At 37.4% G+C, this 72,089-nt stretch overlaps 2 long non-coding RNA genes across 2 annotated transcripts; both read left to right on the top strand.

The window, feature by feature from the left end:
- Positions 1–15,226: 15,226 nt before the first annotated feature.
- LOC123585569 lies at positions 15,227–24,437 on the top strand. The gene is made up of 3 exons (XR_006706289.1): positions 15,227–15,354; positions 23,362–23,504; positions 24,218–24,437. It is a non-coding gene; the product is annotated as an uncharacterized LOC123585569 (long non-coding RNA).
- A 2,539-nt stretch (positions 24,438–26,976) lies between these two features.
- Positions 26,977–32,258, top strand: LOC123585771. Its single transcript, XR_006706416.1, has 2 exons — positions 26,977–27,667; positions 31,776–32,258. It is a non-coding gene; the product is annotated as an uncharacterized LOC123585771 (long non-coding RNA).
- Positions 32,259–72,089: the final 39,831 nt, after the last annotated feature.

Here is a 72,089-nt window from a genome sequence, read left to right as displayed (position 1 = left end):
ATATAAAATACTTCTTACTGAGTGGGGATTTCCTCGTGGATGTTTACAGCTCTGAGAACAATGAGAATCTTTTCTAAATGTTGCCTTGAAGCCCAGAGCTTAACCTACAGATAAAGGTGTTTCAATTATATAAATTATCTTACTCTGAATCCTACAGAAAGACTACTAAAGAAGAATTCTGAGATTTTTCAGCAAAATGGTATGTGTTAGTAAAATAATGTTTTAAACCATTAAACTCAACAGAACAAGCTGCACAATTAATATCTACCTCGATAGAAAGTCTTAACAGGATTCCAAAAAGTCCCTAATGTCTTTTGAAGATTCATTTATGACTGAGATAATAAGAAGTCATTAGTTTTGCATCAAGGTTGAAAGGTAGACATACATAAGAGTGAACTCTGACTGAAAGCCAAGTCCCAGGTGAAACATTAAATATGACAAGAATGTTAACAGCCAATAAAAAAAAAAGATCTTGTCATGCCTCAGTTCAATAAAATGTTTATGACACAGTTATTGTATCTGCTCAAATATTGCAAGGAAAGAAATAGAGTTATGGTTTCAAGTAGATATTGACATTGAATCCTCCTTATCAAAAATTGAGAATAAAATTTACAAAGAACGTCAAACTGACAACTTAAACTATGTAATTATATTAAAAGAGTAATTAGTCTTGCACAGAAAATTTCCCAATTGTAGTTAGGCAATATTAAGAGCAATTTTATATCAAAGCAGAAGATTTTCTAGTGTACTTCTGGGTGCAGATGAGCCTCTCAAAATTAATCATGGCATTCAAAACAAACCACCTAACAAGAAGTCACTATAATAGAAGATTGTGGTCTTTTTGATGTTCCTTATGATAAAATGTGATTATTTCTGGTAGGACTCCTAACATATTTCACTCCATTTCTTTTGTTTAAACTTTATTTTTTATTTTTTTTTTGTTGTAATTGATGTACAGGAAAAGACTTTCATCATAATTCAAGTAATTGAGACCTGAACAGCATTCCCATCTTCTTATCCTGTCAGTGTCACCCTTAACTCTGATGGAATTCAGTTTCCTGATATTTATGTATTTCAAGGTTACTTTATAACACAATAAGAACAGTTTCTAGGGGTATCCACTTATATTTCAGTGTTTTGCGTTGGCACTGTAAAATTTCCCAGTATGAGATTCCATGTTCTAGATTGTTCCAAAGGTAATTTCTTTAGTCTGCCTCTTGCCTAAACAAAAAAGCATTTGCTGGGACCTTCCTAATGAAATTGAGAAATAAAGAATTAACCATTACCTGGATAAGTCAAAGTATCCTAAACACAAACTCGTTCTTTTTTCTTGAATTCATAATTTACAGTCTCCCATTACTTATTGTGAATTCTATGCCTCACTAGCATAGAAAATAATCCAAGCCTTGCATGTTCAAAAGCAATATGTTATATGCTTAATGTTGATTGGGTCTGTAATAGCAAAGTGGAAATCGCAGCCCTTATCCTGAAAGATGGCTAATATGAACCAAAAAAATGTTTAAAATTCTTTCTTCTTTATTGAAAGGTTTTTGCCTGTTTTATAAAATTGAATGTTGGGATTACAACCACTGTTAATGACTTAAACCAGGAAGCAGTACTTTGTGGTGCTTGAACGTTGAGCCCTGGAGTCCAACTGGCTTCAATTCCCTTGTGCTTCAGTTTTATCCTTTGTAAAGTAATATCATTTGGATTCAATGAATTAAACCCTGTAAAGATCTTAAAACCACTCCGAGCAGATAGTAAACACTCAATAAATGTTAGTTGTCATTATTATTATCCCAACCTACCACCGCAACATACCATACACTTTATTATAATAAAATTTCATAGTATCCAAAAAGTTGTAACTTATAGCAATATATTATCTCTTATAATACTGTAAAAAATTTATTTCAAAAAAAGCATAAGATATTTCATATTCAAATTCATCATCATGATAATTCCCTAGACTTTCTATACAAAATGCAGATCGACTTGTAAGAGAACAGTTAAAAATTGGGGGCAACTGTTGTGTTTGCATGTACCATCTTTCAAAAACTGATGAGTTGATTACTTTTTGTCTTAATACGTAGTATCCAAATTACCAGGGGAAAAATGGTTGCAATAAACTAGAAAGAAAAAGTATTTGGGGCGCCTGGGTGGCGCAGTCGGTTAGGCGTCCGACTTCAGCCAGGTCACGATCTCGCGGTCCGTGAGTTCGAGCCCCGCATCGGGCTCTGGGCTGATGGCTCAGAGCCTGGAGCCTGTTTCCAATTCTGCATCTCCCTCTCTCTCTGCCCCTCCCCCGTTCATGCTCTGTCTCTCTCTGTCCCAAAAATGAATAAACGTTGAAAAAAAAAATTTAAAAAAAAGAAAAAGTATTCAATGGGAAACAACAAAGAAAGAATAGCCTTTCAAGCATTTACTAAAGTAAAACAGCAATAAATTCTAATCAATGGTGTGTCAGTTCTCATTAAGAAAAAACTATACTTGTCATCCTTTCTACATCCTGACATCAAGTTTTCACCTATAAGAAGTGAAATGTAAAACCTTAATATCTGAATTCAACAAGCAGATGGTAGCTGTCTGGAAATTAAAAAAAAATAAAGCAAAACGAAAATTTAAATCATTCTAAGAACAGTCTTGTGGTATTAACATAGGGACACATTTATCCAGAAGCTACACTCTTTGAGGAGTGAGACTTTTGTGACTCTGGAAGATTTTCTGTAGTACAAGGATTTGTTTCTGAATTGGTACTATTTTCTCAAACCTCACTACTACCCTGTTTTAACACATTACCTTGACTTAGGTTTGGTGAGGTCAGAAGCAGATCAAGAGAAAAAAGCAACGTTTCACAGTTTTGCTATATTCACAGTTCCCTGGGGAAAACACCGGAGCCACACGGGGTCACTCAAGAAAAGCACTAAAATTTAAAATGAGTCAGAAAGAGAAAACCCATGTGGATAAGCACCTTTATTGTTTCCAGGAGAAGCAATGGGGCAAGGCAGGATAAGCAGGTTTAGGATTGAATAGTTATGTTTGAAAGTGGTACTCCTGTGAAGTTCATGTTCACTGTGCCTGGTAAAACTATGGTCTGGAGCTACGTAAAGTCTCCAGATGTTTTTGGAGTGAGCCAGGATCTACCTGGGAACAGCTAGTGGCCATTCAGTAGATGTGAAAGCATCAGTTTACAAAAATTAAAAGTATAATTGGTACAACCCGGGAGGGATATTCGGTTACGTAAATGTTATTTGCTCTTGTTTTTCAGAGAAGTCCTGAATAACTAAGTCAGAAGAATATCTTTAAGAGGTACATTCAACTTACCCATACCTCCCTCTCAGCCATGTCTCCATTTCATACATATTTTAGCAATGCTACCTCAGGACTTGTAATTTAGTTTTTGATCCTTCCCCTCCCACATGCCAGAGTGATTAAGCCATTAGATTAAAATAAAGTAATTTAATTTGTTACCTGTCCTGCATAAGGAGCTCATTTTACAGGAGGGTGTAGGGCAGGGTTCTCAAACTTGGCTACACAGTAGAATTATCTGTGGAGAGCTGGAAAACTTCCTGCATGAGAGAATATCCCTTCCAGAAAGTCTAGTTTAATTGCTCAGAAGTATAAGCCTAAATGCAGACATTTTTTAGCACTTCCCAAATAATTTGTGCATTCAAAGTTATGAACCAAGGGCACCCAGCTGGTTCAGTTAGTTAAGCTTCTGGCTCTTGGTTTCAGGTCAGGTTATGATCTCATGGTTTGTGGGTTCGAGTCTTGCAATGGGCTCTCTGATGAAAGCACGGAGCCTGCTTGGGATTCTCTCCCTTCCTTTCTCTCTGCCCCTTCCCTGCTTGTATTTTCTCTTTCTCTCTCTCAAAATAAATAAAGAAACTTCAGGAAAAGGTTATGAACCACTAGGCTAGAGCAATGATTTCCATGTTTTTTTCTTGTATTGTTATTATGTCCCATTTTGATCAATATATGAATATCACCCCCCCTCAGGTTTTTGTGAAATACCTCTTTTTGAGGATCAAAGGACTAAGGAAAGGACAATATTTTGCAGAATCAATACATTACCCATGATGGAACTGTTGAGAGCATTTTTCTCTTCTAGTGTCCTTCAGATCAAGCCACAGAGGCCCCAGTTGAGATTGATTCCATTTATTTTTGTTTTGGTAAAAAGATCAATGGTGCACTCATCCCCCTTGCTACAGAGAGGTCTTCGTGAAACACAACCCCCATGCAGAATTCCTTTCTGCTACCTGGATGCTTCTGCTGTTCAGCCCTAGGAAGGAAGGTGCACTGAAAATCCCTCCTTTCTCCCTCAATGAGCTTCTACAAGTGGTTTCTTTACCCAATACTGTTATGCATCTTAGAAGACTAAAAACATAAATATAAAGATAGCTCTTTATCTTCAAAAATTTACAATGAACTAGGTAAAAATGATACATGTTAATAAAACTGTTAAATCAGAACAAGTAGATATAAATGAATGGGTCAAAATGAGTAATTCAGAAAATAAGTGTCTTAGAACAAAGTATTTAGACATTGGTTAAAAAAATGCAGAGGTGTTCAACTGAGGCAGAGGGAAATAGAATAGGCAAAAACCTGACTCTGTAACAGTTATCAGCCAACTGTAGCCAGTGGATCAAATTTTGGAAGGCTGCCTATTTTGGTATGGCCTGTGAAATAAGGATATTTACATGATTAAGAGACTGAAAAGAAAAAAAAAATAAGAGAAGACAATTTGCAGACACAAGAGAATTATCTAAAATTGTGTCCACAAATGAAATTCTATTGGAACCCTGCCTGACAAGCTCATCTGTTGGCGTCTATGGCTACTTACCCATTAGAGCTGGAGAACCAAGTGGTTGTGACAGAGGCCACGTGGCCTGGAAAGCCTAAAATACTTACTGTCCTTTCCAGAAAAATAGTCTTCCTACTTCAATTTTAAAAATTAAAAAAGGGGCGCCTGGGTGGCGCAGTCGGTTAAGCGTCCGACTTCAGCCAGGTCACGATCTCGCGGTCCATGAGTTCGAGCCCCGCGTCGGGCTCTGGGCTGATGGCTCAGAGCCTGGAGCCTGTTTCCGATTCTGTGTCTCCCTCTCTCTCTGCCCCTCCCCCGTTCATGCTCTCTCTCTCTGTCCCAAAAATAAATAAACGTTGAAAAAAAAATTTTAAAAAAAAAGGAGCGGGGAGGAAAAAGCAAAAGTTTGCATAGAATAGAAGGAGGAAATTTGTGATGTCAAGAGAACAAAACATGGAGGTCAGGACAGGAGGAACCATGTGGGAAACAAGCTGGTTTGTTTTAAGGAGCATGGGAGGTAAGGTGAGATACATTCATTTAACAAGTCTTTTTCAAGTGTTTACTCTGTTTTAAGTAAGATGCTAAGCTCAGAAAGAATAAAAGTCCTGATTTATGCTCTCCTGGAACTCACATAATCTCAAAGGCAAGATACATGTGCACACAAGCAATTAAATAGATAGTAATTGGATCCATCTACACTGAACACCCATTTATAAATTGGAGGCTGGCACTGACTGATATTTCACACCTGCACTGACATCCATTTTTTCCTGCCTTTACTTTTTAGCTTAGACACATTTACTCCAACAGTGTTCATTTCCTTTACGCTTACACAATCTGAACTTGCCTCTCTGGTTTGGTTTATATACCACTCCTTCTTAGATGTGTTAGAGCTATTCTCATTTCATGAGTCATGTCTATGAAAAGGATTACATGAAAGTATTCAGTAACCCTTTTAGTATTGAAATATTTTATGTCTTCCTTTTTTGATTAATGTAAAATACTAGAATTTGCATCCTTCATCATATCTCTGCTGTGTGAGATTTATGTAAATGCTAGACCCATGTCATTCAGATGCATTCTGGAAGATAATTTAAGTGGTATCCTTGATGTTAAAGTATCAAAAGTATCCAGATAAATCTGGGAAGCTTCTATAGAGCAAGTTGATGGATAGTGAAAAAGCAAAAGAGCTCACAAGACGGAGGTGAGAACACTGAAACAGAGCAAACGTTTTTTTCATTCTGTCTTTCTTGATAAAATTTCCCTTTGTTTATTATGGAAGTAGGAGGGCTGCACTAAGAGGAAACCAGAAACAATATTAGAATATGGAAGAGGGCCTAGGCTACATAGGCTTCTGGAAATCCTTCCATGGTTGAAGTGAGGTAGAGACATTTCACTTTTACTCTCCTGATAACAGTTGACATTTCTCAAAAAAGGAAACCTCCCTAGGAATCCACAAATTAAATTTGACTTTGTCTTCATCAAGTCAAACCCGAAAGTGGTCATATCTATGGAAACGTGAGAAAGGTAAGTGGTAATTGAAAATGATGAAGTCATAGATGTGGTTCAAAATAGAGAGTAATCATCTTTGTTTATCAGAGTATGTAGCAGAGTGGTTGAGAAATTTTTCACACAGGAAAAGAAATCTGATCACCTCTGCTTATTACAGTTTCTCCTTGAGAAAGTTCCTTAATTTATCTAACTCAGTTCTTTCACTATAAATCATGATAAAATTAATTCACAGATGTGTTATGGGAAAGATAGAAGGATAGGTACATAGAATGATAGGTAGATACATAGTAACATATAAGGGAAAAATCAATAAATGCAGTGCCTGGATATATATCCTGAGAGAGTGCAAGCAGGCAGAGATGACTGGCCAGTTGAGCCTAGGATGAAGACAGAACTGTGGCATAATTAACATGGTTCTCTGAGCCCTTTTATAGACATTAGCTCGACCCACCAAGGCCATCTATGGCACGGTCTGCGGCTATGGTTTCACAACATGCCTCATGACGTGAGGTTGTTTTCAGTGAATCAGAGTTTAAATCATTTTCTGCCCTTCCTGTATTAGATAACCCCACTTCATCTAATATACAACAGCTGCTTAGAAATCTGCTGTTATTTCGTTCAAGCTGAAATCACGACAGTCAACTTATGCTGTATGTCTCTTTGGTGACAGTAAACTGGCTGCGTTCTAGGACTCTGTTGATATGCTTTTCATCTCTGATCTCTTGATTCTTAGGAAGAGCTCAGAGGTGGCATTGATATCAGAACCTGAGACGATCTCCATAGCAGGTCCACTGCTATGGCAGAAGGAGCTTTGAGGCTTACAGGGCTTTTAATTTGTCTTAAAGCTACGTTTCACAGTGACACAATACTCTCTTAGTCCGCTAAAGGACATATCGGACACACTTTGATTTATTTCCTACTCCTTTTCTGACTATGGCTAATAAGGAACGACTCTAATTGAGCATAGCTCTTTGATCTCTTGTAGCATATTGCTTTGAAAGAGTTTATTATAGCTGTTAAAAAGAAGCCATAAAGATATAGATCCTAATAAAACATCTTATTTGGTTAAACATTAGGGCAGGGGTTTTTCAATAGCTGTTAATACTTGTTTTCCACATAAAGTTATTCTTGGATCTCAGATTTCACAGGACACAGCCAATTCCCTAAAAGAGAAATTATGAGTAGGGAGGCTATTTGACACTATCATTGTAATTGGGATAGGCAATGCCCAAGCTACAATTGTTGATAATGAATGTTTACACACAGGGCCCCAAAACATGGCCAATTTCAATTTTATTCAAACAAATAGTTTCAATAGGGTAGAATGAGGTAAAACGGAAAAGTGTTACAATGATTAAATGTGTTCAAGGTGTTCAAAATGGTTACAAGCAGGAGGTATGTGTGAGGTATATGTGTTAGTGGCCAGATGTCTATTACTGAATTGGATTTCTGTGAAAAGATTATAGCCCTCAGGAAAGGGATAGAAAAATTAATGTAGATGAGGAACTGTGGTACTAGATGGCTTGAATAGAAATTCAGGAAAATATATTTTTTTTAATCTGAAGCATATATGGATGAGCAACATGGTAAGAAAGTAATCAAGGTCAAGGATGTGGGATATGGACAGATGTGAAAGAAATAGGGCCCATGGAAACAGCTATATCATCTCCCTGGGAGATATTCTGCACTCTTATGACAGAGACAGAGGCTTTCAAGGATGGAAAACAAAAATGACATAAACTGCTGCCCATCTCACCTTCTCAACATGTTGGACATTCTTAATAGGTCATGTGTTCCTTAAAAGTAGCAGTTGAGGGGCGCCTGGGTGGCTCAGTCGGTTAAGCGTCCGACTTCAGCTCAGGTCACGATCTCGCGGTCCACGAGTTCGAGCCCCGCATCGGGCTCTGGGCTGATGGCTCAGAGCCTGGAACCTGCTTCCGATTCTGTGTCTCCCTCTCTCTCTCTGCCCCTCCCCCATTCATGCTCTGTCTCTCTCTGTCTCAAAAATAAATAAACGTTAAAAAATTTTTTTTAAAAAAGTAGCAGTTGAGGTTGTTTATAAATCAGATATGGATAGATCAAGTCATTTCTGAAATGATAATATACAACCAGTATTCACATGACAACTCAATCATTTCTAGACCTGATTGATGACTCTAGAACACATCAATCTAGAATTCTAGACTGTGAATACCTTCATCAGTGCTCACTGTTTTAATAACTATCTTAAAAATGAGCATATTTGTTTCCATGCTCTACCTGTTATCCAAAATCTTCCTGCGTGAATCAACCAAACTCAAACCCTGGTCATTTCTAAAGTTCCTTTTGGAAACTTTGTCAGTTTTATTCAATCGGATTATTTAAACTAAAATTAGTGTTTAGACTATTTATTTAGTCATTCTTTATTTTCTGGGTCCTGACTGAGGGCCAGATACTGCGATGGGTACTGAGGGTGGAATGTTGAGCACAACAGCAATGCCCTTGCAGTTATGAATCTTGCATTTTAGCAGGCTTGAGAGCCAGCGTGCCCTAGGGTCAAATGTTTACCTACTGTTTCCTAGTTCTGGGATGCTAGGGAGGCCACTTAATCTTTACCAGTTGCTTTTCTTAAAGCTTAATATATCCCCTCTTTGGATTCCAACAGCAGTTTCATTATCTTGAAACATATTATTTTCAGACAAATAAATATGAGATGTATTTCAACAAAGATACACTTTTCCCTTGAATCATACATAAATATTCCAAAGAGCAGAATAGAGAGCATGTAGTTCTTTATGCAAAACATACATATATGTACAATCAAAATTAAAATTAATATATATTTAATAAATTAACAAATATAATGCTAGAGCCTGACAGATTTTTCGAAACCTTTATGATACTGACTATAGTACTTTTATGTCAATCCAAGAACTATTTCGTATCTACACATCCCTGTATATACTTTGAAAAAATATATGAATGTAATACTCTTGCTCCTTATTTGCCAAGGTAACTACCATATTTGGAAGCATCCCCAATTATATCCAAGGAAGAGGAAGGTTGTCGTCATCAAAACTAAGATTTTAATTCTAGATCTTAATTCCTCCCTTTGGGGCCAAAGTGCAGATACAGTGTGTGAAGTTACCCACCACTTGATATACAGGCAGCTCATTAAGTTGTTCTTTAAAATTTGTATAACCATATACATTTATATATTACACTAAGTAACTAAAGAAAGGATCTATTCTTACTGGACCCACCTCACCATCCCTCCCTTCCTATTTCTGATGTCACTACAGCACTACTGTTTCACTTGAGAGACAGGTATTGTCTAATGACAGTTCCTTCTATATTTTTCCTTTCCTGGTGCCTTCCATTTACAATTGTTTTTGCAAATGTTATTGAGGTGACTATGTTTAATGTGCTCCACTCTCTCATGACCAAAGTATGTGGTAGAAGAAGGAACAATTTATGAAAACGAAGTTCGAAAATACCATATCATCCTAACGTCTTTTTAAAAATCTCGTCACTAGAAATATAATTCCACTGACCCCTTGGTCAACATCTCTCAATGGAATTTCATCTACCCAAGTGGACCTACAGTCCAGTGACTCTATCGCCATATGTCTAAGCACCTACTGTCTTAATAGACAATGCATCTCTGTAAAGTTTTTGTTACTATTTACACAGATAAGGTATTGCTATGTGACAGTTAAGGTGTTATGCCCTAGACAGATTTTCCCCAGATGTACTGCATGAAATTGACATTTTCAAGTTTCTTCAGCAGGATATAAAGATTTCATATAAATGGAAATTTTCCATTTCCTAAGTGACATTCTAAATGCTATAACTGGCTTATACAGGTACCAGACAAGAATTTTCACATTCTAACTTAAGAAATAGGCAAGGAATCAACTGTAATAAAATGTCTATTTTTACTGATTATTTTCTGTTCATTAAAATAATCCTCCCTTGCTCAAATATGAAAATACCTAAAGTTATAAATATCCTCCTATCTCCTTACTGTCCATCTTTCCTAACCATCAGAACAATATAACAAAGAAATTAAATCAATCAGATGAGGCCTCTTCACTTCTCTCTTATATTGTACATAAAATACAAGAAATACAGCAGAGAAAAAAGTTCTGGTAATGATTTGCTAGAAATCGATATGCTTTCATTTATAGTATTTAGCAGTCATTCCTAATTATCTTGCAAATCCTGCTGAAAGGAAATTTAACTCACAGAATTGGTAATATTAGCCTCCTTTCCATTTTATGGTACGGCTAACACACCAGTGAGTGTTTCACTTTCAATGATCCCCCTTCTTGGGGAAGCCCTCATACACAAGGACCCGGAGTCCTGTCCCTCCAGCCATAACTGACTGATACAAGAGCAGATGCCTGGCCCAAGGTAAGGCAATTATGTTCTTTTTCTCAGATATTAGAATTTTGAAAAAAAAAAAAAAAAACAAGGCAAAAACACTGAGGGTAATAACATCTCAGGCTTATTAAAGGCAGCATAATAGAGGTTGTGTCTCTACATCTCTGTTCCTGATATGGAATGGGCTTCCCGACCACCTGAACGACATAACAGCTTGACCATTCAGTTCTTCCCAGCATCTTATGCCATAACTCCTGCCAGACATCCAAATTATATTTCACTCTAGTTGTTTAGCATAGTAAGAGTAAATTCTCCTTGTTAGTTACCAAAAAAGGAAATTTAGTCACAGTTTTTCAAGGATCAAAATGTTCCTTTTTTAAATCACTATTTCTTTTTCTTTAGAGCGTTAATATTGCTCAAAGAGATCTGTAGAAAGAGATAAACCTCTAAGAATGCCAAAGTACTGTTTTATAAGATCCCTTAGCCTCATCTGAATGTTTGTTTTAATAATACTCTCATAGTATAAACATAAGTGGAATTTTTCAAGTGTTTATTTATTTATTTATTTTTAATTTTTTTTTCAACGTTAATTTATTTTTTGGGACAGAGAGAGACAGAGCATGAACGGGGGAGGGGCGGAGAGAGAGGGAGACACAGAATCGGAAACAGGCTCCAGGCTCTGAGCCATCAGCCCAGAGCCCGACGCGGGGCTCGAACTCACGGACCGCGAGATCGTGACCTGGCTGAAGTCGGACGCTTAACCGACTGTGCCACCCAGGCGCCCCTTCAAGTGTTTAAATCCAAAACATATTTTCCTGTAGATTCATTGAGTTTTGTTGTCATTAATTTAACAACACACTTTTTGGCAATTTCAAATCAAGGGCTTATGCCATTATTATGTTACACAATTTCCTGTTGTAATTATGTTCATAGGGCATGACTGAGCTGGAATCGCCCTCTCTTATCATGATTTCTGGAAATAATCAAAATATTTCTACTATAATAACAGTGATAACATGTAATAATATTATTTAAATTATTGATATGTGAAGCAAGAAAAACTCCTGTCTCCAGATCCCTAAGCTTAAACTTTTAATTTTTTATGTTGCTGATTCTTTCTCTTCCTCTTTTTCTCCTTCTCTCTCAGCCTGGCTCTTTAAAATCTGCACCATTTTTCAAGAGAAAGAAAGTAATTTCATCATTGGCCAACGAGATCTCTCTCTCTCTCTCTCTCTCTCTCTCTCTCTTCTCTGTGAGGGTGTCTCAGAGTCCTTTGGAGGCTTATCTCATGCACTAAATCTACAGACAACTTGTATTATAGCATCTCTTACAATGCCTCGTTGTGGGATTTCATTCACTGAATTTTTTAAATAATTGTGGATTATTCAAGTGCGGAATGATCATTGTAAAACATCTAAAAAGTAGAGAGCTAGGGGTGCCTGAGTGGCTCAGTCGGTTAAACGGTCGACTTTGGCTGAGGCCATGATCTCACTGTTCGGGAGTTCGAGCCCCACATCAGGGTCTATGCTGACAGCTCAGAGCCTGAGGCCTCCTTTGGATTCTGTGTCTCCCTCTCTCTCTACCCCTCCCACTTTGCTCCATCTCTTTCTCTTTCAAAATTAATAAATACATTAGAAATATTTACCGGGGCACCTGGGTGGCTCAGTTGGTTGAGCATCCAACTTTGGCTTAGGTCATGATCTCGAGGTCTGTGGGTTCAAGCCCTGCCTGGAGCCTGCTTTAAATTCTGTGTCTCCCTCTCTCTCTGCCCCTCCCCTGCTCATGCTCTGTCTCTCTCAAAAGTGAATAAATGTTAAAAAATTATTTAAAAAAATATTAAAAAAAATAAAAAGCAGAGAGCTAAAATAAATAAGTGGATAAAGTCTAAATAAATCATAGAGAATATAATGAAAATCATACATGATTCTCCCACCAGAGACAAAAACTAGTAATATTTTTGTGAATTTCTATTCATGGTAACTCAGGATTGTTCTTTATGAAGTCTGGCTGTGGTTCAGATGTCCACCAAGCTGTACCTCCACTTTCTTTAGCAACACAATTTCCACCTGCTAGCTAATAGCCACATTAGTGGCTAAGGACTAAGGACTTCATTAGTCCACATTAGTGGACTAAGCCTAAGGACATCATTTTGCATGTTCTTTGTAGCTCCGTGGGGTCATGTGGCTCAATTATAGCCAATGAGATGGGAGCAGATGTGCTTCTTCTTGGTCACACTTCTGAAAAGGAATGAGCATCCTCCCCTGTCCTTTTCCCCTCTTCCCTCTGTCTAGGTGTCAGCGAGAACTGGTTCCTTGATCCTCAAAATGGAAGCTTCATGTAAAAGAAGGAAAAACTGCTCCAAAAGCTCTGAATTGCCTCCTTCCAAACTATTTATTTGAGAAGGAGGAAAAAGGTCTGTCTTAAGCTGCTAGATCTAAGATCCCTATGTTATTAAACTTTAGACTATGTTCGATCCAAGGCAGACATCTGTACCGGAAGCGGTGTGCCGCTCTTCCACACCCTAGAGTAGACAGTACTGGCTTAGCAGTGGATCAGGACACGGATTGTTGAGCCCTGGAAGTTGGTTGTGATAAGGTGGAAAGCAGACTGTATGCCAACAAAGCAAATAGTTCTTTATATGGATAAAAGGAAACCTTATACCAAGTTGCTGGAGAGAGGGTAAAACTGAGCACAGGACCAATAAACGACAGACTATAGGTTTCAGAGCTGTATCTAGGGAGAAATGGGGAAATATTGGCCAAAGGGTACAAACCTCCAATTATAAGATGAAGAAGCTCTGGAGACCTAGTATACGGTTTGGTGATGATAATTAACGGGACAGTGTTGTATACTTGAAAGTCACTAGTAGAGTCGATCGGAAATAGAAATGGTAAACATGGAATGAGGGAGTGTTAACTAATACTACGGAATCATTTTGCAATATATAAGTGTGTCAAATCAACAGAAATACAGCTTAAACCTACTCGATGTTTATGTCAATTATATCTCAATGAGGCTGGAAGAAAGAAAAAAAAAAAAAAAAAAGGAGACGCCTGGACAAGCATCCTGTTCTACAAGGCTATTACTCCAATAAACCCACTTTTAAAACAGAATAAAAATACAATTCAGTAACATCACAGGTCGAACAACACCCAACTATAAATTACCTAATGACAATTACAGCATTAACACTGTAATTAGTGTAATTAAAAATTAACACTAAAGAGGAAAAAAAAAACCTCTATCTAGACACAATTTGCACTGATGGCTCCTTTCACATGGAACTGACGGGAAAGCAAATTGAATACACCTACCAAGTTGTGGAGGGCTTTTTATTGCCAGGGAAAGCACAACCTGGTTTAAAATGTCTGTAATTGTTTGACTCCTAGAGCAACGCCTGTGCCCCCAAACTGTGCAAACTGTGCAGCCCTCAAGGAGGGCACATTTTCCAATGCACGCTTCAAACGTGGCCATAAAGGAAAATGGACAAAGGGACCAGAGAAGAAAATGGGCAAAGGAGTTTCTCTGGAGAGCAGAACAAGAAATAACCAAGCACATTTTGCAATGCTAATACTTGCTCAGCAGGATTTGATTATTGCTATGGGCAAGTGCCTGCTCTGTGTTCTCTTTATTCGCTTTTCTGAATGAGATTTTTAATTGAAGTTATCTTGTTCTTTCTCCATTATTGTTTAATGTGCAGAGAGAAGGAGAAGATAACTTATCTATTGGTTTGTAGGTCACCAAAACACCAAGAACCATGTACTGACTTAGTGGAAAGAACCAACAAAGAGGTTGGCATTTTAGAAGTAGTAAGTGGATAAGGCTTGAACTGTTATCCAGGGAGGAGATTGTGTGGGTTCTAGGTGTGGTAAGAGGAAAACAGATGGCTATTAAGGTAGTCATAGGGGTGGGTTAAGGTACAGACTGCTAGTTGTTCCCTGATATACATCCTTTCCTTCTTTAGAAATGGAACTCTTGAGTTTTAGCTGGGTATATAACCACACCGACAGAGTTCTCACTTCTAGATTCCCTTGCAGCTTTGTGTGGACATGTGACAAAGTTCTAACCAAGCTGGTATAAGCTGAAGTGATGCCACTTCCTGGTTAAACCTCTAAAATCTATTCTGGGCTTACCCATTTTTCCCTGAGATCTGAGAGATGGTGTGGATCATACCGGTCACTGGAGAGTCTGGGACAGAAGTCTTAAGTTGAATACGGCAAGGCAGCCGATCAGCTCCAGGGCCCTTACCTTGGAAGTGAGACATGAAAGAGAAACATCATTTAAGCTACTTTTTCTTCCTTGCAGCATATTAACCTACAATCAAACACTATGGTCTTTTCTAAGTTTTCATCATCAATCATGTTCCAAACCAACACGCACAAAGAAGGATTGAAGAATCCTAATGAGGATTCTTCCTCATTAGAAGGTAGGGGAGGAGAAAGGATTGGAATATTTACAGATTCTTGGTTTTGTTTTTGTCACATACACAGTTAACATGTAGTTTTGTGCTAATTTTGTTTTTTACTCACAGTTCCCCAAGTTACTGAAAAAATACTTTTAGCACCTTTATTCTGCATGACAAATTACTGCAGAATAGTGGCAATCACTGAATAGAAGTTGACTTTTGTGGAAACGTCACTGAAGCAGTGAGAAGCTGTCTGCACAGATCACTGGTTGGTAGATCATGGGGTCTTTGGGCCAAAGGACAAATAGCATGGGAGAGGCAGGAAATGTTTTAACTGTCTTAATGTAGGCAGTCAAGCTTGCTATTTCCTGAAGTGATGCATAGAAATGAACAATCTTTTTTCTCTTTTTGTATCAACCTTAAACTTAATAAAATTTCTTCCAAAGCTGATTTTCCTAAAGTCTTAATGTTCTACGTTATGAGTTTTCATTGCTCTTCTTCTCTGGCTCCATGGTATTTTAGTGGAAATTCGGGAGTTACTAATCTGTCTCTGCTGCTACAGTATAAGATGCACTGAGGAGAAAATTTTTGTCTGTCTTGTTTTTAGCATCATCTCCAATCATAGAAACTGGCCCAGAGTAAGTCTTCAGTAAATATTTGCCTACTGAATAAATGAAATCAATCAATCAATCCATTAATTTAGGAATCATTAACAAGTTGCCATTTTATGATAGATGTCCCTTCTTAATATTTTTCTCTTGAGTTGACATCCACATATACTGTAAGCAAAGTCAGATGAGTAATATGAATTAGCCAGAAAATTGGGGTGTTAAAAGAGAGTAATTCCACAATCATAAAAACTAAAGGCAGAGTCTGATGTGAAACATTTAGGAAGAAAAAGAAAAAAAAAACTTTGGCCAAATGTAGTATACAGTTACTCATCACTATGTTTTCCTTTACTGATTTCCACTAAGCATTTTTTGAATGCATATTAGATAAGAATGTTCTCAACCTTACAAAAACCCCATAATTTTATAGATCTCAGAGTTGGTATGTTAGTTTCTTTCTTTTCTTCTGCTGTAGTGAAAGTTAATGAACATAAACTCAAAACTACCTCACAATGGTCCACAATGAATGCAGACATAATAGCCCAATGTTAAGCACTTTGTGACCAAACTTGGTCTCCATCTGTCCTGTTTTAAGTCATTTCTACAGCCAAAAATATGAATGAACAAATAGCCCTTCTAAGAATGCTCTCTAGATTAACGGATGTTGGCTTTATCAGATGGATAAGAGAAAGTAAATTTCAAGCTAATGAGTGGTCAAAGAAATATTTTCCCTTCCACTGTTCCTTAGGAACAACATTTAAAATATCAGGGAGAATGGCATCTGAAAGCTCAGGTCATAACATCTATAACCAGAGAAAGGAAGTAGTGGAGATATTATTCCTTAATGATGATCTTGTTAATTAAAATACATATCCAGATCGAGCCATCCATGCATAAGGCACTGTGATAATGCACCCTTCTAATCCATGCTAAAGTTTGTAACAGGTCATCTGTCTACATTAATCATAACCTTTTGTTTTTAATTTCTCAAAACTTTTTAGCATTTCTTCACCAACTGTCTCTACCCAAATATTAAAAAATTTACTAAACTATACAAGTTCAAAGACAAACTAATTCACATGTAGTATTTTTAAAGATGAAAAATATTAAGCCTTGGATTAAATTGAAGAATTTAGAATTTGGGATTTATGATTGCCTAGACTTGGGATCTAGAATGTCTCATTTAACTTCACGGTAGCCAATAAGTCCTAGTTTTATATAGACCAAAGTGACCTTTCAAGCATCACATTGATGTAAGTAGAAAAATGCTCTTGAGCTACAGTATTTTCTGGATAATGTTTGGTGTATTCCTGTGGACAGCTCTCAGTGGTGTCTACAGGTTTTCACTCAGCACCGACCCCAGGACAAATCGCTGTGTTAGCTGACTTTGTTTCAGACACCCCAGCAACCTCTCTCTTTGCCCTGTTCTCATTTCGCCTTTAGCCTTAGGCCCTCAGTATGTGCAGTTTGTCTATCAAAACCTGCTCTCCGGAAATGATCAGAAGCACATTCGCACTAAAGAATATTCGACACATAGCAGTTTCAAATGTGAGCTATTTCAGGTCGTTCTGAATTTAAATGCACAAAAGTCAAAAACATCAAGTTTGTACTGAAATGCCTACAATATAATTTCAGTTTTCAGCAAATGTTATCCTTGCCCTTCCAGGCCTCTTGCCCCGGCCTGCCCCTCCTCTCATTGGTGGGAGGGTCAAGTGTCTGGGTTTGTGTTTGAAGAGTATGAGGGTGTGGCATGTCCATATATGCGTGTGTCTGTGTCTGTGTATGTTAGGGACGTGTGTGCATGTCTGTATGTCTGTTTTTGCAGGGTGTGGGATATGAGGGTGTGTGTGTGTTTAAAGTTACCGCGAACTTGAGGGGAGGGCTTCTTAGACACGTGCGATCACACCATGTAGATCCACCACCTTTGTATCTTATAGTTTGTTTTAATTTTTTTTAGGTTTACTTATTTATTTTGAGAAAGAGAGACAGAGAGAGAGAGAGAGAGCGCGCGTGCGAGCATGCGGGGAAGGGGCAGAGGGAGGGACACAGAGAATCCCAAGCAGGCTCCACGCTCAGCACAGAGCTGGACGTGGGGCTTGATCTCACAAACCATGAGATCCGGACCTGAGCCAAAATCCAGAGTCAGATGCGTAACTGACTGAGCCACCCAGGCGCCCCACCACTTTTGTATTTCAAAGCTTCTTCAATCTTCATATACATCCTGAAAAACAGTAAGAAAATATTTGGCTAATATTCCACATTAGGAAAGATATTGAAAAGTGATGATGCATAAATGCTTCTAATTCTTTTTTTTTAAGTTTTTAATTTTGAGAAAGAGAGAGAGAGAGAGAGAGAGCATGCACATGCAAGCAAGGGAGGGGCAGAAAGAGAGAGAGTGAGAGAGATGGGGAGAGAATCCCAAGCAGTCTCTGCAGAAGCAGACACAGGGCTCAGTTGTGGCCTGCACCTAGATCAGGGGTCAGATGTTTAACCGACCAAGCCACCCAGACACCCCTAAATGCTTGTAATTCTTAAAGGGAATAATTTTGACATTCTTCGGGCTCCTTCGTTTCATGTCATCAGGTCTACATCTTGTGTGAAACGGAACAAAGGCAAAAACAGCTTTATTACCTAATATTTCCGTTGTAATTTAAATTCACTTCTTTCAGTAACACATTCTTGGGATTAGTAACTTCCTCCGGACATTTCAAGAGAAAACGTTTGCCCCCACATCTCCACTGCCCTGTTTGAACCTTCAGTTGCTGTGCCATGTGGAGCCCTCTACGGGACACCATCCCTCCAACCTAGACCTCCTTCTCCGAGTGCCCTCGTGAACGGGTCACCAAGCGATGTCTGTCTGGTGTGTGTGTTCGGGAAGCTTTGTCAGCACAAGCAGCTGCGGAAATGCTGGTAGACCTGTCAGACACGAGGGGACTGTCACAGAAAATGTAAGGAGGTCCGTGAGGGACTGGCAGCTCTGTGGGCTCAGCATTCACCTCAGAAAAGAAGAAGGGGCTCGATCTGCAGACATGTTTATGATTTTCTCATTAGGTGTCACAGGCAACCCAAGCTCTTCCAGAATATAGGAACATATTGAGAAGTAGGTGTTCAAATTTTAACCAGTAACAGCTGAGATAGAATATAAAGAGAGATGGGCGCCTGGGTGGCTCAGCCAGTTAAGTGTCAGACTTCCGCTCAGATCGTGATCTCAAGGTTCCTGGGTTTGAGCCCTGTATTGTGTTCTTTGCTGACAGCTCAGAGCCTGAAGCCTGCTTTGGATTCTGTCTCCCTCTCTCTCCCTGTCCCTCCCCCGCTCACATTCTGTCTCTCTCTCTCAAAAATAAGTAATAAACGTTAAAAAAATTTTTTTTTAAAGGAAAAGAAAATAAAAAGATGGCAGAGCAAAAGGCACACAGTAGAAAGAGTTTCAGATTAAAACTACACTGGATTTAAATCTGGGATCTTCCATTTACAGGATGGATGACCTTATGCAAATGATCTAACTTCTATTAGGCTCAGTTTCCTTATCTGGAAAATGGGCATAAACATTTACTTTACGCAGCTCTTGGAAAGGACACATGAGTTAATATTTTTAAGGAACTAACTCAGGTACCTATATTTTTAGGCTTTCTTTTTTTGTTAAATGTTTATTTATTTGTTTTGAGAGAGACAGAGGGCAAGCAGTGTAGGGGCAGAGAGAGAGAGGGAGAGAGAGAATCCCAAGCAGCCTCCATGCCCAGCATGAGCCCAACGTGGGGCTTTATCTCACGACCGTGAGATCATGACCTGAGTCAAAATCAAGAGTCAGATACTTAACCAAGTGAACCACCCAGGCACCCCTACAGGTTTTCAATAAATGATTGAAAATTATTTATTACTGGACGACAACCACAAGTCGGCAGCAAACACTCAGCTTAGTTCTCTGTTATCATTGCCGTCATGAGCTTTTCTCATCTGTGTTATTGGGTTTTTGTCTGTTTCTTAAATTCTGTGGCTTATTCATGTTTGTATTCCCAGGTGCTACTGTACTATCCTGAAAATGATAATAAAAATAACAAACAAACTTTACTGGATATAATTTGCCAGGCCCTCTTCTAAGTACTTTAACTTTTTAAATTCTCACGAGAATCCTACTAGGTAGTTACTACAGTTATCCTCAATTTGATGATGAGACATTACCTAAGTTGTCCATGATCACGGAGCCAAATAAATTTCAAAGCCTGGATTCCAAACATGGACATCTGGGGCCAGACCCTGGCTTTAGACCAGCAGGCGATTACACTGGCGAGGAAAGGAAATCCAAATAAGGTGGAGGGTGCCACCCAGTGATAAAGCCTTTGAATAGCAGTGCATTAACCAGAAGTCTGAGGAGATGGGAGCAAGTTATACCAGAAATCCAGGCAAGAAGGCTCCAGAGTGGTGCCTGAGGTTGAACAGCATTTGATGACACTAACAAACTGAGCCTGAGATGGGAGTTGTAAATTTGGAAGGAATATTTGATTTATTGCATTTGTTTACTTGGTATCTATACCTAGACCGCTGATTAAAAATGCTTTGAAAATAGGTACTGTCACCATGAACCAAAATACATTTAAAAGAGCTGACAAATAGATGTTCCAGGTATCAGTGAACTGCCACCATGCAATGCCTCATTTATTTCTGTGGCTGCAGGAAGCATATTAAGTAACAGTAGATCTCGTTTTCTGATCGAAAGATTCATTAAAGCCAGTTGGCATTAGACTCCGGGAGGTACTTAATATGTATTGATTAATAATTAATGAATAGAAGTGTGAGTGGGTCAATGGGAATGAGGCTATCGGACAGTGGTGTAAAAGCGATTAGACACTAAAATCCGGAGCCACTGCTGTGACCAGGGAAGTGTTTAACTGTTCTCTAGTGAGGGAGTTGTTTTCTGCTCAGGTACTGTCAGCAAGTTATTCGGTCAGCCTCAAAGCCAGAAGCTCATAAAACACGTCTCGGCACCATGGTCCTTCTGGAATGGCTTCAATATGAATTGGGAGCGGGAGCAAGGCAGAGAACTGTAGCATCAGAAACCAAAGCAGCCCTTCCCTGATAGTATGGAAGTCACAGCAGGCATTTAAGAAAATGCACCCTCTGGAGAAATACAGTGAAATGGAGAAAATAAGATTTAGCTGTTAACAGTAACATGGACCCTGTTACACATAAACATCTGTTGCCTCTCAGAGAGTTTTGCCCGGGTCAGTTAGTCCTCATGTTGACATTAGCATTCTTAGGAATATATTGAGCACTTACCTGTATCTGACACATCAGGTGTCTTCCCCAAAACGTTCTCATTTAATCATGACAGATATCCTGCCATACAATTATCCTAGATGAAGAAACCAAAGTTCAGAGAATGCAAGTAGTCTGACTAAGGTCACCCAGCCCAGAGTACGAAAATCAGGATTGGGATGTCCCAAAGACTCTGACTGAATAGGCATTCATTGTACAGGTACTTGGTAAATGCAAAAGGCAAAATATAAGGGCAAAAGTTGAAGGACGATAAAGGGAAAGACAAAGAAGGAAAGGGAGGCTGGGATAATATCACTGATTGTTTGCTGATAAGCTGAGCACAGTAGTAGAATACAGGGAATCCAGAGAAATGTGTATCTAACCTGTCCAGAAATCTCCTTCACTGAAACATCTAAGACTTCCAATAAGGCTTTAGAAAAAACTGGACTGCCATCCAAGGATAAATTCTGTAAGGAGAGTCTGAACTATTGATTTAAAAAAAAAAAAACAATTGGAATCTCAGCAATAATGATACAAATTCAACATTTGCACTAAGTAATTACCTACCTGCCTAAATAAATAACTACATAAATAAGGAAAAGAAACTAGAGCCCATAATACTTCTATAAAATAAATTTGGGGTTGGGCATATATTTAATACAACCTGGGAAGTTCACTTCTGTGAATCTGTCCAAAGACATGCTCTTTAAAACTAAGACATCTTTCCTGCATTGAAGTGTTTGGCATAATTTATTTATAATAGTCTGTGAAGATTACACTTAAAAGGAAAATGTTTATAATTAACATTGGCAGATAATACATGGAGCATCCAGTTAAATTTGAATTCCAGATAAGCAACAATTTTTTCAGTAAAACCATTTCCCTTGCAATATTTTAGACATACTTACACACACACACAAATTCAGTCCATCTGAAATTCAAACTTAATAGAGCATCCTATATGTTTTATTTGCTAAAGGTGATAGTCTTAATTATGATATAATGTTAAGTTGAAAGGAAGCAGGATACAAAATTTTATATACAGCTGGATTTGAGATAGGTTTAAAAAAATTCATCATTTGGTATTCTTACATTGTTTACCTTTTAAAATTTTTTTCTTACTTCCATTTATGCTTTAATTAATGTTTTACTATTTAAACTTAATGAAAATTTCTTCTTGAGAAAAAGTCCAAACCCACCAGTATTTTGAAGGTTATACTTACAGAGTGGAAGACCCCTCTCCATGGGACGGTTAACTCACTGAATAGGATCTTTACTGCTTTTTAGTAGTTTGTTAAATATACAATGAATGAATTTGTGTGTGTGTGCGTGTGTGTGCGTGTGTGTGTGTGTGTGTGTGTGTGTGTGTGTGTGTGTCTGCGTGTGTGAAAGAGAGAGAGACATGTATATGCAGGCATTTATATGTCTCTGTGTATATGTGTGTGTGTATGTATGTAGACAGAGAGAAAACAGATTATGCTATAGTAATTCAAAATATAATCACCTTTTGTCAGTCCTATCTTGATCTCTAGATACTTCAGTTATGGGCATGGAAAGTAGCATTTCTCAACTCAACTCCAATCATGGAAAGAAAAGGAAACTCCTAGTGTGATTTTAGGCCAGGTTCTCTACATGCAACAGGAGGGAATATAACAATGTAACAAACAAAAAATAACAGCAACAGAAACTGCCTTTCAGTTGATCTCTGCGAAACAAGCATGCTAATTTGTAGTCTCTCCATATGCACACCCGCCTCATTATAACCCACTCTCCACACTGCAGTGGCCAAAATGTAAACCTCTGCTTAAAATCCTTCCAACAATTCCATCACTCTCTGCATACAGACCTCTTCTTATCACAGCCTATAATTAGGGTGACTCAGGGACCCAGTGGCCACCTGTTGTTTCAGTGTAATCATTGGTAGTGCTTCCCTTTTAATCTCAAACGCGATCCAGTCTGACAATAAACTACATAGTTACCGTTCCCTGTTCTGGCTCTTCTCTTTTCCTACCCTCTTTACTCTGAGGCCATCACATACTGGTGTCCCATTCTCCTTTGTAACTCAAAACCTCTTCAAAGGCTCTCTCTGCTGCTCTGAAATACTCTCCTGCCCCCTACTGCTACCTCCTCCCTGCCCCGCCCTGCTAATGCCTCCTTAAAGCGATTCAGCATTCATATTTTAGTTCAAATATCACCTTCTTTCCAGACAATCTATTCTTTTTACCCTAGACTAGGTGTAGTTCTCCTATTATTTATTCTCATAGCACCATACACCTCTCCACTCATCACAGAGTGGTAAGACATCTATTTGCAAGATTATTTGATTAGTGACAACATTTTCTATCTTACTGTACGTTCCATGGGTATAGGGACAGGTTGGTTTATTATTGCTCGTTTCTTTTGTTTTGTTCAAGCCATTGTATCCAGTCCCCATAATTGTGCCTAGTATGGTATTGGGGCTTGATGATTATTTATTGGACTAATGGCTGAAGGTGCTGCACAACCTTTTGAAGAAAGAGCACACACGACCTCACCTATCTCAGTATGCCACTTCAAGGTGATGCATCGTGTTCATCATCAAAGGGCTCATCATGTTGGTTTGACTCTTTGTGAGGTTATCAGCCAATCGTACTCATTTCCTACATCTGTTATTTCAAACACGTGTGTGAAAACAGATTAAAATTATCATTTTTTTTGTTTAATAACTAGAATACATTTACAAGGCAATTAGCAAACTCATTCTGCCTTTTGTGAACATCTCTTATTCCGCCCAATTCATGTTAGCTTGTTAGAGAATAGAACCTTCACATTCTGCTCTCTTTACTAAAGCACTTATATCTTAGTTCTACAAGTAAATATATAGTTAATGTTTAATAATTATCCCAGTCCTTATGTTTCTGTGTCTCCAGATGCTTTTGCCAACTAGTTTGGTTTTAAATAGTGTCTGGTGGTCTTTGATTTTTCTCTCTTTATGTTCTATTTTTATGGAAAGATCCTGGAAGATTCAAACTTTGCTGCAGTCACCAGCTTCTCAGATACCCTATATGTTTAAATTCTGTTGCGTGACCAGTGCCCAGCTCCCCATGTATCCAATGTTACATACCCCATTTTACATAGGTTGTTATGAACTAATCAATGAAAAGTTTAAAACATAATAATAATAATAATAATAATAATAATAATCTTATATATATATTATATAGTATACATGTGTTAAGTGCTTACCATGTGATAGACAGTCTTCTAAGTGCCTTCCATGTATTAACTCAGGTCTATATCAAGAGGACCATAAAAATGCAAAATGTAACAGCGTTTCTAAAGCAATTAGCTCGGAACAAAGAAAAGTCATTATGAAAACACAGATACCGTGCTTTGGGGGAAGAATGCCAAGTCCTTGGTTCAGAGGGAGAGAAATAAGGCAACTGAATGATTTTAAGTACATTTTACACTTTGGGTTCATGCTAGGTTTCAGGATGGTTAATGTTTGGACTCTAACATCAATATTCTTTAATAGACACTTAGGACATGGGTATTGGATGATGCCAATAAACAGATACCTCCCTGATGCCACTGTCTTTGGAATAAAGTTCCCATAACTGAAAGTCCTGCCAAGTAGATTAAAAAGCATTGTATAAGATACTCCAACTCCTTCTGATACAGACCCAAGATTGGACCAAAGTCTTTCTTCACTAGAAAATAAGAAATCTCCTCAACAACTTTACAGCGCTCACTTTAAATGTGAGAATTCTTCACCTCAATGAGAGGAAGATGTCATCTATATGCTCCTGAAAAAAGAATCCTGACCATGATATGAACAGAATAAACTTGACTGAAAGTCTATCTATATACAACATTATGAAGTACTGAATGATTTTATTTGTGACAAATTTTTAAAGGATATAATATTTATACACTCAAATAACTTGCCTTTTCATATAGTCTTCTTAGCTTTGCTTAGCTACTAGTGAACACCCAAATTTTACTAACTCAACCATCTTTTCCATCTTGATGAGAGCCTCAGAAACTATTCACTCTGAGGTTTTGGTCTGATAAGTTTTACTCAAAAACATAACTGCTTTTAATTGGTTTGGTGCTGTTAGAGAGATGTAAAAAGTGAAATCAGCATTAGGTATTGATCTCACAGTTAATTAACTTTTATCTTGAAGTTAGTATCTCCCTAATTAATGATGTGCATGCTAATAAAGAAAGATGTTCTCTGTAACAGATGTGTATTTGATTCTCCTACATTTTCACTCTGAGGGAAGAACCTGCTAAATGTTAAATTCCTTTCTTTTGGTTTCAAAATCACCCCTAATCTCATTACTCATTTCACTCCTATAAGTGAACATATTTATTCTTCACTGAAGTCTCTATATATTCTGTAAGCTATATATCACAATACGTAGAGATTCATGGTTCTTTCGATCTTTCTTTATGTAACATATCCTTTATTCTTCTAAGGGGAATCTGGATCTCTACCCCATTTTTCTGAAACTTAATTGTAATTCATAAAAACATATTAAAGTTTACTTTTTTCTATAACCTCAAGATCTTATCAATGTTTCAAATATGTTACTCATAGATTTAATTTAAAATTTAAAAATATATTTATTTCTTTATTTTGAGAGAGTGAGAGAGAGAGAGAGCAAGCAGGGGAGGGGCAGAGAGAGAGGGAGAAAGAGAATCCCAAGCAGGCTTTGTGCTGTCAGAGCAGAGCCTGATGCAGGGCTTGATCCCACAAACCATGAGATCTGAGACGAAATCAAGAGTAGGTCACTTGACCAACTAAGCCACCCAGGCACCCTTTTTATTTAAATTTTGATGAGAAAATAATCACTGATTTTTAATAAATATATTATTTATGAAAAAAACAACTATCTGTGTTTCTAAGACATGCACCAAAACATATATATTGAATATCCCACTACTTTTAAGTAGTGACTCATGGCAGATTGTGTTATTCATTGCTTTTGTTGGCAAAGAAAGAGATCAAGGTTCTTTAGAGATACTTGTTCATGTCTCGCTGTAGCCTAGCTTTTGAGTTGCACATATTATGAAACACTTAATTCAGCCTCAAGATATGAAATCTTGTTACACTTGGGTTTCTTTAATAATAAAGCTCATTGAAAGTTGTGGATAATAGGTATATTCACAGTGCTGATGGTCTTGGAGGCTACTCCATAGTTATATATCAAATTACAATAATACCGGGGCGCCTGGGTGGCGCAGTCGGTTAAGCGTCCAACTTCAGCCAGGTCACGATCTCACGGTCCGTGAGTTCGAGCCCCGCGTCAGGCTCTGGGCTGATGGCTCAGAGCCTGGAGCCTGTTTCCGATTCTGTGTCTCCCTCTCTCTCTGCCCCTCCCCCGTTCATGCTCTGTCTCTCTCTGTCCCAAAAATAAATAAACGTTGAAAAAAAAAAATTACAATAATACCTGAATGGGTTCTGAATCAGCACAATGAAAATTAGTCAGAGAGCAGAGTACCTATTGGTTTATATAGCATTATATATACCACACAGGAATCATGATATGAATTTTTATATTGTCATTTGGTGGTTTGGTAGAACCACTTGGCCAAATGTGACTATGAAAATGTCTTTATCTTAGCCCAGATCACCTTTTTATTTCCCATTTTCCAGGTTTGACTGTCTTCACTCTGTGGGTCTCAAAATGTTTCATTACCTTCTTGGTAGTTTAGGAATTCCCTTGTATCAAGTACTTAAATCATTGTTATGTAATATCAGAATTTCTTTATTCTCAAAGGTCAGCTTTTAAATGAATATTATATTTATATAGAGACATTACATTACATTTTACAGAGAGACATCATATTTAAATAGACCATTATATCAATCAGCTACATTGATACATAGCTATTTGCCCCTTTGCTGTGGTAAATGCCCAATGGCAGTCATTTATGTTCTCGCCTTCATTCTCCATTTGTATTTCCCTTTTTCTGTCCCTTTTTAAGGGCATATGACACTGTCCAGGTTCTCAGATGATGGTCTTAATTATCATACAGTCTACACACCTGCTAGATTGCTAAGCATTTTGTATTCATGTTCTTTATTTTATTTAATTATTACGACAACCTTAAAAATAGATGTGATTGTTTGCTCTTTATAGATTAGGAAATTCAGGCTCTGTACTGTCATTTAACTTGTCTGAGTTTTAATAGATTAGGGACACAGAAAAGGCAAAATTAAATTTTAGATATCAGTGATGCCATGGGGCTAATTTCTGGAGTGTCAATATAGAAAAGTCATAAGTACATAGATGCCAGTGTCAGACTCTCTGCATTCAAGTCCTGGCTCACCTCCTTTTGCTGGATTTGTGAACTGTTATCATTCTTGAACTTCTCAAAACTGCAGGACTTGCATCATTGTAGGAGGCAGAGTGCCCCTTCTTAACTCGGAAGTTTATTGTGAGAATTTGATGAGATAATGCATATAAAGAGCATAGTGTCTGATGTGATAAATTCTCAAGAATTTTAGTCATTAATATATCTTATTTTCTTACCAAATTGATAGGAAAGAGCTATTTTCCCCCTGCAATTTTGATGGAGCATAACCTCCACATTGAAGCTGAGTTCAACGTTTCCTCCATTTCGCAGAAACATGGGCAGCATCACTGAAGATTCCTTCCGACTGCATTAGTCCATCACTTCATGAAAAGAAAGACACCACCATTATACAGATGACAACAAATACAAGAAAAAGTAAATATAAAAATCCAATCATAACTGAATTGAGACATTGCTTTTGAATATTCGTTGTATTAAAAACTTGATTCCTTTCTTAATTTGTTTTTAAACCACTAATTACTATGTATTTGCCACATGATAAGCACTTGGCTAAGCTTTTTTGATGTAGCCTTTGCTTCTCAGAATAACACTATGAAATAGACATTTTTATCATCATTTAACAGACAAGAAGACAGAAGCCCAGACTGTTACTTAGCTTTCCAAAGATAATGCAGCCATTATCTGATAGAACGTGGATATGACCTGGTATGACCTGGGCCTTCCCTTTCTGGTCTACTTTCCTCTCACTATACCAGGTCTCTCTTATGACTCAGTCTACATTTGTCACATGATAAATGCTTACACTTTGACCTTCAATATTGGTTGTCATCTGTGAGTTTTGGAGTGAAAGAAAAATGGACCCCACAACCATCTCTAGGTTAAATTAATCAATAAATACATAAGCAATGTCTAATTCATTAATATAGCTACAGCCAATGGCAAAATCATACTGAAGAAGAAAATTCCACCTGAATGTATTGATCTTGTGAGACAGAAAACTTTTTTTTTTTCTTATCAAAGATTTCAAGATCCTGTCCCACAAAAAGTTTTCCAATTCCCCCTTCTTGGGCAATAACATGAGCATGGAAGTCTTTTAAAGGTATATTGATTTTATATTATGCAATAACACATTTTCATTAATTTACCTCCATTTCTACCCACCAACTTTCCTTCTCCCAGAGTTTTCCTTCTTGATCACAATGTAATAAGTATAATTTGGAATTTCCTTAGAGTAACAGTGTCATAAAATTTTAGGGGGAGAAAGGGATTTTGGAAACCACATAATTTATAATGTAATTATAAAGATGTTAAAGCTCAAACACAGAAATTATGTGTGGTCTGGTGAAAGTCACAGAAGTGAGACATAACAAAATCTATATTTCGCTTTCTTGATGAATTCAATATCCCTTCAGGAACTATTCCTATAAGAGAGTGCTAGACCTATAAGAGATTTTCCTCCATGGAGGAATTTGCAATATGGATGGAAAGAAAGGTACACAGAGATAAACTCATTTAGTCAGTCAAGACAGGTTCTCCATTAAAGAATGTTACCACAGTGACATGTGCATACATATATGCATATAAAGAACATTATTACCAAGAGTAGAAATAATACACACAAAAAATGATGTGGCATAAATCTTATGTTTATGATCATCTAGAATATAAAAGTCAAAGGGCTGGACAAAGACTAAAGATGGAGAGAAAACAGAAAACACTCCGAATAAGGCACAGATCAGTGTGCTTGGAGCATCTTCTGAAAAAAAAAAATCTGTTCACACTCTATCCAAAGAGGAGGACGTGTCAACTCCCTTCAAAAAGCTAATGGCCCAGGGCAGAGGTTACCTCCCCCACATTAATCCAAGAAAGAGGCCCTTGCAGCTGCTTTGGGTCTTTGGGCTCCTTGAAGAGCTGCCTTAGGATTTAGGAGGAAAAAACTAGGGTTATGACTTTCTGGCAATGAAATGAATAATTTGCAGCCACACAATTATTGGAACAAATTGACAAGAAACATTAAACGTCTCTATTACCAGTAAAAGTGTAAAAATATGAGAAAAATGTCATCCTGGAGCAGATCAATCATTTAAGCATTCCAGTAAGTGGTTTCTCAAAATGTTACACTCAAGATCTCTAACTTTCTTTGACAGCCCGACGCACACCCGCCATCAATTTATCTCAATTCTTCTTGTATGTCTATTTTCAACATCACCTTTCTGGGAAAAGACTTTCATATGTTTATAATCCCTTTCAAGTGTGAAAGGTGACCCTTACTCTGGTAATTAGACATCAAATAAAGAAATCTGAAGTTACAGTATACGCATCCTTGAAAATGTTTTAGACTTCAATTATCTCAACTCTCAGCTTTTATCTTTGAAGGTTAGAGTCCTCTTTCTTGTGTGTGCATCATTATACGAAAGGTGGTCACTCCCATTTCATCTGCAACTCTACTGGGATGTCCAGTATCTCTCAAAAATGTCATCATTTACTGGAAAACCACTAAAATCTATGGAAATTCCCTTTGAGGCAAAAACACTTTTAAAAACCCCAAGTAATACCATGTACAGAAAGACCCAGAGTACTTACTTGTCATGTTTTCTGATTTGTTTTGTTTTTAAATATCAGATAGACAGCTAACAAACAGTTGGGGTAGAGTAAGCCATGTTAAAGTAGGACGGTTTGTTCCTGTAATTGGTCTTCCCAAAGGATCGTGCTGTCTGTGCACAGTGCTGACCACTCGGCTGCTCCCGTAGTGACAATTTCTCCTCGTACTCTATGAATACCTGAATGAAAATTTGTTTTGAAAAAATAAAAAAGAGGCAACACTTATGGTGGATACAATACTGACAGGATTAACATGAATTGTGCTGTTAATTTCCATTTAATGGAAAATTACTATCAAGCATACTCATTTTATGTCTCTTTTCCCCCATTAAAATATAGCATTAACACTATGTAAGTTTTTCAGAAGATAGTTATGAAATCAGCAGGCAGAGGTGAGGGCCTGACACATCGTGGGAGTTCCTTAAATATGTTCGAATGAGTAAACGAGCAGTTCTAGGCAAGCACAACACCTAGTCATTTGGCACGTAATAAATAAAACTGTATTTGAATAATTAACCAATTAAGTGCTTTAAACACTAACCCAAGACATTAAATTGACCAGGGAAGGTCCCTATTCTCAACTTAGAGGTTAGAATTATGAATGTTGAGAGAATTTTTCCACTACCTGCTAACTGACCCAGCAGAAAGAGAAAATTAAAAAATAATTTAAAAAGAAATCTTCCAGGTTACGCTTAGGAAAGTCACCCGATACCTTTAACTCTTCTTATGCTACAACATTACAACTAGCATAGAGACCAGGGCACCTGGGTGGTTCAGTCAGTTTAGTGTCCAACTTCAGCTCAGGTCATGATCTCACAGTTTGTTTGAGCCCTGCATCGGGCTCTGTGCTGACAGCTCGGAGCCTGGAGCCTGTTTCAGATTCTGTGTCTCCCTCTCTCTCTGCCCCTGCCCCGCTCATGCTCTGTTTGTCTCAAAAATAAATAAACATTAAAAATTAAAAAAAAAAACTAGCATAGAGACTACCTAGAAATCTATCTATAAAATATATAGTCTCTTTTTTGCTTTTTGATAAAATGAAGAACATATAATCAAAGAAATTGCAAATAATGTTTTTTTTGTTGTTTCCCTGGTTCCTGTGAAATTTGACAAGTACTTTGCCATAGAAATCAAATTAAAAATATTCTCAAGAGCTTTTCAGACATGTTTATTAAGCAGTTTCAATATGATCTCAGTTCATTGTTTTCTAAAACAAAAAGGGTAGAATTACTACTTTTTATCACTCATTAATGCATTCAACAAATGTATTAAGTACCAGCTACATGCCAATAGTCCTGAAAAAGGCAATTCATTCATGTCCATGTTCATCACCATTAGTTTATAATGTTAAATATCTGGAAAACCTAATTTCAAACTATTAAATTACTTAAATAAACTGCATTCAACCAAATCTGTGTAGCCATTACCATTTAAAATTTATACAGAGAAATAATTGTTTATGATAAATTGTTAATTTTTATTTTTATTTAATTTTTAAGTTGATTTACTTATTTTGAGAGAGAAAGAGTGTAAGCGAGAGAGAGGAAGAGAGAGATTCTCAAGCGGGCTAACAGCACAGAGCCCAATGAGAGGCTTGATCTCACAAACCATGAGTTCATAACCTGCGTTCAAGTCAAGAGTCGATGCTTAACCGACTGAGCCACCCAGGTGCTCCTTAAATTGTTAATTTTTAATTGAAAGGGTTGACACATTCTCGTTGGAATCTGGTTGTATTTTACTTCATAATTCTATAGACATACATATAAAGATAGCAAAGTCGGTACTATGGCTAGACGACAAAATAACATATTTTCATGTATTAGAATTAAAACACCTTATATGTTTGAAATTAAACAAAATGTTAAATTTGGTTATTTCAGTTATATACTTAGTGAAATGCTTTATTGTTTCATTGTTTTCCCAGATTTTCTAGATTTTCAACATACTTTTATTTGGCATGAAGGATATGTCCGGAGCTAAGCAAGAGCTGAAGAGGCAGAGGTAAAGAGGATACCATTCTGAAGATCCAAGGGCCAAGGTCTTGGGAATAGTTAAATATACTACAGCAGGCATTAGCAGAAATTGATAAGATGGACAGAGGCAGAGGCTGCAGGGAGGTGGAGCCTGAAACCATGTCTTTGGGAGAAAGGTTTCTTACTACCTAGATAGCATTTAGTCAGCAATGAATGTCTATCGTATTAAGAAAACATTATAATGAATATTACTGTGTTTGATTTGACTAAAAATAAAGAATGAGTGTTCATATTCTATTAGAAAAATCTAGGAGGTGGATCCCAGTATCAACCAAACAACCTATATTCAACAGATGGCTTATAATCCATGTTTTAATTCTCTGGGAACATGAAATTCCATTTTGAAATAAAAGATAGAGATTTCTTAATGATTACCCCAGTGATCTGAATTCCATTCTCAGCTCTGCATAGGGACTTCATCGTGTCACATTAGATGAATCACTTAATCTTTCCAAACTGTCATCTATCAAAATACCTTGACAGTGATTATATATGTTAGGTCCCTGAGGAAATTTATGAGGATGACCTTAAGTTCCATTCTTTGCCAAAATGAACAGGAGGGACCAGGAAAATGTCTAAAATTATTATTTCATGTGAAAAGATAAACAAAAAATGGAAATTATTTTTTTCAAGGACATTGGTGTTCAAAAGCAAAAATCAATTTTTCAGCATTTTCAAAGTTCATATAAGACTCCATGTACCTGAATCTTTTCCTGATTAGTTTCTGTATGAAAAATATGAGATGCTTTTCTGGTATATGTTAAGGCAAATCTTTGGGAGTCTTCTTAGGTCAAATCAATGAAGGATTTAGATTTCTTTCCCTTTAATTTTAATTCAGCATTTCTAAAGTACTAAGACTTAAAAAATGGAAAAAATATTGTGAGTACATATTCCTCTAAGTGTGACAACTAAATTAATATTTTTAAATGCAGTTAAACTAATTTTGTAACAAGATTTAAAGCACAGTTCATTAAAAAAACATAATTTTAATAGTGTACTTGAAGCTTGCTCAGGTGAATTAGAACTACAATACAAAATGTGCATGTATGAATGTTAAAAAAATATTGAATATTTTAAAATACTTGACTCACAAAGAATTTTAAATTTGGAAAAAAAATCCATCACAGATCTTCAAATGTACTCCTGGAGTTTCGGGAGAGGGTAGTGCACTATTTTATATACACTTAACATTTGTTTCGTTTTATTAAAGAATATCCTGAAATCTCCAGAGCTTAACTGCCTTGCTCAAGACCATACTGCTGTTAGTTTCATGATATATGCCTATAAGAGATCGGTTAAAGACAGATGTCACATTTGACACCTGAGTTAGGTGAACTAAAAGCTGGTGACTCGAGAAACCCATCTGAGAGCCTGATTCCCTTCACCTCACAGTCTCTCTGGTGACCTATTCGTTGGCATCTTTGGGAGAAAGTAAAATGGGTTAAGGTAATAATTTTCATGCTTTCTAAATATGGCATATGCAAATTCATAGGGATATGCAGTTTTTAAAATAGGGTCTAAAGGGCTACATGGTTAGGTGTAGCCCTGATTCAGATGGGGGGGGGGCACTTCACAACATTTAAATCCTCAAATCCCAAGACACTCTTCATTCCTGAAGGTCAGCATCTCTGAGAGTAAATAAAAGGAGAAGATTAAAAATGGTGGAGAATTTCAAAGAGAAGAAAGAAAGTAATTTATAGAGGTTATGCCATGGCCATCAATACAAGAATTGCTTCACATATACCTTGAAGATCCATTATTCTATGTTGAAGTGTGTCTTTCGAATTTAAGAAATTTTGAACACGGAAAAAAATCAAGGAAAGTTCTCTTCAAAGAAGTTTGATCTTCCTGGCCCATAATTACCTCTCCAGCTTTGTCTGTTACCCCTCACATATTCACTCTGGTCGTTCAATTTACATGGAATTGCCAACAGCTCCACACACACCTTGATTTTCCTTATCAATGCTATTTCCTGCCTCTAATATTCCCTTTCCCTTTCTTGCCTCCTTTCCTTTCTCTTACTTATTTTTGTGTTAACTCGTACTTGAAGACATCAATACAAATTGATACTTGTGCAATTCAGACAGCAGGTCCCCCAGGAGCCCCCCGTCATTTTTCTGCTGCTCCCTATGCCACTGTCACCTGTGCTGGGTGCCTTTTTTTTAAGCCCCTAAAATCTATGGTCATCTCTGTCATCATATTGCAATAGCCTTTGTAATTATGAATTAGTCTCCGCTATTCCCCTTGACCTGCCTGAGTACAGGGATTGTCTTTTTCATATTTGCTACACTGATGCCAAGCTTGATACCTGACACATAGTAGTTAAAGAACACTGCACCTGCTAAGTGAACATTTGGGAGCGTCAATAAATGAGCCCCTGAAGTACTAGGTTTAGTACTAGAGGCAGGGAGTACTTTTGGGGAGCAGAGTTGAGCAAACGCCACCAGAATGACATGGTTTGAGGAGAAGATGTTCCCTAAAAGTCTCTTTCCTTGTAATGTTAGTATTACAGTTTTCTTCTATGGAATCAGGCATTCAAAAAGCACCAGTTGAAATGCAGATGGGTTGCCCACAAGGCATAATATACCAATTCATTAACATCCACTCTCAAATAACAGCTTGAGTATAAAGAAATGAAGCTCAAAATAGATATGTTTAGATAAAATAGTTCATCCAAGCATAAACAATTGCCCTGGGGGGGGGGGGCAGAGGGAAGAGAGGAGGAGCTGCCAGCCAAATATGAAAAAGTTGAACAGGGAAGCCATGAAAATGTCATTTGTTTTCAGATAGTGTCTAATCTTGGCTGTAGAGAAAGACAGAAATTTTGAAATCATGATAAAAGAGTGAGGAATACGATCCAAGAAGACAAAGAAGGTTTGGGGGATGGGGGAAAGATTAAATAATAAGAAGGATAAAATCCTCATGGCCCTAAAGCTCAATGTACCAAATAGAAGCTTTTGATTTTCCTTGTGTCCTTTCTTGTCACCATTTCACATTTGTCACCCTGCTGCAATATAAGAGATCACGGAACCACTTTTGGCCAGTCTTACTGTGTGGTCTGCCTCTTCCGCTTACCTGGTGGAGGCCTCTCGTTCATGTCCTGGTTTTAGGCTTGCTATGAAATAATGTTAGGAGTGTCAACCTTGGGTTTCTGGGCTTCTTGCCAGGTATTCACTTGTCGTTCTCTCTCCATGACAGCAACGAGGATACATCTGCTACCCCTGACCTTGTTATACTATTGTCCTTCATTTTCTTGTATCTTGAGGCATGTCTTCAGACAAAGAAAGAAAGAAAGAAAGAAGAAAGAAAGGTTCTAATCATTGACTATACTATTTCTTCGACAGCTACAAATTACATTCTAACTTCTTTACCTTCTAACTTCTTTCTACCCTAGTAAAAATGTTCATAGTTGCTGTGGTGAACATCAAGACATAACAACCTAAATTTCCATGGACAAATTTTACAAAATGTGGCCTCAGCAAATATCAAAGCCATTTCTTTTTCTGCCTTTAGCATTTCCTTCCAATATGCATTCTTTTGTGGATTCATTGCTTGCATTGTGGAAAGCCAACATAAAATTTTAATATTAAAAGTAAAAACTGATTTTTTTGGCAACCTCTAAGGTGGCTCCAGAGACAAACCTAATGAATTAAAATCTGGGCTCCTTCACCTATCAGCTAGCAAAATTCATTAGGTTGTGAAACTAACATTGTTTAATTTCTCTAAGTCTTTGTTTCCTAGATATATCAAATGGAAATAAAATGAGTGACCATCCTACAGTAGCTGAGATTATTCTTTGGCAAACACAAAGGAGTTTGCACAGGGTATGGGACAAGGTGAGCCCACAACATATGTAAACTGTTGCAACTGGATTAGCAATTCTATCAATACCCCTGTTCTAGTCTCAGCTCAGTGATGACTTAACAGTGTGAAATTTGGCAAGTCTTCTAAACTTCTAAGTAGGCATTGCCCCCAAAGAACATTGGTAGGTTATCCATTTCTTTTGTCACAGGGCTTGGAAAGAGTTGTCTCATGGATGTTGCAGGATGTCCTGATTTTTGGAAGAACGTTTACAACAATTGAAGTATCAGATTCTAATTTTCTGCTGCCTTCCAACTTGCATTTGTATCTTAGTTTTCCAAGTATAAAATGAGAATAATTTAATTAAATATTAAAACTCTTAATGTGTCTTCTGTATGCCAATAGATCAAAAATATAAACGAGAGATTTCATACTGCTCAAGGAGATTATGTTCAATGGAAAAGACTGATTTTAAACACTGATAAACATTGGAAATGTAGCTTAATAGGGAACAGGGTCTCTGGATCTATTTGAATGCCAGAATTCAAATCCCAGCTTTACCACTTACCAGTTCTATGACCTTGAAAACACTTCTTAACCCCTCTCTGCCTTTGTTTTCTCACCCATCATTAAAAAAATATATCAATAAGATGTGCTATAAAGATCAAATAAGTTGATATTTTCAAAGATCTTAGAAGAATGAAGATAATAAATAATATAAAAGTAATTAAATAAATGATAATATTAACACAAGTCAACATTTGAGAACTACTGTAGCAAAAATAATTGGGAAGAATAATGAAAACAGAAGATGGGAATATGTATTATGGAAGAAAACGCATGATATAAAGATAGGACAGATCCTCTGAGTCCCCAAAATTGGAAAGAATTTTTACATCAAGTATATTATTAATATTTGAATAGTATAAAGAGAAATATAATTTAAAAGTTACCAGAACATTATATTTTATTTAGTGAGATTTTTAAAATTCAGTAACATGAGTTCTGAACTAAGCCGCTTGCCACTTTATACTTGCCAGCTTCTACCTGTGTGCCTTTAACCAAGTGTCTAAAACTCTGTTCTTCTATTTCCTTGGTTGCAAAGAAAGGGAATAATAACATCTGTATCAAAGGAATGTTCTGAGGATTCGGTACCTTAATTCATGCAAAGTACTTAGAAGAAGACTGGGTGCATGGTAAATATTTAGTAAATGTTATTAAAGGGTATATTTTCATGCACCATTACAGAATTGTATATAAATCACTGTACCCACAGCTTTTACTTCAATTAATTAGCATCTGTCAACCCATAACGTGGTGTAATTAGTATAAACTCACTATCTTGCCATCATCCATTCTCTTGCCAGAGAAAACGTGACTGATCCCAAAATATGAGCTAATGTGTACAAGGTGAGAATATCTGAAAAAGTTTTACCACAAAAACTAAAATGTGTACTTAAAAAAAAAAAAAACATATTAGAACTTCCTTGATCTGCCCTTTAGCAAGAGAGAGGGAGAGAGAAAGCTTCTGTATTTTCTCATTAAATTAGCTCTAGTTGCAATTGAAGAAACTGCGTGACCATCTTAAAATATTGAGCAAATAACAAGATATAGTGTGCTTTCTGACAGAACTTTGATATGTACTTATTCCACAAATATTTCTCAGCATAGGAAGGGTTTCAAAACATCCTTACCATACTCTGCTACATTATGTATCTTCTCAACTTAGAAAAAAAAATTGTGTTATAACTACCCTGAAAATTCATTCTCATTTTTTTTTTGTTTTTCCCAATTAATATTTAGTGCTTTAAAAGAACAGAGCCTGGGTGGCTCTGTCGGTTAAGTTTCCAACTTTGGCTCAGGTCATGATCTCGCGGTCTGTGAGTTCGAGCCCCACGTCGGGCTCTGTGCTGACAGCTCAGAGCCTGGCCTGCTTCACATTCTGTGTCTCCCTCTCTCTGCCCCTCCCCCAATCACACTCTATCTCTCTCTCAAAAATAAATAAACATTAAAAAATTTTTAAAAACTATAAATATCGATTTTTTAAAGTAGACTGCATTATTATGTTCCATAATTTTATTAATTTAACCTCTTTGGTGCCTTCTTTATGTAAGACACTGAGTAAATAGTCATCAGGTAGGGGAGGGGTGTAGCTTGGCAGGAACTCTACCCAGTGGAGATTATACCTGAGCTGAGTCTTAACAAATAGTGGGGAAGAATTTTGTGAAAAAATAAACTGAGCTGTTAATAACAGTCACTTTAAAGAACAAATACATCAATACGGCTGAATTGCAATGAAAAGAATGGGGCTGATATAATTTAGGAAATAAACTGGATTCAGGTCACACGTGCTCAATATGTCTTCTAAAAACCTTGCTCTTTACTCTGTAAGAGACAGGGAACCATTGAGACAATTGAATTCCGATAGAAGCAAAAAGATCAGATACATATGTTGGAGAGATCCCTTTCTTACAAGAGCAGAGGATGGATAGGAGGAGGTGGAGGCAAAACCACATGAACCAGTAACACTTCCTACTAGCAACTGATCCTGCAAAAGATGAATGTGTTAACTAAAAGGACGGAAAGAAAGGGATTAGTTTAAAAAAAAATTTTTTTTAATCTTTATTTATTCTTGAGAGAGAGACAGAGTGTGAGCAGGGGAGGAACAGAGAGAGAGGGAGACACAGAATCCGAAACAGGCTCCAGGCTCTGAGCTTTCAGCACAGAGCCCAACATGGGGCTCGAACTCATGAACTGTGAGATCATGACCTGAGCTGAAGTTGGCCGCTTAACCAACTGAGCCCCCCAGGTGCCCAAGAAAGGATTCATTTTTAAAGAGGTTTATAGAGTCAGGACTTGGTGATTATTTAGATGTGTGGGACAAAAGAGAAAGGGTTTGGAGAATATTCACAGAATATTCACAAAAGAGAAAGGGTGTGGACTTAGGAGACCACATGAATCTTTGTGCCACCCTCAGATATAGGAGACAAGGAGAGAAAAGCACATTATGAAAGAAAGGTGAGTTCAGACAAACAGCATATTATGTCTGAGGAGACTGTTTAAGAATCAAGTGGAAATGTCCAGTAAGTGGTTGGATATCTGGGTTTGGAAGTCAGAAAAGGTGTTTGTGCTATTAGCATCATTGGATGTACATGAGCTTTCTAAAGAGTGAGAGTGGCATATGAGAAGAAGGAAAGGATTAGGCCAGAAAAATCGAATCCAACAAAGGGGGTTAGAAAATAGTGGGTAAGGAGGAAGGAAGAGAGACAAGGTAAGCTAGCATGTTGTCACAGAAGCCAAGAGAAGAATTTCAAGAAGGAGGAAGTAGTCAATGACACTACCACAAAGCTTTGATGAAGTGTTTATCAGATTTCAGTGTGTACTTTATGGGTTTACGAACTAGAAAAGTTGCCGTGGAATGACGATGGTACAGTAATTTCAGGAGTAAATTGTAGGTGAGAAAATTAAATGGGATATGTGAGTGGGCACAAAAAGTTGAAGAAATTCGAATAACAGAGGAAAAAAAAATAAAGTAGTTAACTACAGAACCAGAGGGATATTTGGGGATTATAGGACAGCTAAGCATGTTATTAAGATAACCCAGAAAACAGGAAGTTTTTAAATGTTGGAAAAAGTTGAAATAGCTTGTCAAGGCAAAAATTGCACTGCACAAAGTTAAAGAGGCAAGGATGACTTTTTCCAAGGCTACTGGAAAGGTGGAGAGAAACCAGAACTCAGTCTGAGTTGCATTCTGAAAACAAAAAGGACAGAAAACTTTCGAAGATCTGGGGTGGGGGACACCACAGACCATCTGATATCACAGGCTTCACTCAGAGGAAAATTAAACGTTCTCATCTCCCAATGGCAGAAGATAATTTTACAACTTGGAGCAGAACACTTTCAAATTAGCTTTCTACCCTCCCCTCATAAAACTAGGAGATGGGGTCTGTCTTCCGTGATGACTACATCCCAAAGGGATGGCTCTCAGGTTCTTGTGGAGTCATGCCTCGTTGTAAACAGGAAAGAAACTTTAAAAGGATTTGTGTCTCTAAGGGGCAGAGAAAGATGTGCAGTTTTAAGTCTTCTAAAGCAAATGCTCTAAAGAAAACAAAAGTCAGGAGTCTAAAGACAGGAAGAAGACTTTCTAAAGCATAGTCAAGATGCAGGTGACATTAAGGCCATGTTGGTCAATCTACAGACCAAGTCCTTGTTGAACGTAAAAAAGAATGGGATAAAGGTTGAGTTTGGAGCTGCTGAAATTAAAAAGAAAGTGCACCCGTCACCTGACCGTGGAGTACTGCAGGAAAGGCTGGGGTGGATATAAGTAAGTCTATAATGGCATGGAAGGTAGTAAAGAGACTTCAAGCCCGGGGTTCTCAATTTTCTCAACAAAGCAGGAGGTCAGAGAAGTAGACTGATCTTCTGAGAGTGTGGTACAGGATGGGCACATGCTTAGGAAACTGGGGAAATCAAAGTTAGGAAGACTTACTGGGGGCAGGGAGAAGGGAGCCGACCAAGCCATGCTCCTCAAAATATAGAAAAACATTTACAGAAAGAGAAACACAATGCGTTTCAAAAGAAGGCCTTGCCCATGCCCCCAGCAGCATTTATAAATGGTCCCACTGTGTTCCCAAGTTGTCATTTCTTTCTTCTTCTACTTTTCAAAAAAGATGAGTCTGCTACATAATTATATTTTCCCTCTTTTTTTAGTTAATGATGTTTTCCAATTCATCTGATTTTTAGAGTCTTCTGTGTCAAACCTACTATAAAAATTTCTTGGCAGATTGTTTCCTCTGTGTATAGAATATGAAAAAGAGGCATTGAATTTTCTTACCAACTTTTCTGAACTTTGGTTATTACAGCGATGCTGGGTCTGTTCATTTCTCTGCTCCTTTTCACAGTGCATTAACTTTAAAATAACATCTAAGTCCCTGTCTAGCTGTTTTCCCATTTTATTTTCTTCTATTGCCAGCCAATGAATTGTTCAACTTTCCACTCTCTCTTTTGGGATTCTACTTTCATTGACAATAAGAGTTATTAAGATCTGTGTAGTTGATTTTTATCTTCACTTAGATCTGTTTCTATCTCTTGGGTAACTTTTTCCGTGCACAACTCCAATTACTTTATTTCCGTTCTGTCCTTTCTTTGTACCAAAATTTGATTTTGCTCATTTTTATTCTCATATAATGGATGTTTGGACTCCTTTTTATTTTCTTGTCATGGGCACTCACTGACATTTTTTAAGGTTTTTATGACCCAAGATTAAAATCTATTTGCAAGTTTTGAATACATATTCCATTTCCAGAGAAATTTTTGTTTTTCTTTATTCTTTCACCTTGAAAATGTTCATAACAGCTATTCTTTTGGATAATGCTTTTATTCACATACAAAGCTATATTCCATAAATGTGCTTACAATTTCATAGTCTTATATAAATATTGCAATGATAATTTTTAAATGTTTCTTCTTTTAATTACAGGTTTTTGTCACATGAAAAAGAGATTAGATTAGGTAATTCACAAGATGCTTTACATCTTAAAAAAATCTGTATGCTATAAAAATGTCTAAACTTTCTCTTGATATTTAGATTAAGTCTCTTTCTCTGAATTAGGCCTATAAAAGAGAGAATTTCCAATGAGCTATGATTTGAAGCCTCCCCGAGGCTGAAACATGTCCCCTTATTAACCTACCTGATACTCTCTCTCCCCATAACTGGCACGAAATTCTAATTATAACTGTAATTCTTTGGATAATAAAATGTAACTTTATCTCTCTGAGACTCCAGGGGCTAAGTAAGTAAGGTTCTTAGGCCAGGAGTGAAAGGTCCCAGGTAGTCATGTCTTGGAAATAGCAGCCACGGTGTGCCAAAAAGGTGGGTAGAACATACTATCAGAGAAGAGCTACTGAAAGAGGCCGATGAGGCAACTTTGAAACTAAGTCTGGAGTTAACCGCACTCTTGAGTTACAGATATGAGAATTTATAACAATGTTAAATTCAATATTTTTTTGGTTGTTAATTTGGCAACTTAATACTATGAGATTTGAGAACAGCTTGTCTCCTGGAGGTTAAATCGCTCCCACAGAGAACAAAAGTCAAGTATATTTAACCCTTCTAATTAAATAACACTTGAACTAGTTAGTAAAAGGTTTTTTTAAAGCTGCTTTTTTTTTTTTTATTAGAACCATAACTTTTGATTTAATAACAGGAACACAGCTTCAATGTAAGAAGAAACAAAGGCATTGCATTTCCCTTTGCAGATAAGAGAGTACAAGCAAACAAACAACTCCCCCCCACCCAAACCAAAAACCAAAATCCAAAAAAAAAAAAAAAAACCCAAAAAAACAAAAAAAAAAAAACAAAAAAAAAACCCAGCCAATTTGGTCAACAGCAGTGAAATTTGTACCCCCAAAATGAAATATTTCTAAAAATTGAAAGTCACAAATAATTCTACTGTAAAGGTAAACATTTCCACCCAATACATGTGGAAGATACCAGACAAAAAGACAGGTCCCTGGGGCACCTGGGTGACTCAGGTCATGATCTCAAGGTTCGTGAGTTTGAGCGCCGAATCAGGCTGTGTGCTGACAGCTCAGAGCCTGGAGCCTGCTTCGGGTTCTGTGTCTCCCTCTCTTTCTGCCCCTCCCCTACTCATGTTGTGTGGGTCTCTCTCTCTCTCAAAAATAAATAAAGCATTAAAATTTTTTTTTTTTTTATGGCAGGTCTCTGAAAGAACAAAGTAAACAGCAATTGAACAGGAGAAGCAGCTCTCCTTGAATAAAGCTCTTTTTAAAAATAATATTTTTAATTTTACCTTTTGAGGAAGCTAGGTTATTACAGTAGGTTAAAACAACCTTTGAACTGATGATAAAATTAATTAATTAATCAAATAATTAAGTAATCAAATATTTACATTATTAAAATCAATATTGAGTTGTTAAGACACCAGCCATGAAATACTTGTTATCCAGATCTGATTTTTAACCATAAAAAACAAGGGTGCCTGGGTGGCTGAGCTGGTTAAGCATCCAACTCTTGACTTCCGCTAAGGTCATGATCTCACCATTCATAAGATCAAGCCCTGTATTGGGCTCTTTGTTAACAGCAGGGAGACTGCCTAGGATTCTCTCTTCCTCTCTCTCTGTCCCTCACTGACCCTCACGTGCTAGCTCTCTCTCAAAATAAATAGATAAACTTTAAATAAAACAATAAAGCATTTATTGTGCCTCAGGATTAAGGTTTATATATTTAAATAAATAATAATAATAATATCAAGTAGCTGTGTATTTTGATTCCTATGAAACTTTCAGTATTTATCAGTGCATTCATGTGTGGTACACAAGACAATTTTGTTTGACACAAAAACCAAAAAGGGCAAAATTGTCCATTCATGATCAAAATTAATGAAGATCAATTTATTCCTCCTTTATATTACAAAAAAAGTATGGATTCTAGTGTTTTCTTTCCTTACCCCAATGAACCATCTTGCACTCACCCACAGGCTTGGCTACCATTTTAAGTATGTGAGATAATAAAAATCATTATTTTAAACATACATTATTGTGTGGGGTAATAATCTCTGGTGACAATTTTAGTACCTGTGCAGTCATCACATAAAGAACTGTGAGCATTTCACATGATTCTCACTATCAAAGTGCAAATACGGGTGTACATAATGCTCTTCTGAGGAAGGGTGGCTCATTTGCTTGACTGTGACCCACCGATTGTGACAGGCCTTTCAAGTCCTCTTGCCCTTTTCCAGAGAAGTGCATGTGCTTGCCATGGTGTTCTTCTTACTTGGAGATGATATTCTACAGTCAGTGCATAAGATAAAAATTAGACCTGGATAAAACTTCCCTTGAAAATAGTTTAGAATAAAGTGGCTAAACTAGAGAATGGGACACCATGTCAGTCACTTTATTCTCTCAGCATTGGGTGAAATTATTTAAACTAGTTTGCATGATTTTAGGAGAGATACTGTAAAAGAAAACAGTTGGGGGGCGCCTGGGTGGCTCAGTCGGTTGAGCGTCCGACTTCAGCCAGGTCACGATCTCGCGGTCCGTGAGTTCGAGCCCCGCGTCGGGCTCTGGGCTGATGGCTCAGAGCCTGGAGCCTGTTTCCGATTCTGTGTTTCCCTCTCTCTCTGCCCCTCCCCCGTTCATGCTCTGTCTCTCTCTGTCCCGAAAATAAATAAACGTTGAAAAAAAAAATTTAAAAAAAGAAAACAGTTGGGGGGAGGCGCCTGGGTGGCTCAGTCGGTTAAGCGACCGACCTCAGCCCAGGTCATGATCTCACGGTCTGTGAGTTCGAGCCCCGAGTCGGGCTCTGTGCTGACAGCTCAGAGCCTGGAGCCTGCTTTGGATTCTGTGTCCCCCTCTCTCTCTCTCCGTTCCCTGCTCATACTGTCTCTCCCTGCCTCTCAAAAAATGAATAAATGCTAAAAAAAAAAAAAAAAGGGAGGGGGGGCTGTATTTCTTTGAGCTTTAGGAACGCAGTAGGTGCAGGGCGTGGAGGCGACCTCCCGGTGAGAAACCTCAGGAGAACAGCAGCAGCATGGCCCATGTCACCTCCACTCTGAGGTGCCCACTGATCACACATTCCACGCCTCTGAAAAGCATGCCTCCTCGTCTCCTCTCTTCTCCCCACCTCCAAATACGAACGCTTGGGCTTTTGAAATTTAAATTTTTACGCGACACTCACTGTGCTGGACCTCGGTGTGCCCTTAGCAGCTATGAGCTCTGAAACGAGTCGTTTCAAAAACCAGCTTGAGCGGTGGAGCCTCTCCCTCTCACGGACGACACACGGTCCTGGCCCCGAACAGCGCCCTCTGTCTGGTTGCCGGCTGGGCGGCCCGCTGGGCTGCGCCCCATGACGGAGCTGAACCCTCGGAGGCTGCGCTGCTGTGTGCTTCCTTCCATCTTCTTGCACCTCTCTCCCTTCAACTTGTCAGGCAGCAGCCACTGACAAATCCTGCTGTCATCCTGGAGAATGCATTGTTGGCAGGAACTAAATAGCTTGCCAGCGGTGGGCCAAACACACTCTTTAAACTGCGCTTCGAGGCGCTCGCAGGGAGAGCTAATCTGCTTTGTCTCTCGGTTCCTTTTCAAAGGGTTCTATCTTCAGCCTTTGCAGGCCATGGAAATCTGTACTTAAAATAATGCATCGCCGCCCATCACCCCCAGCCTGGACACACAGAGGAAGAAGGAATTTAGGTGGTATTGTGCCAGAAAGGATCAAATGTGAGGCTTTTAAATTGCCAGTGTGAATAAAGCATAGAGTGAGGGCCACGCCATCTTACACTTCAATTTCACTTTTCCATTTCTCTAAATGGCACTATTCCCTAGATATCCCAGTATTAGGACAGGTGCGATTACAGTCGGCAGCAATTGGACTTGACCCATTTAGATTGCCACTCGCAGACAAGTTAATATCATTCTTAACCTGGACCCAAAACAATTGGTAATTCCAGAAAATGAAATTTTCTGGGGCTTGAGAGCTGCTTGGTATTGCTCTTCTTTGGACTCTCGGCTGGCATCTGCTCCCCTCACTCATAACGACTTTCACGGACGTTCTCTCCTCCTCTACGTGGGAAAATATGTCTCACAACTGAAGGGGCCAACGCTTATGCTCGCTTAAAAAATATGTGTGCTGATGGGGTTTACAATCCAATGTAACTAGACGGCGCCTGGGTGATTCAGCCAGTTGAGCATCCAAATCTTGATTTTGGCCCAGGGTCATGATCTCACCATTCAGGAGTTGGAGCCCTGTGTCTGGCTCCTCGCTGACAGCATGGAGACTGCTTGGGATTCTCTCTCCCTCTCTCTGTCCCTCCCCGACTCCTGTGTGCTCTCTCTCTCTCTCTCAAAATAAACAAATAAACTTAAAAAAAATGCAATTTGATAACGCTGTTTGGGGTGCCTGGGTGGCTCAATTGGTTAAGCCTCCAACTCTTGATTTCAGCTCAGATCAGGATCTCACAGTTTGTTAGTTCAAGCCCCACATAGGGCTCTATGCAGACAGTGAGGAGCCTGCTTGGGATTCTCTCTCCCTCTCCCTCTCTCTCTCTCTCTCTCTGCCCCTTCACCACTCACTCTCTCTCTCTCTCTCTCCCTCTCTCAAAATAAAAAATAAAAGAAACTTATAATGCTGCTATAAACATCAGGGTATGCCCAAAAAGGAGAGAGGGAAGCAAGTCATAAAAGAGTCTTATGGAGAACAAACAGGATTGATGGAGGGAGGTGGGTGGGGGTGGGCTAGATAGGTGATGGGTGCTAAGGAGAGCACTTATGATGAACGCTGGGTGTCGTATGTAATGGAGGAGTCCCTGAATTCTACTCCTGAAGTCAATATTGCACAGAAATTTCCAGGGCAGAGGTCTCAATGCAGCCAGTCTCAGGAAGACAGGGGCTGGAAGGAGAATATAGACTCAAGATTGCTGCAACAATCTTGGCAAAGAATGAAGTCAGATTTCATTCTCATACCACACCATTAAGTTGATCATTTACAAAATACTGATGATAAAATAACTGGTGAGTAAATTTCAGAAGACATGAAATGTAATTTTTTCAGTATTTTTTTCAACAGAATGAACAGGCAAAAGTGAGATCGCAGTTGCCTGCATAGTAACCACATACACCATTAGCCATTTTACCATTTATTTATATTTGCTCACCTCCACTTTTTTCCTCTTATCCACTGATATTATAAAAATGGTAAATTGCATATATATATAGAGAGAGACTGATTCACCTCTTTAGACAAATTATAACCAGAAAACATTGGTGGAATTTTGCTTAAATAAATGGATATACTTGACTTTTTATGAGGAATGAACTGATCACTTTTTAAATGCCAAGTTAACGCATTACTTTCTTCAAATTGAAACAAAAGATTTCTGAAGGAGAAAATGAAATACAGAAAATCGAATATCTGTTACATCTGAGTAATAAACTATCAGATATGAGTTTAGTGATAAAGGGTGAGATGTCAGCTTATTTAATAGATATTTTTCCAAAGAGGAACAATCTCAATCAACAATGCAAAGGAAAGCTAAACATTTTTACTTTATTACTTACTGTAATGTCTGTTTTCCTAAATCGTGAATCAGAGACCTTTGAGTCAGACAAGGACACGAGATTGTTAGAGTGAAAATCAAATTTGAGAAGCAGAGGTAATGCTGAGTTGCTTGCACCAATAGTTCATTTTGCATAGGAAACATAGCATCTCTCTGATCAGAGACCCATAAGGCAACCACGTAAAGACACAAACAACTTGACCTCTAAGAAATAGACCATACTTACCCTGGAGAACCTCCAAAGAACCTTGAAAATGCTGTGATACATGACTTCCAATGGCACTTAAGAACTTGACTGCATTCTCTGCTACTGAGGGCACTTCAATTTGTGAAGCAAAGAGCTGTGTTGTTTGCAACATAGTTGTCTATAGAGCTCTGAACGACTCTGAAAGATTTGTCTGAGGAACTGAAGATATACAAGATAATCTTTTATTCAATGCAAGTATGAAAATAAAAGACAAAAGAACATTTAAGTATCTTATTTGTAACATACATACTCTGTATATAATTGTATTAGACAATAATTGTGACAGACAAAGGAATCCAACACTTTTAGTGAAACAATCCTATTGCTATGGGAGAAAAAGAGCTTTTTCTTTTTATGACTTTTGAAAAATAAATGCTCTACTTCACAATAACATATACATCATTTTCTTAAAGTCGTGACATGCATACATTCTTCTTAGATAATATATGGGAGATATAGTTGAGTGGGAACAAAAGAGTCCATTTATGTTTTGAAAATGATTGATGAAAATGATAATTCAAAGAAAAAAATGAGTAACCAATGTGTCTGCTTCACACCTTTTCATATTCCTGAATTGAAGGATTTAGTTCGTGAACATTTATCATTGGAGCACATCACTCTTCTACTTAAGTGCAATTTTCTCTTCCACAGGGCTAATGTGAATTAGTAGACCAACTGCTGGGATAAACTGACTAGAGTCAGCCAGCAAAATCTCCTAAATTGGAGAGGCAGTGTGGAATTTGCTGATGCTGCCATAATTAAAGCTAGATCAGAAGAAGGTATGGTCTAACAATGTGCACTAGAAGAGATAATGCATCTTTTTGCAGAAAAGGGAGGCTGTGTGTGCCTTTAGTTTATTACTTAAATTCACAGTATGTGTTTTCAGAAATTCCACCTCACCTCTCTACCAGTATCAACCAATTTGACCTATGCATTCATACCCTCAGCCAGCAATGGGGTACTTTTGAGAGAGACCTAATCACCATTATGCATGTGCCAGGATACCTTCCCCTCCTTGATTTAATGATGTCATATTTCATATTTTTGCTTTTTAAAGTCATTTCATTGTAATGTTATGGTAATTCACGCTTAGAGACTGAATATACAAATGGACAGAAAATATAGGGCAATAGAACCCTGATCCAAAAACTTTGAGCCACCATCCCAAAAGCCAAACAACAACCTTCTACAGCAATTGACCTAGAATGATCAGGGGATGGTCAATTGATCAATGACTGCCAACTTCCTTAATGTTTGCCTTTGCTTCTGTCTCAGGACTAACTACAGAATGCCAAACATGCTCTCCAAATCAATCACATAGGATGCCCCACTTCTAGTTAGCCCAACCCCCAGCTCTGCGGAGCCAACAGCCTCCAATCAGAGCACATCTGGAGCCTTTGCTTGATATATGATAAAGCTTTCCCACTCCACTGCTTGCCTTTGAGTTGTTGCCAAATGCTAGTAATGGTGACTGACTCCGAGTAAATAGCCTCTCTCTGTTCTTATTTTGGCAGTCTTTCTTTCAACAGCGCCATAGGTGTTGCTGGCCAAAAAAACATTATTTATACTACAAAATATCTAACACACAAAGACATGTGCTTCCCTTGGAATGTTATTTTAAACAGTCAGAGGGCAAGATTTTAAGAATTCAGATTTTAAGGAAATCTTTCACCAGAATGATTACTGAATGGGCTGAGGGACACACTGGATCCACTGTAAGATGGGACTGATCTAAAACTCTATTGATCACTTGAATTCCACAAGCCCCTACTCTGACTGGAAGACCACAGGGATATTGGGGTCTCCTGGAATCCCCAAAAGTTCTAATGATTTCCTTTTCCCCAATATACCCTGGTAAATGGCTATAGAGGAAGGTTGGGAGAAAGACTTGCACAGCATATGCTTTTGGCAGTGTAGGAGGGTCCTTCTTCAAGGGGACTCAAGCTCCCCTTCATTTGAGGGATTTGGGGTTTGTAAATCAGCCCAAATTTGAAAATTAATTGAAGGACCACAACTCTCTCTTTAGATTTATGTTGCCCTTTTGTTCATTTGACCTAGAATGGTTCTGCTTATACAGATCAAGTAAGAATTTAGTAGGTTTCCTATTTATTTCACTTCTAGTGACACCTATTTATTCTTATATATTTCACTTCTGGGAAATTATGGTGAACTAGCCAATGCCATAGCCAATGCCACACAACTCAGACTACTCTGATTGCTGCTTTGACTGTGCTGCCCAGGACAGTATCTGTGCCCCTTTTGCCTTTGGTGGTTGAAGGCTGCCACTTGGCCACCCTATCCAGGATCCAATTATTCCAGTTGAATTTAGGTTTCCCTAAATGACTGCAGTTACCCTCTGTGAGGTCTGTTACAGACAAGAAAAATCACAGAGCTCTTTAAGGATATTAGGGGCCCCTGACAAATTTATTGCTCACGATGGCGGTGAAACATTGGTGGTGAGAGTCATGTCTTTTATGACAAATCCACTCTAACATTCCAGTCTCCCTGAGTCTTTGAATCCCTTTCTCTCCCTTAAATCAACAAGGTGAGGTCCACCTCAGTTACTGTGGACTACATTTTGGTCTATGTTTCAGTTCATCAACCAAGCAAACTGTCATAGTCCTTTGTAACTCTGAGTTGTCCCATTAAACACAGAATCCTTGCTTAGTGAGCTCATATCAGTAAATTTGGCCTGAAGTATGCATCTTCCACCATTATTCCACACACTTAATATTTATCCCCACACAGGTCGCCTGGATTTCTGTTCATATAAGTTAGAAAATTTAGGTAGTTCTTTTGGACTATAGCACATCTCCTATGGTTTACACTTTGCACTTCACCTTAGGGACCTGATGGGACTTGAGTCTAGTGATAGGTATAGAAGTAAAGAGGGGTCATGGGGTGGGTCCTAAGAAGAATCAGGATTGTCTTGCATGGCAACTGCCTCAGAGGAGGCCAATATACTTTTGTTTTGTTTTGTTTCATTTTGTTTCAAACAATGTAGCACTTATTCATTCAGATGACAGTAGAGAGATTTCTCCCACTGGGAATAGACAGGCCACTTCCATTGGCAAAGAAGACTCATCAGAAATCAGGGGCTCAATGTCCCTAACTTCATCAGGGTCTTCCTACATATTTCCATTCCAACTATCAGGACCCTATCCCATCACATTTTGTGCCCTCACTCAGCAATAGACACTCTATAAGGCTAGAAAATTGTGTTGTAATTCAGCCACCCACAGGATGGGCTATTTTCATTTGAGTTTTAGCAATCTCAGCTTTCAGCTACGAGAAATAAAGGTCTCCTTTAGGGTACTCATAGAAGATTTCAGGTCATTTATGCAGCGCTTGAGCTGGAAATTCAAATTCTTTAGTTCATCCTTTTCTTTCCCAACTTTGTCCAGCAAGATTAGGAGAAACCAACCATTTTCATCATACTTGTTAGCTTGAGAAAAATGTTCAAGAGTGTTATATACACAGACATCCAGATCCTTGCTTTTTATAAGTGGTTGATTAGTGGTCGAATGGAAATATCTTGTGTATCTCTATTGCCAAATCACATCATGGATTATCAGTGCTGTCTTTTACTACTGGAAATAGAGTCATTAGCACCTTTAAATCTAATTATATTAGGAATCCAATTCCCAAAACACCAGAACCAATTCATAAAACTCACCTTAAAATTCTGTTCCTCTAAAACCATTCTCAGTACCTAAATCTATATTAGTCAGTGTTGTCCAGAGAAGCTTTATATAATATATATGTCCCCAGAGATCCAGAAGACTCAAGAGAGTCAATGGGTACTTTCAGACCAGGCTTGAGGTCCTAAGAACCAAGAAAATTTATAAGTTCCATCCCAAAGTCTGGCAGACTTTACACTTAAGAAGAGTCAAATTTTCAGTTTGGCAATATATCTGATGGCATAATAAAAACCTATGTCACACTTTAAAGGCAGTCAAGCAAAAGGACTTTTCATAGTCAGGTGAGGGTCAGCCTTTTGATCTAGTCATGTCTTCAACTGACTGAATAAGGCTCACCCACATTAGGGAGAGCAATCTGCTTTTGTCTATTGATTTAAATGTTAAATCCAAAAACACTCTCAAACAAACATCCAGAATAGCAATTGACCAAATATCTGGACACCCTATTTCCCAGTCAAATAAATGTAATCATTTGAGTTTACCCCAAGAGGAATATTCCAAAGAACTGTGGATGCACTTTTTGTTTAACCATAAATAAAATAGAAAAAGGTGGAGAAATAAGAGTTCTTTCAAAGTTGATGATATTTATACATGACAGGCCTACAAAAATGTTAATGAACTCTAATGAGTTACTACTATGCCACTAGGATACATTGTTATTAAGGAAATCTTGGTGAAAAACCAAATAATATTTTTTGAAAGTAGAACACATTTTTGGTAGAAGAAAAACCTGTATACTTTTCTAAATGTAAACAGAATTGGTGGTACTCACAAAATAAATAATTTTCCATGTGGAGACAAAATACACATTAGTAGTAATGAGAATCTTGGGCTTTTAAATACTAATTCTTCTGTGGAAATTTCCTATACCATTTTCAGCCAAATGGTTCCACAAGATGTTCAAAGGTGTTGCTGAAAGGTGACTTAATAAATTTTGGAAGTCCTGGATTAAATATAGGAAAAAAAAAGTTTTCTTTAAGCGAGACTCTAAGAACCTTTGATATTTACATTAGCCTTGTGAATCTTTAAAAGGAAGATATGATATGTATCTTTTTTCAACTGTATTGGATCACAATATTATTTTTGTCCTGAAGCTTTCCACAAATTAGTGTTCTGTGAGGCACACTTTGGGAAATGCTTCTCTTGAGTATTATAAGTTTGAATTTTTTCTAATTTTTTTTTAAATTTAAAAGAATAAAACTATCCCTTTATATTATGAAACTGTTACAATAACATCTTATATAAGTACAGCACTAATTACTTTCAAAGTACTTTGCCACAATTATAGCATTTTACCTTTACAAGATTTTTGTAAGGCAGGTATAATGATCCTTATCACATGAACAGGAATTTAGGACAGAGATAACTTAACAGACTTGCTCAAGGTCACAGAGCTGGTTAGTAATAGAAGTTGGGTGAGAATTCTTCTTTTCAAGATATCCAGACAAAAGCTTTCCCGCCTCAATTATAATGTTTCTACAGCATTTATTCATTAATGGCTATTCATACTTTACTTGTATGTGAATATTTTAGTCATTCCTGAAGTCTAGTTAGGAAAATTACTTGTAGCCATCTACCACTGGGTTTCTATACTAGTTCTTTTATAGACTATGTGACCCTGCTTAAGTTTCTTGAGCCCGTTGGGCCTCAGTTGCTCATTAGTAAATGGGAGAAAGAGATCCACAATACCTTTCCAAAACCCTTGGAGCTGTATGTATTCTCAGTTGAAACTGTATGGTAGTGAGGTAATTCACTCATATTCCATGTATTCCATAACAACCCACAGCATTATTCATAATAAAAGACAATATTTTTTCAGCCAAACATACAAACTTTCAAACTAAGTAGGTTTAGTTAAAGACTATTATTAACCTCAAATCAATTCAGCTCTGAAGTATAGCACCAAATAAATTTCGTCACAAAATAAATGATAATAGCTTTCCATTTTCAGAGGTTATGTGAGTCCTTTGGATTGCTATAACAAAGGACCATAGATTGTGTAGGATTATAAAACAATAGAAATTTATTTCTCACAGTTCTGATGGCTGGAAGTCCAAGATCAGGGTGCCGCTAAGGCAGGGTTCTCGTGAGGATCCTCTACTGGGTTGCAGAGTGCTGACTTGGACACTCACGTGATGGAGACAGAGAAAAGAAGCAAACACTCTCTGATTCTTAGAAGGGTACCAAGCCCATCCATGAGGGCTCTACCCTCATGACCTCATCTAATCCTAGTTACCTCCCAAATGTCCCACCCTGTAATATCATCACATTGACTGTGGTGTGGGAGGTGGGAGTGGGGGGGGGGGATGGTGAGCATTTCAACATAAAAATTTTGAGAGGACACGCACACTGAGTCCATAACAAATGCTCTTCTATATGTAGAACTGTAATAACCGATAAAAGGATTTTTTGTGCCTCAGTATCTTAGGATTTTTGTGAAAATACAAAGAGATACACGTGACAGAACACAGAACAGTATCTGGCACACAGTGAAAGCACAGTAAATGCCAAATACTGATATCATTATTATGAATATTAAATGAAATTGCATTCTTCATATTCTTCACAATTATGTTCATTGAAAAATGTACCCATCCAGGGGTGCTGGGTGGCTCAGTCAGTTAAGCATCCAACTCTTGATTTCGGCTCAGGTCATGATCTCACAGTTCGTGAGATCAAGTCCCGTGCTGGGCTCTGTGCTGACAGTGTGGATCCTGCTTGGGATTCTCTATCTCTCTCTCCGCCTCTGTCTGCTCTCTCTCTCTCTCTCTCAAAATAAATAATTTTTTTTTTTAAAAAATGCACCAATCCAACATTCCTACATCATGAAATTTAGGAATGAACAAAATAAAAAACATCGTATTTTCTGAATTTTTCCAGTATATGTGTGTGTGTGTGTGTGTATACACACACACACACACACACACACACACACACACACACACACTGAATTAACCCCAAGAGAAACTCAAACAATATTGTTGTTCTTTCCTCATTGTAAACAACTAGAGAACACTCTTACTCATCCGTAAGAGTGCAGCCTCTGGCACAGAGAAAAGCCAGATACCTACTTACTGCACAAGCGGACTGATGGAGAATGAATTCCCAGTATCTGTGTAACGCTCACAGGTGCTCATGTTCTCAGGTACTAGTCCTTAGTGCTCTTACAGAATTGAGTCCCAGGATGATGCATCCCTCATAGGGCAACACAGTGGAAATTTACTCCCAAAATACGTGAGCTTTAAAAGCCTTTATTACTAAACTGTTCATTCCCAGATAATGTCAGGGAAATCATGGAATAGGAAGTGTATTTTGTTTTCCTTACATGAGAGCTAACCCAATTGATGAGGATCTTATGCTTCAACCAGGTGATACAAATATAAGCTGATACATGTAAATTTTAAAAATAGCAATTTGAAAATATGTTTAAAAACATATAAGTTCAAAATACTCTTGAAAAGAAAACCACATTTATCTCTTAACAATAAAAATTTTTACTGCCAAAAGTAGAGATAACATATAAGAAATGGTGATCGTCCTTTTAATTGCTGCATAACAGTAATACATGTACACGTAAGCATGTGTTGTCTGTGTGCGTGTGTGTGTAGGTACAAAAATAGTTTTTTCTCTAAAATTGGTAGGTATTCACCACATTATTTACACTATTAGTTTGTTTTTCTAACCAATTTGAAATTGGTATGAGCATATTAAGAATAATGTTGTAACATTTATGGCAGTTTGTTTTCTGTTTATTATCTTTTTATTTGGGGTGGATTTTTATGATCCAAGAATGCCTTTTCCTTCTTCAGTAATCAAATGCATGTTTATGTGCCTTCATGGTATCTTCTACAGCTTTTAAATTTAGAAAATTCTTGTCAATCATGGATTTGATAAATATTTGATTTTTCTTAAGAGTACTGATGTGCCTTGAGTTTCTTTAAGGGGTATATACAATGTGTCACTTTTACAATTATATCCTGAATCTTGGGACTGCAATTTCATCTCTGTGTCTTTCAGAAAGTTTCACTTCATCCAGAGATTCTCTGTCCCCAGCATTGCCAAGAATCTCAGGATCTACACAGGGCTGTATTGTGAGTCCTGAGGCTCAGATTCCTGCCTTACCTGGTGGGGAAACAGTGGTCTCAGACCTAATAAGATCCCGAGCATCTCAAGTCTCTTTCAGTGGTATCTGCTATTCTATTTTTCCAGAAGCTTTAAGATGCATGAGCCACCCTCTGTAGCAAAAATATTTGATATTTTAATCTCGAGTTTCAGAGAGCTTTTCTGACTACACAGTCCTTAGAGTCTCTGATAGCCAAGTGTTCTGTCAGTACAAGGCACTAAAACCCCAGAGCCCTGGTGGTTGTGAGTGAGGCAGGAGTTAATGGAGAGCCCTAAGCCTCCATGACCTGACACTCATTCCACTTTACCTGGTAGACTATTCCTTTGTTCCCTAAACTTTGTAAGGTATGTCTTGGCATACTTAGTGAAAATGTGAACAGAGTTCAAATTCTTTCTAGTTAGTCTCTTGGGGATCATGCAAATTGAGAAATGTGGCCACCTATAATATTGTATAAAGTTTGTTTTAAAAAGTCGATGTTTGGGGCCCCTGGGTGGCTCTGTCAGTTGATCATCTGACTTCGGCTCAGGTCATGATCTCCAGTGGTTTTGAGTTCAAGCTCCAATCGGGCTCACTGCTGTCAGTGCAGGGCCTGCTTCAGATCCTCTGTCCCCCTCTCCCCACCCCTCCCCTGCTTGTACTCTCTCAAAAATAAATAAACACTTTTCAAATGTCAATGTTTATTAAGATGTATCAGAGCAGGTTGAGTACTTCTGATGGTGGTGGGGCAGGGCGAGTGGTGCTAGGAGTGAAGAATGTATTCCTAACTTCATAAGCAGGATGGTCATATCTGCTTATCCCAGACATGCTGCTAACACACAGTTTTTAATTGGGTGGGTGGGTGCAAAGAGAAGAATTTGCTGCATGGGTTTATATGACTTAAACATTGTAACCAGGGAGGAGTCCCTGGTTTAGACTCCTCATTTGGACTCATTTGGTTTTATAAATGCCACATCCCAGGAGATGTGGAGGAATCACGTGGGAAGGTCCAGAAGTCATTCTGTATGTTAAATTTTCCAGGACGAGGCCAGACACTTATATTGCCATTCATTTTAACAGAATTTTATTGCAGCTGGATTTTCAGCTGTGCTCAAGACACTGTGTTCTTGACTTCACGGGTAATATATTAAGCCTTAGACTTCAGACCGAGGCTCATCAGAAAGCCTACTTTTATTTACTAACAACTCATTTTGTTTTATTAGTAGAAAGATCTCACCCGCATTCCTGTTTCCTCAACCAGTCAATTTAGACCAAACAACTCTACCTATCATAGTGTCCAAGTTTTTGCAGCAACGTCCTGCCTTGGGAAGGATCTAGTTTCCAGTCAATAGAATAATGGATATTCCTGTGGTGCTGTAGCTTGCCTGTCACAAGGTCCTTCAAAATTGTCTACATCTCCGATGTGCACTTAGCTTAAGCAAAAGCAAAGGTGCTATATTATGGCATCTGTCCAGGGGTGGACACCTGGCTCAAGCTGGGTTATTCATAGTACCCTGCTCCCCTCCTGGTAAGTATGAAGGCTCAGCGATGAGTGTCAGACCCAAGTGGAGCTAAAGAACACCCTCCTGAATTTTCATGTCTGGAGCAAGACAGAGAGAAGTTGTGTGAGCTTCTTACCTGTGATGAAAGATATTAGGAGGACAGGAGCTGCCACACCTATACTCCATGCACCCAAAAGAAGCAAAGGAGAGAAGAGGGAAGTTAATACACAACCTTGTGCAGAACAAAAAACCCAGAGAAAATTGACATGGTTTTGTTGAGTCACAAGCTCCAAGGGTTTTGGAATTCTTTCTATTCTAGCAAACTGTTTATATTCTGTGACCCATCAAATTGTCAAACTGGCCTTCCAACACACTATTTTTGTTTTTTGTTTTAATTTATAGTAACTTGAGCTTTGTTTATGGCATTTTGTTTTTCTTAATGTTTATTTATTATTTTTGAGGGAGAGAGAGAGCTCGCAAGCAGGAGAGGGTCCAAGAGAGAGGGAGACAGAGAATCTGAGGTGGCCTGTGTGCTGACAGCAGAGAGCCCCTTCTGGGGCTCAAACTCGTGAACCCCGAGATGATGACCTGAGACAAAGTATGGCATTTTCAAGTAAAAGAGTGAGTCATCTGATCTAGAAGGTCAAGGGCTTTGCATGTAAAGCAGTTATATTAGGACTATTTATAAATGAAAAAAATAAATAGAAATGAATGTTCAGCAATGGGAACATAGTTAAGGAGGTCATTACAAAACTATAAAACTGAAATATGTTGCAGTCATTAAAACTGTGTTTGCAAAGATTGTGAAATAACCATTGTTTACATGAGAAACTGTTAAGTGCAAAAGCAGATACAAGATTGTTTAATCAATATTAATCACATTTATTTGTAAATACATAGATGAATGTTTCGAAGGAAAATTATGCAAATGTTAAGAGCACTTGCTTGCCCGTGATGTGGGTTCACACTCTTCTCCTCATTTACTAAATAAGTTTTATTTTTATATTTAGAGAAATTTAAAAATAATGGCATTGAAATTACACTCATTCATATGTAATATAAGATAATCTTCCTTTCAGTCCCTAACAATATTATTAGAAATTTTAAGTTGATAGAGTCCAATGACTAAAGTATTTATTTTATAGAGAAAAGGTCAGAGAATGAATGCAAGAGAGTGTTATTATTCTAAGTAGTCTTTATTCTCTGTGCACATCTACACAAACATACCACAGAGATTTCTCTCCCAATAAATTAGATTCTTAAGTGACTTGTTCTTTAAATAAATATTAAGAAACTATGATCATTACTTGAATTGTGTTGTTTTCTTTTAATTAAGAAATAAAGCCCACAATGGATAAGATAATTCTTATGCTGAAAAGGTATGTGATTCCAATTATATGTGTGAGCGCTGTGTAATGATTTGGACCCTTTATCTTTCAATTGCCTTCTAGAAAAAAAGAAAGAAAGAAAGAAAGAAAGAAAGAAAGAAAGAAAGAAAGAAAATTATCTTGATTGCTAAATGCTTAGTTCAAATATTTTTTGCTGATTTTTTCCAATAAGGCCTGCTCCTTAGAAAACCAATGACAAAAGCTAATAATTTATGAAAGTAGAGTGATTACAAAATAAATTGAATAAAGAAAAGATTAAAAATCATGACTGCTAAAATTAGGACAATTTTGCTAGTTAAAGACCTTCATTTGTGGGCAGGGTAATGTTGCCATGCATATCAAAAACCCACGTATTTTCCTTTTTTCCTAAGAATGCAGAATATGTAAATAAAAATGTTTATCAGATTTAGAGGAGAAATTTACATTTAAAAAATAATCTTAAAACTTTCCAACAATAGACCATTTTCTCTCTTCACATACTTAGAGTCACCCTTGATTGTTTGTAATCTATGTTTATCACCTTGAAGACTCTTTTACCATTTTTTATTTCCTTTACTGTCTACTCTACTTCACTTAATCTTTTAGCTTATCCTCCACAAACTGTTTTCTAATTCACTTTTCTAATTTTTAACAGAAGTGCAAAAATTCTCTAAGGTCTTTTGCACTGATTGTTTTATTATTTGCATTACTTTTTCTCTCGAACATGGGACTATAGCCTCTTTTCACTTGTGCAGTTAATTCTAATTAAGATCATATCACACCAAGCATCCTTATTTACCCTTGTCATCTTCAAATTTATTTTTTCTCATTCACTTATTTTACTTTTTAATGTGTATTTATTTATTTTGATAGAGGGAGAGAGACAGAGCCTGAGCAGGGGAGAGGCAGAGAGAGGGAGACAGAGAATTCCAAGCAGGCTCCATGCTATTAACACAGAGCCCAACATGGGCTCAAACCCATGAACCGTGAGATCATGACCTGAGCTGAAATAATGAAATCAAAAGTCAGACACTTAACTGACTCAATCACCCAGGCACTCCTCATATTCAACACATATATGGGTTTTTTTGTGTGTGCTTGAGTATAAACCAGAAACTGTCAAAGATGTAATAACCCATAGATACAATCTACTCCTTCAAGGAGCATACACAATCAAATTTCTTGTATATAAGTGAGGATTTTCCTCCATTCAATGCATCCACATCACACTAAACATTCAGATATTCATTCCTTGTTAATCTGTTTTGTTCTGCTGAACCTCTTCATCTTAAGTTCACTCTCATCCTTAAAGAGTAAGGCTCTTATGATCTTATGATCTTACCTCAAACTCAAAAGTCATTCAGTTCTCAGCTCATTTAAATGAGCAATTGGGGAAAAGCCTCATAGTGAATCTACTTTGTGAAGAAGAGGAGGAAAGAAGAAGAAGAAAAGAAGAAGAAGAAGAAGAAGAAGAAGAAGAAGAAGAAGAAGAAGGAGGAGGAGGAGGAGGAGGAGGAGGAGGAGGAGGAGGAAGAGGAGGGGAGAGGGAGGAAGGGGAGGAGGAGAGGAAAGGAGAAGAAGAAGAAGAGGGGAAGGAGAAAGAGAAGAAGGAGGAGGAGGAGAGAAAGAAGAAGAAGGATTAGTAGGAGAAGAAGAAGAAGGAGAAAAAGAACAAGAACAAGAAGGAGAAGAAGAAGGAGAAGGAGAGGAATGGGGAGAGGTGGGGGGAGGGAAAGAGGGAAGGAGAGGGGAAGAGGGGGAGGGGAAGAGGAAGAAGGAGAAGAAGGAGGAAAAATAGAAGGAAAAAGAGAAGAAAATGAAGTCTGTTCCAAATCCATGAGTTTATTTATTTTTTTTTAATTTTTTGATGTTTATTTATTTTTGAGAGAGAGAGAGACAGAGCACGAGCTGAGGAGGGGCAGAGAGAGAAGACACAGAATCTGAAGCAGGCTTCAGGCTCCAAGCTGTCAGCAAAGAACACAACACAGGTCTCAAAACCAGGAATCTTGAGATCACGATCTGAGGGGAAGTCTGACACTTAACCGACTGACCTACCCAAGCGCCCCCATGAGTTCATGAGTTTCTTTATGTACACAAATAAACTATTTGGTGCATATGAGTCAATTGTAAGCTTTTTGTACATTTAAGCCTTACAGTTGTCCCTCTGCTCTGTCTTATTTATAGTTCCTCCCAGAACAAAAATATAAACTTTTTAAAGGTATCCATAACCACTTCATAGGCAATTTTAAGGTTTTCCTGAAATTATTTACCTCTGAAAAGTAAACCGACAGTTCTTCAAAATTATTTTTAATTTATAATTAATGGATAATTATATGTGAAAACAATGTTATAAAAATACACTTAAGATGCACCAACATTTTTTTTCACTTTTTGGTCTTTTAATCTATTAACTCATTTAGCAAATATTATTAAAATATTTTTATCCATAGATCACTATGCTATGCCTTTGAGATGACAACGTGCTTCCCACATGAAGTTCACACATAAATACCACAGAAAATTCTGGAACACTATGATGTGCTATAGTGTGACGGTAATGCAGATGATATATGCTAACACGTGATGTCTTTTCACAGGATTACCGCAGTCAATTTCCAATGGTCCCCTGTGTTCCCTATACAGTTCACAATTAGATGATTACAAAAGAGCCAGAGGCTACTTTTCAAAATTATAAATCAGATCATTTCACTCTCTTATTATTCCCCTTTCACCAACCTCTCTTTCAATTTCATGCCCTCAACGGGCTTTCTGTTACTCTTAAGATAAAGCTGATTTTGACCTACACCGCCCTACATAATATTGTTCTGAATTATCTCAAGCCTCTCTTTCTTGCTTACTAATGGGAACACACCATCTCCATTTTGTCCCTTAAACTAGGCCTTTACTGTCTCATAATCTTTGGGCATGATTTTGTTTTTTTGTTTTTTGGGGATTTTTTTGTCTTGTTTGTTTCTGAAGATGTCTCTTTCTAGGTTATTGTTAGTTCAACTATTATCTCTTCAGAGAAGCTGCTTCTTGATTATTAAGCACCTCCCAACACTACCAGATACTGTCTATCACATGACTCTTTATTTCCTTAAGTGGTACCATGGCAGGGTACCTGGGTGGCTCAGTCGGTTAAATGTCCAACTTCGGCTCAGGTCATGATCTCATGGTTCCTGGGTTTGATCCTCACATCAGGATCTGTGCTGACAGCTCAGAGCCTGGAGCCTGCTTCAGATTCTGTGTCTCCCTCCCTCTCTGCCCCTCCCCTGCTCACACTCTGTTTCTCACTCTCTCAAAATAAAATAAAAAACATTAAAAGTTTTATTAAAAAGTGGTACCATGGCACACTATTATGTTGTATATTATCTATTTAAGGTTTTATTATTTCCCTACCTACCTCTAATTAATTCTGCTTATTTTTTATGAGTATAAGGGTCATTTCTATAGTGGGTAGTCAAAAAATATTTGTGATTAACAAATGATTATATAAGTGAATAAAATTTAAGAGAAGAGGTGAACTGAGTGCACTGTATGTGTCCCAGATTAGATGGGAGACGTGAAGTCAAAGAAGGTTTACCACAAAAGGTAGTGTGTGTTGAATCCAAAAAGACCATCAGGAATTAGTTTAACACAGTCCTGAGAAAGATACTAGACCTTTATGCAAAAGACAAAAAATAACATGAGAAATTTTCACAATGAGAGAGAATTCATAGTTCAATTTGGAAAGAGCATAAGTTGCAAATTGTATAGTAGTGGGTCTTCAGTTTTCTGAGATAACTCAGGAAAGATCATGAAAGCCCTGTTTGCTAATTACTTTTCAATTGTATTATATTTACAAGGTGTGTCAAAGTAAAGGACTTTGAATGAAAAAGTTAATTTTAGAAAGATCACCCTGATGGCAAATTGAGGATGGTTTCCTAGGTTTCTAGCTGAAGCAACCAGATAGGCAATAAATGACATTCATTAAGACAAGAAATAAAAAGGGGATGTTCTAACATGAGTGAAAAGATATGAGTTCCATTTTAGACATTTGTCTCAAATTCATATAGTTGTATAAGTATAGGTTTCCAAAAGACAGAACAATATATAAGTCTTAAGATGAGTGGGCAATAGAAGTTGGGGGATGGTAGAGCTATTCACAAATAGTCTGCTTCTTTTCCTGTTGTTGTAAGGGAAGCCATGGCAATAAAATGTGATGAGCATTAATATACGCTACATCTGCAAATATGTTTTAAGAGACAATGTGTAACTCACCACTTCCTTTGAGTGACTATCAAGAGTACTGGTCCCTAGCTTATCTGTTTATTTAACCGTTATTGGGATAAGATGGAGAGATGGGGAGCTAGCTCATTACTACAAAATGCCTAGTCTCTCATTACTAAAGAAAGGATCAGTTATCCATTTAGGTATGGTAATTAAAACCATGAAAGAAAATATTTCTGAAAAGTATGTAAGAAGAAAATATTCTAAGAACTGAGCTTTATGTGACACTATCGCTTGAAGAATAGATCAATCAATAAATGTCCTCAAATGTCACTGAATAGGAATGCGGTCTCTTTTCAGTAAAAGAGAGCAGTGTCATACAGAGGCAAAAGGAGAGAGGACTTACTTACAAGGGTGAAAGAGAAAATGGAATTAAATACAAACTATTCAAATAAATTAAAAACTGAAAATTGACCCTTGAGTTAGGAACTAGAATCAACGATGACCTTAACATGAGAAATTTTATTGGGATTGCTTGAAGGTACAGTCCAGTCAGTTTAGGACTAACCAGGAGGCAACAACTACCTTTAAGAAGCTTTGTTTAAAGGGTAAGATGTTATATTTAGTAACAAGGTAATAAAAAGAGTTTGAACTGATCATCAGAATTCTTTTATTTCACCCTGGAAGTACATCAATAGATAGAAACATTGTATGTAAGAAGATCATATATTCAGGGCCTTAAGCATTGGGAGAAAAAGTATGTAATTAAAATGAAGACCAGGATAAGAGACTTTGGAACAAACCAGAATTTTACATAAATTATTCTGCTATAAATTATATAAATTCCACCAGAAGCCCAGCACATATATAGGAAAAAAAAAAAGTTGCTTATTGAGTGGGACTAAATTGCCTATATATAACATGTATGTGCATGCATCTACATACATATGTATGCATATTTTGATATTAAGAAAAAATGATTTGGTAAATATATTTAATTTCATGGATCAAACTTCTCTACATTTTGAAAATGCATTAATATTTTAATTAGTGATGAAGGGAATGTGTGCTCAAGGTTATTCAGTATTTCTCTTAAAGCTGGTTTTGTCCTACAACTTGAATTTGTCCAAAGGTAGGTATGTGCATATTTTCCACAAATAAAGTGAATTATCATCTAGTTACATACCATAGTATAGTTTCCCTTAGACAACTAAAATTTTTACAGCATTGAATATCTTGAATAAACATACCATACATATATATGATCTGTTATCTCAAATCTATTTTTTTTTTACCACAGACTCCTAATAACATTTATCTATTGTAGGAATGAATACGTTCAAGGAAAAAAAAAAAAAGCAAAGGCAAAATAGCGCTGCCTCAATAATTGTTTGAGATGATAAATTTATAGAAATAATTGGATGGATAATTTTCCGAGTCTCAAGAAATATTTTGTTGTCTTGATGTGCATTAGATACCATCCTGAATATCAATGGTGTTTAGAAGCTGTTTAAGTTGCTGTTAAGCTTAAAATGTAAATTTATGCAGCAATTAGAGAATTATTTGTGTAGAAATGCAGCAAATTTGAGGTAATATAAAACCGCTACAAGCTTTTAGACAGGGTGAGAACCTTACAGACTCATTATAAGCTGTCAGATGAAGTGTTGTGTTGTTACGGACACTCTCTGTTAATGCTGATGGGATGAGAAGCTATTTATTATCCTTGCTGAGTATATCAAGATCATCCTCTCTTAATCAGATTCCCTTCTGGTTATAATTAAAATTTGGTCTCTCCAAACTGTAAGCCACAATGTACTCTCATATAAATTAGATCATAAATTTAAGCTATAAAAGAAGGTGTTTAATTGTTTTTTGTCGCATAACAGAGTTACCTAAATAGCATCACATGCCCCAAATGTCAGACCCGTACTGTTTGGATGTGCCAACAAAGTGATCAAAACGCACACTTTAATATAAAATCTGAATAGTTATGTGCTACAAGATGTTAGAAGTTTTTCTCTAGCATTGACTCTGTACTTACACAAGTAAATCTCCAACGCAGGAAAAATTTTACCCCCACAAATATATTCTTTAAAATAACTTCTTAAAGTATGGTCTGCAGGTCAGTGGAAGACTGCAAACTAACACAGCCCACGACGAGGTCAATATGCTAGCTGAGGGCACGCGCTTGAACTTAACTGCACTATAGCACTACTAAATGTCCTTTCTTTCCTGAGGATTCATTTTTTTTTAAGTCTTGGCCGCTTGGTGGTTGGGGGACAGATAACTTGAGAATGACAAAGGTGCTGCTTACCTTTGTATATTTAGGCAAATTTTAGGCAAATGGTTTAATGGAAAATACACACACACACACACACACACACACACACACACACACACTTAAGATATTCAAGGAATTATGCGGTAATAAATACCAAGTAATTTTTCAGCAGTGTAAAGTCCTAAGTGTATATACACTATTTTTTAAATGACCTTGAAGATATTAGTAGCATAATTTTATTGATCAAATTCTAGGTTAGTGGACCTATATTATTGGACCCAATCTCCTTTTTTCTTCTTTTCTTTTTCTATTTTCTTTTCTTTTTTTCTCTTTTCTCATTTTTCTTGTCTTTTCTTTTCTCTAGTCTTTTTGTTTTTCTGAACAACCTAAAAGAAACCATCAAGTTGGCCTCTGACCATTTGACTTCTGATGGATATCCATATTTCACATTTATTAGTAATTTTATTTAACAGTGAAATAAGCTCTCTTTATGTAATGAGTCTAATAAAATGCTTAATATTTCAGCTTTGATTCCACACTGAAACTTGTTTTAAACCCACCTGTTCGGGGCACCTGGGTGGCTCAGCTGGTTAAGCGTCTGACTCTTGGTTTCAGCTCAGGTCATGATCTTACAGTTCGTGGGATCAAGTTCCATGTCAGGCTCTGCTTGGGATTTTCTGCACCCCCCCCCCCAAGCCCACCATCCCTCTCCTGCTGGCTTTGTCTTTCTCAAAATAAATAGGTAAACATTAAAAAATAAATAAATAAATCCACCTCTTCAAGCAGTTGGTTGTAACTTGGATTGCTTCACATAAGACAGTTTAACTGATATTTATAGATGAACTTGCCAAGACTTAACTAGAGAGAAGCATTCCTTATATATTGATGCCTCTCAAACCTCCCCTATAGCACAGAAGATCATAAGGTTATTTCCTTGCTCAGAAAATGTTCATATTAGAGCACAACAAAATCTAAGACACTCAGATGTGACCACTGGTCCCCTTACCATTATTCAGAATGCATCCTTGTACCAAAGCTTTGGTATTATTGAATGGGCCCATTGACTTTGATTTGGGGGCAGATATACTCAATCACTAGTTTTTCCTTTTTTCAGAAAAATTAATGATTGATTGTCATGAAAAGTTTATCTTGAGGAACTTTGTAATATGAAACTACTAAAACACATATCTTCCTCATGCAAATATAGAAAAATCATGTGCACAATCTTAACCTGAAGATTTGTGAAGCAGGATACTTGTCCCCATTCTACCATGAAAATGTTATGAAATTAAGAAAAAAGAGTTGCACCCCAGCAAAATTTATTTCCATTAGACCCTATATACATGTGAAAGAGGTTTTTCTTCTTAATATTTAATATAATGGGATTGGAAGAGCCAAAAGCAATCAAAATGCCTACTGCATTTCCACAAAGACAAACCTTGGCTGTTTTCAACCCTGCCTCGTGCTTCTCCTTGAATATATATCTTTTTCTTTTTTTTTTTTTTTCAACGTTTATTTATTTTTGGGACAGAGAGAGACAGAGCATGAACGGGGGAGGGGCAGAGAGAGAGAGGGAGACACAGAATCGGAAACAGGCTCCAGGCTCTGAGCCATCAGCCCAGAGCCCGACGCGGGGCTCGAACTCATGGACCGCGAGATCGTGACCTGGCTGAAGTCGGACGCTTAACCGACTGCGCCACCCAGGCGCCCCAATATATATCTTTTTCAAGGCATTTTCTTCTAGTACAGACCAGATTCCTCTGTGTTGAACATTTGCCCTGACCTATAATATTTCACCTTGATAGTTTGTGTTTTAAATTCTTAAGAGTAACCCCATCTGCAATAGCATGGCTATCAGATACAGACTCTTCTGTTAAGTTCACATTATGCAAAAAAAAAAAAAAAAAGTACTTTTTAAAATTCTTGAAACTAGCATTACAATGGTAAAAGTCAGTTCTGTTGGCATAATGGTGTCTTCACTGCTTCTCATTTCACAGAAATATTTATGCATGCATCTTTCCCTCAAAATCACACTTCCTTGCAGTGTGACATGTGTCTTATGTACACCTTCATACCATGTCAACCACCTTTCAATGATTACCAAAGTTGTATCTCTTGGTTGGCAAGCAATTTCTTTCATTAGCTGGAGGAGTTATTGCAACAGTTTTATTAATTGCTTTTTCCTGGTGTTTCAAGTGGAAGATGAAATTGTTCTTGTGATGTATTTTAGCTGCAGGTAGCTTTGATATCCCCCTATTTAATTTTTACAATGCAATTGGGTTTTACTAGCTTTATTTGGCTTTAGTTTTTAGATGTTATCATCCAAACACCTACATTCCATGACAGGAATAATTGAGTCTACCTTAAATAACCCCCAAATTCTTGTCAGATACAAATGAGAAATGTTTGTTTCTAAATGCCAATTTGACATAAAATTAAAGTTTTGATAGTCCCCTACTTCTACTGCATCTTGTTGGCCTGTTGTTTTGAAAATGTAGTTTGGTCTTCACAGTCTTTTATCCAAGACGATGCTCTTGCTGGTTCAAATGCCTGCACAGGTTGCAGAGAAGCACAAAAATTGAGTTTCAAAGTCACAACACTAGTTCTCAGGCATTGTTTCCCAAAGCACAGTGCTGAGACATGTTCCTTTTCCTAAAGGTGGATTTCTCTCAGTAGATAGATAGATGATGGACAGGAAGATAGATAGATAGATAGATAGATAGATAGATAGATAGATAGATAGATAGATGATATATTTTATTGCTTTTGCATTATATACATTATATCTTACACATTATAAAAAATACATGATATATGTATCTTCTTATAAATTATATATTTTTCTCTCTCTTCTTTCTTTTCCTTTTCAAACGTAGGTGCTCTCTCTTCCAGAAAAAGCTTTACCTCTGTGAACTCTTATGCTCATGTTCTAAGCTCTGATTTTAGCCCATACAACCCCTTTCCTAGGTAAAAGGTAATTTTCTATTTCATTGAATTCCTTGCTTTACTCTGCCAGTGAACCCTCAGTGGGCCCATCCTGGTCCACTTTGACAGCTCTATATAACTTCAGATCTCAGGAAGCAGGGCTTGGGAAAAGATTTTTACCTCTAAGATTTTGCTTATATCCCTTCTGTGACCAGCTCTGCAGAGAAGGGCACTCAGATATGTGAGGCAAATAAAAAGGATAGTAAGAGATAGTCTGAGGAGTGGGGGTCAGGGAGGCAGATTAAGAAAGACCAAATAATATATTTGGAAGGTAATGATAATATAAGTTTGCCTGGAACATTTGTATAGAGATATATTTGGAGAGCATTTCAAATAATAAGATAGACACTAGGGTGGGATGATTCTGAAATATGGTAGAACAAACTGAACATGCTGTTACCATAGCCCATGGTCAAAGGAGAGTCCTAGAGGTTAGAGAGAGCTGATTTGTCCATTGCTTCAATTGTTGTATGTCTACATGAGGGGGCCCTAGAGAGAATACAGTAAGATGACTGTGCCCCTCATGGAAAATGCTGAGTTATTATTTTGCAGGGTGAACATAGTGTGTGTGTGTGTGCACGTATATACTCTGATGGAGTTACCAGAAAAGATATTCTTGTGGGGTTGTTTTTAAACTTTTGGTCAAATTTATAAAAACACAAAACCACTTATATAGTACCTGGCCATATTCTTCATTCCTATCAACACCCATTCTACTCATAGCCTCCCTGACCAGCTCCATGTAGGCAGAGGCAACAGAAACTGAGATCAGATGTGCCTCCCTCAATTTATGGAATTACTCTAAACGAACCAGTTGAGAAAACCATTGACATTTCAAGGGATCCTCAGTTTTTAGCAAATGTAAGATCCCAGAATGAATTGGGAGAAGGAAGAGAGAGCCTGGGTGGTGGTGATGGTTAAGTAAATAATTTTCACCCCCATACTTACCCAATGAATGTACAGCTTTGGGGCAATTATAACTTTTGAAAAAAGTGTTGAATAAAATTTATCAGGGTCCAGAAAGTGTTAGAAATTGAGACACACTTACATATGTCTATTCCTAAAACAACCATTGATAGAGGAAATGGGATTACAATTAGATCTCTAAGGTCACGTCAGCTTTACTTGAGATAAATGACTGTGGATGATGGGTAGACACCTGAATAATGTCAGAATTTTAGGAAAAAAGTTAGAAATGGATATTAAGCAAGAAAACATCAGCACATGCTCCTGAGTCAATACAACTATTCCTATTTTACAAATGAGAAAGCCAGGGTTGGATAGGATGATTGAATTGGCAACAGTCTCACAGTGTCCCATATAGAGTCAGAATTGAAACTAGGTTTGTCAGACCGAAAAACCTCAACTAGTTTCATTGCCACTGAAAACGATGCTTTTAAAGAGAACAATAGAGTATCTGACTAAAAAGATTATATTCAAATCCTATATGTTGCCTGCATGTTCCATGAAAAATGGAACTTTGTACTTGAAATTCAGAGGAAGGTAAAAACAGCTGACATTTGTTATTTTCTTCATTGGAGAGACAGAGTAATAAAACTGATGGAATGAGAGTCTCATTTTGATTTTGAAACAACTAGAGTGATTTTGAAACAACTAGAGATGTGTTAATGAAAAACCTAGTACCCAGATTCTAGGCAATAAGACAAAATCTATGGAAAATAGTTTGAAATTATGTCAATACTTCTCTGGTACAGACAATCCACCCTGATGTTTTCTAAGTAAGAATACCTTTTAAATAAAGTTTTAAAAATGGTCATGGTTCTTGGCTTAGAGAAACATATAGCAGTGTATATAGCAAGAGGTAAAGTTTCTGTAAAACCATTCATTGGATGATTACTTATTCTCAAAAGTTGTGCTGTGTGGCTTTTCCCAGAGTACACAGATGAAAGCATCCATCTTTTCATTCATACAAAGGGTCTTTACCTTAGCATAACTTTTTAAATTTGTTTTATGAGAAGGAATGCTGTCTTAGTCTATTTGTGCTGCCACAGAAAAATATTATAGACTGGGTGGCTTATAAGCAACAAAAATTTATTTCTTACACTTCTGGAGGCTGACAAGTTCAAGACCCAGGCACCAGCAGATTTCGTGTCTGGTGACAGCCCACTTCCTCATACACTGTCATTTTCCCCTATAACGTCACATAGCTGGAGGGATGGGGGGCTTTCTTGGGCCCCCTTTTTAAGGGCATTAATCCCATTCGTGAGAACTTGGCTTTCATGACCTAATCACCTGCCAAAACCCTCACTTCCTAACATCATCATTATGAGGGTTAGGATTTCAAAATATGAATTTGGGAGGGAGGTATACAAACATTCAGACCATAGTTGATGCCTTCTCTCACTAAGGTAACAAATGGTTGGGATGTAGTTTTGTTTTCAGCATCCCCATGAAGAAAGACATGAGCCAATATCGCCTAGAGGAGAGCTAAGTAACTTCAGCACCAAAGTTCTTGCAGTGTTGCAAGTGGCAGGGAAGAGGTCTGAATAGAATTTCCTCCAGGAGCCATAAATGAAAATTGCAAGGCACTGTACTGGTTTATACGAATGTGGAAATAATTAGAGTGGACCTTTTCATTTCTGTAGTTGTATAGAGAGCTTGAATGGGTGAAACAATTGAGTGATTATAATGTGGTGTGATATGAATGGTAGAAGAGAATATAGGAGGAACACTCAAGATTCAAAAAGAGGTATCTGTGTGAAATGAAATCTGTCTGGAAAGAAATGTTTGCATGGAGTTTTAAAGAAATCAGGACAATGAAAGGAGAATGCGTACTCCAGCCAGTGTTAGAACATAAGCAGGAGTGCAGGGAGTCTTTGGGCAGCGTGGCAGGTAGCTTAGCATTTTGACATTTATTTTTTGTAACACAGATGGGAGTTTGGAGGATCTGAGTTTTGGAGAGATCGTCTGGGTCCAAATACCGAAGAACCCCAGTGCCAAGTTAAGGTTCTTTTTATAACTGAAGAACATGATCAGATTTGCATTCTTAAAGACAATTTTAGTAACACTGCTGAGAATGATTTGTGGGGAGATTATGAGCTAAAGCAGGAGAAGTAAGTATGGATTTATGCAGCTTTTTAAGTGAGAGATGATGAAGGTCTGAATTAAATCAGCAAAGAGAGGAAATAAAGAGGAGAGAGTGATTAATTGGATATTAGATATAAGGGAAAAGTCAAAGATATATTCAGTTTCCTGCTTCAGGAACTTGAATAGATAGCAATGCCAGTATACCAATAATGAAAATATAGGAGGAAGACCCAGATAAAGTGGGGAGGGGGGAAATTACGAGTTTGGTTTGGCATGTGCTGAATTTGAACAATACATTCATGTTTATGAAAGAGACTCAGTAAGCAGTTGAAAGTATAGACATGAAATTTCAAAGAAAAGTACGATTTGGTGGAATTTGAGAATTTTCAAAGAGTTGTAATTCAAAAAGGAATAAAGTGTCAGCTGAACCATATGGAACAACTATTAAGAGTCAAGTAGATAAGGGGTGCCTGTGTGGCTCAGTCAGTTGAGCATCTGACTTTGGCTCACGTCATGATCTCACATTTGTGGGTTCAAGCCCCACGTTGGGCCCTGTGCTGACAGCTCAGAGCCTGGGGCCTGCTTCTGATCCTGTGTCTCTCTCTCTCTCTCTGCCCCTCTTCTGCTCATGCTCTGTGCTCATAAAATAAAATAAAATAAAATAAAAGGTTAAAAAAATTTTTTAAATAAAAATTTTAAAAGAGTCAGATAGATGAAGTATCTGGAGAGTGCAAGATCATACAAAGTAGAAGGAAATGAATTGGGGGAGACTATTCTAAGACAGGATCAAAGACAGAAAACACACAAATATGGAAATTGATTTCATTCAGGCCATTGCAATAGAAGAGAATTCCAGATCTGAAGATATGCCCTGATATCTATGTTTAAGGTTACATGTAATTGTAAAGGAGATTAGGGAATGGTAGAATTATAATCGCATTATCTCCAAGATCAAGGTAAATAGAAATTTTAGAAAAGAGTAGGTGCTCATTAGTTAGATCAACTTAATGAAGACAGTAAAATCCTTTCTCATGTTAGAGAATCAATAGTGGGGCTGGAATGAGTAATTTGAGAAGAACAGTGAGTACACAAGTTAGATCGCATGTGATGTGTAATACTAGTGTTAAGTGAAAGATAAGGCACGTGCTTTCTTATAAACGTATGCAGTAAATAGTTGGTAGGGGATACAGTAGTTAAATGTACCAGAATCAAGGAAAGATGTTGCCATGTTTTGTAAGCAGAAGGGAAATATATAGTAGATGGAATAGAAGAGATAAAAAAAAATACTATCACAAAATTTAAATTTTGCAATTATGTAATCAAAAATTTTATATGGATTAGAAAGATATATATATACATAGATATATGAAATTATTTATAGATATGTTAAGATGTCAAAGGTATGAATAAGACAATGTAAAGATTTGGGGAAACAATCAGATTTCTGGGATATACATCTAAAACAATAATAACCTTTTGTAAGGAGATTAATTAATGCATTTTCCTTATGGATCACAAATTAGGTTAGGATTTTTGTAAGTGAAACCAACATGGAAAGTTAATCTAAGTGATAAAGCATAAAAAGGCTGATCTCTCTTTGAGTTAGGGAGGACATTTAATAGCTTAAAGAAAGTGTTAACAATGGACACACTTGTGCCTCAATCATACAGGTCCTGCTCCCATTTAAAGTAGTAACATTTAATTGTCACCACATCACAGCATGTGAAACACAAAAGTGCTCAGAAAAGAAAAAGCCCACAGGTAACAGGGCCATGTAAACAGGCAGTGAAAGATCCCCAGGGTTATAAATGATTAGTGGGAAAATTTGGCAAACATACTCAAATTGTGAATGTGCCCAGAAGACTCAGTTTTCAAAGTAAACTTGGAGGAATT

The sequence above is a fragment of the Leopardus geoffroyi genome, chromosome C3, assembly GCF_018350155.1.
Source record: "Leopardus geoffroyi isolate Oge1 chromosome C3, O.geoffroyi_Oge1_pat1.0, whole genome shotgun sequence".
NCBI classification, from domain to species: Eukaryota; Metazoa; Chordata; class Mammalia; order Carnivora; family Felidae; genus Leopardus; species Leopardus geoffroyi.
The sequence above is the reverse complement of the archived record's forward strand: the minus strand, read 5'-3'. Positions and strand labels throughout refer to the sequence as shown.